Below are 72,089 nucleotides of genomic sequence, written 5' to 3' on the forward strand. Positions count from 1 at the left end.
AAGAAATGGCAAAGGATTTGGAAATACAAAGTGGCATTAATTGGAATTTTATTTATAAAAATAATGGAAAATAGGAGAAAAGGGAGGTGAAAGGTCACAGGTTGCATGTGAGGAGGACAATGAAAGAAAATAATGGAAATTGAAGAAATTAGAGGCCTCATTAATAAAAAGGATTATGAGGATCAATTTGTAGCTTTTTATCAGTTTTAGCTTGGAGCTCTCTATTATACTCTTTCTCCCGTACTCTTGGACACTTAGAGTTTTCTTGGAGCACTCTTTGATCCAAACTTAAACAGGAACGCAACAAATTACAGAGGTAACCATAAACACAGATATGCAGCGGAAATAATACTTCATTTCATTAATGTAAAATATTGAAATATGCTTACAAACAGTAATGGAAATAAACCAACTAGGGTGATGGTAGCTTATCTCTGAGCAGAGATGTGGTGGCTACATGCCTTTGAACTATCTTACAATGAGGTTCAAGGGCCTTTTTATTATTGAACAATAAGAGAAAACCCTAAACAACCAAAACCCTAACCCGAGGAGATGTAACACCAAGAGTTTGTGGGCCCCGTTGGGGTGAGTTGGACAGCCAACTTCCCGGGGTCGCGAATTGGTCATATTATCTCCATTTGACGCGCATGATAGCCCATTGGAAAGATCTCTCCGAGGACTACGATGAAAAAGACGATTTTTTACCGGAAAAATCATTAGCGGTAGATTTCCCAAAAAACATCGTTTAGGGCCTCAAAACGGCTCCAGAAGTTTAGGACCCGAAAAACTGCTAAAAATAGTAAACTATGCTATAATTAAGGAAACTGAAAAACTGAAAGAAGCACTGGTAGGGCTCCAAGTGGAATTAGCGGGTGGCCACCAATATCCACCTGGATCACTCTTGGAGGAGTGTGGCATACCTGGGATTTGGATTAAGAAGGAAAATGAATAGCAGGAAAGTGCAACAGGACATCTCGATCAAAAACTACCATGGGTTTTGCTTGCAAGTACCGAGTTGCATGTATGATTTCCTTGCTAGTTTTGGAATGCATGACACATGCATGTGGTTTTTTGTTTATGATCTATCATTGGCATGGAGGATTTCTTGGATTGATGGTGGATTTTCCTAGCCTTGCCATTTCCTGGATAGCCATGGTGTTGTGTGTGTCTTTCCTTTTGTTTTTTTGTTGGTTCACATGTTCCTTACGGTTGTGGGTTGAGTTATTAGTTCCTGGAAGCTTTGGTTGGACAAATGATCTGGAAGCCCTGTAACAGCTTGGTTTGAGTTACTAGTCCTGGAAGTCTTGGATGGACAAACACTTTGGAATCCCTTGGTGGGTTGAGTTATTAGTCCTGGAAGCCCTAGTTGTACAAACACTCTGGAAGCCCGACAACAACTATGGGTTGAGTTACTAGTCCTAGTATCCATGGTTGGAACAAACACTTTATAACCTTGGACAACTTTGGTAGAGACCAATTTGGTGATGGTTAATGATGTCCGACCGTGGGGTGGAATTAGTAGTTGAGGGTTGAGGTGGTTTGGCCTCTGGAAGCTTTGGTTTGTTTGTTTGTTTTTTTTTTTTTTCCATGAGATCCCACATTCAGGCTTCAAATATGGCACATGGATGATTGAATGAAAGAAATATTTGGTTCAACCAATCTATGGTCGGGTGATACGTAGAAATCCTAGACCTGGTTGCATTTTGCATATGTTAATAAGAGATTCTTTCCTCATGTATTTGATGGCTAAATATACTTGTTCATATGCGGTTCTTATGGTTGTTATATCTTTGTTATTTTTGTTGAATATATATGTTGGTTATGAGGATGTTTTACGACAGTCTTGATGTATGACTCTCATCACGTTTTGATTAGTAAATGAATGATCAATGAATATATGACCTAATAGACGATAATGTAGCTATTGTGATAAGGCATCAATAATTATGAATCTCAAATAAGTATGAGACCCATATTCACATATCTGTTGTTATGACCTGTAGATTGCATATTTGTGATATGTTTGACAAAATGCCTGTCATGGCTAGTAGGGCTCCCATCAATTCATTGAGAAAATGTTTGCAATAGTATTCTTGTTTCAATTTTATTTATCATTTCTAAATCTTTCATGAAGTTATGGGCAGTGGCCTGAGTCTTGGCCCTGAAAAGTGGCACAGAATCTGGGGTTGATGGCACAGAACTACTTGAAAAATGCCACAATCACATGGATGCCTTGTTGTGGGAGAAACTGGAGGGTCTCAGTCGCATGCATGCCTTGTCATGGGGGAAATTGAGGCTCTAGGGCAGTGAAAAAACAAGTTGCCTTAGGGGTTGGTCACCTGGAAGGGTTGTTTGGCTACTGAAGGTTTTGTAGCATGTGTGGAAGGTCAGAATATATATTTTTTATCGGTTCCACCTCTTTAACTTTACATGGGGATTTTAATCGCATCATAGTAGCCTCTCGTCACATGTTTACCCCAAAAAATCGGTTAACTTGGATAAATGTGGGAGGAGGGTGTTACAGAGTGGTATCAAAGCATGGTTCACCTCTTGGATTAGATGCCCGGTGTGTGCTGAGAATGCATACATATCAGTTGTGTATGTGTTCTTCATGCTTGTGGTATATGTGCTTGGGTTGAATGCATGGTGTTGGGCATGGTTGAATTTATGCTGCGATGTAAAATTTGATGGTGTTGTTGTTGGGTGTGGCCATCTTGAGTGCATGCCAGTTGTGCATTGGTGATGCATGTCAGTGTTTATGTGTTGTTATGAGTACATTGACATGGTGATAGTTTTCGTGCATGAGGTCATGGTATGTGGTTGGTATGGTCATGCATTGATGACTAGATAATGGTTGAAATGATGATTAAATGTTGACGTGAGATATACTCAGTTTATATATGTATTGCATTAATCTGGTTGGTCTTGCAGATGAGATATCCTCCCCTGAAAATAAACTAAGGTACGTTGGTTTGTTTATGATTTGGTTTAGCTGACATGATATACCTTGTAGGAAGAGAAGATCAAAGATGACTAGCAATATGGTAGACTACAACTCATGAGATTCTCCCTATAGATCAGATGAGCAACATGGTGAGGGATATTCTCCTGACATAGAAGACACTTTGAGAAGTTTGAAGGTGAAATAAGGATTTTCAAAGAAGATAATGACCAAATCATTCAATCACAAGAGAGACTTTCTAGGGCACATGAGAAATAAGCAAAATTCAATGCAACTATTCTTCAAAGCTTGTCAGACTTGCAGAGACAGGGACCACTTAGAATCAGTCATGGACAGGAGGATAGGACTAATGGAGCATATGGTAGCAGGTCACATGGTGGACACAAGTTGGATAGAGATGACATGGTCAGAGATGGAAGATTCTTGGATACACCTGATAGATGAGGTAATGGACATGGACTTTACTCTAGTTTTGGTTCATACAGGTATCATAGTCATCAGCGTTATCATCCTTACAGGAGGAGTGACGGGGGATATTTTTTGGATGAGTTCAAGAAATAAAAGCCACCTACATTTGATGGGGAAATTAAGAAGTCATAGGATTTTGAAGCATGGTTGCTTGGGATAAATAAGTTCTTTAGGTTGCTTGATTACTCAGCAAACATGAAGGCCAGGATAGCGACATTCAGTCTTAAAGGTAAAGTAGATATCTGATGGGAAGATGTAAAGAATGTCAGAGGTATTCATGAAGAGGAGTTGAATTGGAGTGAGCTCTAGAGATTGTTCAGGAAGAAGTATTCATTGGAGAGCTACTATGACGAGGCAAAAGAGTTTTATGAGTTGAAGATGGGATCTATGACTAACGAGGAGTACACTTGTAAATTCTTGGAGTTATTAAGATATGTGTCTTACCTCAAGGAGGAGAAGGCCATGATCCAGCAATCCATCAGTGGATTGTCAGTAGCGTTCAAGGACAAGATTGAGTTTAATGATCCTAGATCATTAAAGGAGGCCATCTGGAAGCTAAAGCATTGTTTTGAGAAATCAAAGTGCAGATCTAAGATAAAGCCAAACTGGAAATGTAACAAGGAAAATGAGACAAGAAGCAAACAAGACCTGAAGATACAAGTAACAAAGAGAATGTGACACCATATAAGAAGTTCAATGCATCTGATAGAGGACGGGATTTTGGTCTGAGGTGCAGAACGAGGGTGCAGGTTGGAAGCCTTTACAGTGTTGGAATTGTGGTGGAGAGCATCATAGGAGATATTGTCCACAACATCACAGTGTCACACCACATATATATTTTGCTCACAAGGCACAGACAGTCGAAGATGTTGGACAGAGTATTCCATGGATCTATGCAATATTGGATAACAAGTAGGTAGATGATGGGAAGAGAAATTTTGGGGGTTAACCAAAATCCCTTTTCCTTAAAGAAATTGATCCTAAGGCCTGTGGGTTATGGCCCACAAACCCTTATTGAAAGCGTTCAGAAGGCTTTAAGCCTTTAAAATCATGGACCATTTAACATATTGGAGCCTTTATACTATCGGAATCTTCTATATAAAAAAAAACGGGAATCATTCATTAACGTTAATATCGAGATATATAGGTTTTCATGGGATACACGGGAAACACACCCCAAACACATAACCTGGATATCAAAATTTATAAAACCACCTCTATAAATATCGACGGGTCTGCTCTTATCGATTTCCGCTGCACCGATCTCCGCCTTCTCCGAAACTCCGACTACCCAATCGCCAATTGGTCTATCAACGACATCGCCACATCACTCATCGGTGTATCGGCCATCGCTCCTCCACTACTCTTTGACCTCTCCGACATGCGATCGTTGATCGCATCTGGACCGTCAATCTGAACTCTCAATCTGACGATCCAGGGTCCATCGCTTTATTGCTGATCGCTCTATGATGATGGTCTGGTTCGATAACACCCTAAGGGCTTCGCTGATGCGATACAATCTTAGCAATTGATCTATAAGATCCAATGACCTTGGTTTTTCGAGGCTTCATCTCTTCACTATTCTTGCTTGGTTTGATCTTTCCGTTTGGATGGAATATACGCTTTAAAACCATTTTCTCTGCCACCTGTGTTCACAAACGATTCCACATATAACAATATTCCATTGGATTGTCATTGATCCTACCATGATCGATGGTCGATCAACGCATTCTCAATTTGGGATTTAAGCCCTTAGCACATATATACATAACAGAATTGAAAGGGAACATACTACACAAACACGTAGAAAGCCCACAAAACACATATCAATTAACCATAGCATAGTTACAATTCTAAGGCATTTCAGCCTTAGCACGGGTTCTCCTCTCGACTACATTGCATCTATCTCTGATTTCACCATTTCAATCTATATCACTCTATCTCCTCCTATTGAACGCGCAGGTTCATCACACACATGTATATATGGAAACATTGGTTCATCGTTATAGGAATATTGGTTCAGATCACTATGAAGGATCCGATCAATTCTCTAACAAACCACTCCATAATGCACACATGGCAGATTGCATTTAATAACAAGTCTTCGAGAGACTTATACATTCCATCTTTTTCTCTACTTTAAAACAGATTTGTCCCTGTTTTTCTCCCTGGTCCACGTCCTCCTCCTTCTTCGCTTTGGATTCCTCCTTTTGACTAGGAGTGCTGGATGCTCCTGCATCAGACTCCCGGGGCACAAAAATTTATGACCTCTTGGTCATATGCTTCCCCTTGTCCTTAGCTATTCTACCCACTTCACTTCTTCAGTGGAACTGCCTTCATGGTCTTCTGTGAGCTGCAACCAAACCTCTATAGTAATAGTCTATGTCTGCTACATGATACCTCACCAAGCTCTCCTCACTCTGTCTTTTGGCACCCTTCAGGTTCTCTCCTCTGGAACCATATGAGCACTCCATGCTCTAGGTTTGCTGCAATCTTCTCACCTTCGGCTGTCGTTTTTTGTGCGACAATAAGACCATAACTCTCCATCTTTATCAACTATACCTCCTCTCCTTCTGCTTGCACTCCTTCTTCCTTCTCACAGGAAAACTTTCCCTGCTCTGATACCAAATGATGGGAAGAGAAATTTTGGGGGTTAACCAAAATCCCTTTTCCTTAAAGAAATTGATCCCGAGGCCTGTGGGTTATGGCCCACAAACCCTTATTGGAAGCATTCATAAGGCTTTAAGTCTTTAAAATAATGGACCATTTAATATACTGGAGCCTTTATACTAGCAAAAGCTTCTATATAAAAAAAAAACCGGGAATCATTCATTAACGTTAATATCAAGATATGTAGGTTTTCACGGGATACACAGGAAACACACCCTGAACACATAACCCGGATATCAAAATTTATAAACCCGCCTCTATAAATATCAGCGGGTCCGCTCTTATCGCTTTCCACTGCACCGCTCTCTGCCAAGGAAAATTTTAAGGATGGAAAAATTTCTTGAATTTTAAAACATTGGCGAATCTCACTAATACCTAATATGCAAACTATAAAATGTTTATTGATATATTTGTAAAATTATTCAAATTTATAATGATTTTATATATAGTCTCTATATAATGTTGGCGATTTTTAAGGTAAAATGGTTTTATATTCTAAAATTTGGGCGAATAATCTTTTATAAAAATTGGAAATTGGCGAATATTTTTTGTGGAAAATCATGCAAAATTAGCCCACTGGGCGAACATTAGCCCCTAAAATTTTCCATGCGAGTCTCTGCCTTATCCAAAACTCTGACTACCCGATCGCCGATTGGTCTATCGGCGACATCGCCACAACGCTCATCGGCGTATTGGCCATTGCCCCTCCACTGCTCTTTTACCTCTCCGACATGTGATCACTAATCGCATCCGGCCCATCGATCTGGACTCTTGATCCGATGATCTAGGGTCCATCACTTTATCGCTAATCGCTCTGCGATGATGGTCGGGTCCGATAACACCGTAAGGGCTCTGCCGATGTGATAAAATCCTAGCCGTTGATCTATAAGATCCAACGGCCCTGGCCTGTCGAGACTTCATCTCTTCATTTTTCTTGCTTGGTTTGATCTCACCTTTTGGATGGAATCTGTGCTTTAAAACCAGTTTCTTTGCCACCTGCGTTCACAAACGATTCCACATATAACAATATTCCATTGGATTGCCATTGATCCTACCATGATCGATGGTCGATCAATGCATTCTCAATTTGGGATTTAAGCCCTTGGCACATATATACATAACAGAATTGAAAGGGAACATACTACACAGACACGCAGAAAACCCAAAAAACACATATCAATTAACCATAGCATAGTTACAATTCTAAGGCATTTCATCCTCAGCACAGGTTCTCCTCTTGACTACATTGCATCTATCTCTGATTTCACCATTTCTATCTATATCATTCTGTCTCCTCCTTTGAACGCGCAGGTTCATCACACACACACATATATGGAAACATTGGTTCATCGTTATAGGAATATTGGTTCGGATCATTATGAAGGATCCGATCACTTCTCTAACAAACCACTCCATAATGCACACATGGAAGATTACATTTAATAACAATTCTTCGAGAGACTTATTCATTCCATCTTTTTCTCTGTTTTAAAACAGATTTGTCCTTGTTTTGCTCCCTAGTCCACATCCTCCTCCTTCTTCGCTTTGGATTCCTCTTTTTGACTAGGAGTGCTGGATGCTCCTGCATCAGTAGATCACCAAGCATCTATTATTGAGATGGATGTTAAACTTTGTGGTCAAGTTGTTTATATTTTTATTGACCCTGGAGCTAATTATAGTTATGTTAATCTTCACTTGGTGGATAAGTGTGTTTTGAATAAATAAGTGCATGCAAAATATTGGTTAGTCAAGCACTAGTTCTATCATTAACGAGTTTGCAACATATCTTCAAAGTGGAGATAGATGCGAGGGGGCATACTATGGGAGTGATCTTCATGTAGGGAGAAATTTCTATATGCTACCATTATGAAGTATTTCATTGGGAAATTTTTAACTACCCTACCTATGACAAGGAGCCCCATGCCCTAGTGCAAGATGTAAGGAAGTGAAAACATTATCTGATGGGAAAGGAGACAATAATCCACATAGATCACTAGCCCCCACATTTTCCGCATGCCCTAAGCAAGCTAAAAAAACCAAGTGTTACAAGTGGATGAGGTTTTAAAAAAAAAAAAAAATTAGCATTGTATAAGAGGGGCAACACAAACAAGTTGGTCAGCATGATTTCAAGGCCACCCACATCAAATATCACAACTTTGGGAAATTTTATGCACATGAATCCAATCAACCATGATTATTATAAAGAGACATATTCATAGGATGGGGACTTTAAGGAGGCGTTTCAATAGTTGTAGAGCCAAATACATGTGCATGATGGCAACAAAACAATTGAGTACGACCTCTAGGATGAGTTACTCTCCAAGTTGAATAAGTTATGTGTTTTTAAAGGTGAGTGATTGCAACTGCTTAGAGAGGCTCACACCTCAAATGTTGCAGGACACTTTGGTATAGGGAAGACAATGGCCAACTTGTAGATCTATGTGTATTGGCCTAAGATGCAAGAACATGTAGCTAGGTTCATAAGAAGCTGTGTACATTGTTTTACCAACAAGCCTAGTAACAAGAATTAGAGTCTATATCATTCCTTGGCTATACCCACTCATCCTTGGGTAAGCATTTCCATGGACTTTTTGGGAGGTTTACCAATAATCAAGAAGGAAAATAAACAATGAACGTATTCATTGAATAGGTTTGGGTGCACTTTGGGATACTGGGAAGCAATTTTCAGATAAGGACACAAGATTTCTAAATGTATTTTGGACTACATTGTGGGAGAAGATGAATAGAAAGTTAAAGAGCATTCCATCCGCAGACAAATGGGGATACAGAAGTAGTCAACAAGACATTGGTATAAATTTTTAGGGGTTAGAATCAGATGTATCTGAAGACCTGGGATGAAATTATGGTATATACACAACACTCTTATAATAGAACAATCCACACTTCTACTAGTAAGTCCCCATTTGAAACTTGTTTAGGTTGTCTGCCACCTTCACCTTTGGATATGACATATGGATAGAAAGGAGGAGTGAGAGGGGATCTTACAGGGAATGCCTTGAGGGCTGGAAACTTGCTGAGAAGATCAAAAAGATCCATATACATATATAAGAAACACTACAGAAGTCATGGGAAAAATATAATTCCAGGCATGAAGTCATGGGAGATACAGTATGGTTATAATTGAACAAGGAGAGGATACAAGGCCTTGGTAAGAAAATTAAAGCTCTGGTATATGGTCCCTTTGAGATATTGGAAAAGGTGGGAGATAATGCCTATAGAATCAGTAAACCCCTTTCCATGCACATTCACTTAGTGGTGAACATAGAGAATTTGAAACTCTATGAGCTTTTCATGTTAAATCAAGAAGATGAACATGTCCTATCTTCTATAGAGGATTTAGCCCGAGATGCTCATGTAGAGTTGATAGAGAATAGACTTTCATAGAAGAGGTCCAAAATTACAAGATAGGGGAAACCTTTGGCATATTGGGTTGAAAGGACAGCTTCTAGGCAAAGCTAAATTAGACACTTGAGAGAAGGTGGAGGAATTTTTTTCTAACCTCTTTTAGTAGAAGTTTTTGGGGACCAAAATCCTCCAAAAATTGGGAGGTATGATCTAGATTAGATCATTACATTGTTTTTCATCCATCTTGATGATTTTAGAGTCAAGAAAGTGGAGGGATTGACTCATAGGACCATTTTTAAAGGTGGCATGACCCAGTTTGGCAAATTGAGGTTTGAAACCTCTTAGCAATACTTTGAGGCATCAACCAACATTTTTTGGGTATAAATTTGTTCCTTCAACATACACCCTTTTATGTTGTTCTACAAATACAAACCTTTCCAACGACACAAGGATTGCCTCGACGAGAGTCCATAAACAAAAATTATGCAACTCGTAAGTTAACTTTCTTTTTTTTTTTTACCACCATAATTTTAGAGGATGACACATTAAGCCCCATTATTCTTGAAAAATGGGGTAGCCATGTGATCATGATGAAAACGACTCTAGAAGAGTCAGTTTTGTAACTCTAGTTAAAAGCTGAATGAGTCAAACCTAAACACTAGTAAGTTATAGAGCTATGTTATAACTGGACCATTAGGAAGAAAAGGGACGTCATTCTATTGAAGTGTATTTTGTTCCATAAGTAAGAGCAAAAATAAAATTAAAAATATTTTTATATATTGAGATGTGAAATTTATTAAGAATTAACATAAATCTATATATAGAAATATGAAATCTAATGTAAAGAGATTTGATCTCTAAACACTTAATAAATTTAAAATTAAATGTATAATTTTTTATTTTTTTTTTAAGTTTAAAATAAGATTAACTATATAAATAAATGAAATGAAATTGAATTGCAAATTTTATAATAATTTGAACTTTTTCCAAAGTAAATAAAAACCATTTTGAATGAAATAGTTTCTTTGAAAACTAGATTAATCAACTTTAGCCTTTCACTTGGAATCTCAAACTGAATTGATTGATAAGGATTACCTATTCATCGAATTACATACACAGAAAAAGTTGATAAGAATAATGCTGCTACTCAGCCCACTAGTTACGGATAAACCATAAGAATTGGATTGGACAGGATTTAAATTGAAAAATGTCAGGATAAAAAACAATAATTTCCCACGCTTAAGATTTTCCCATCCATTTCCACGTGCAAAATTTTAAAATAAAAAACAATAATTTCCCACGCTTAAGATTTTCCCATCCATTTCCACGTGCAAAATTTTAAAATAAAAAACAATAATTTCCCACGCTTAAGATTTTCCCCTCCATTTCCACGTGCTCTGCAAACATGTATCTTTCTGTAAACCAAATGGTCGATGGTGAACATCACCATATGTATCTTTTACTTTAACTTTTAACTTGAAATATTTCAGCTTTTAGAATATTTTAGAGTTGGATGTAGATTTGCAGATTTTGGAATGGTCGATGGTGAACATCACCATATGTATCTTTCACTGGTTCAGATTTTTTTAACTTGAAATATTTCAGCTTTTAGAATATTTTAGAGTTGGATGTAGATTTGCAGATTTTGGAATAGTTAGAATGGGTGCCAGATTTTGGAATATCTGGAATTATACCATCAAAAAAATCAATCAATAAATTTTAATAAATTGGAAAATATTTCTCAAATCTACCATACAAATTGAGAACGAAGTATCACATAGGGTTCTCCGCTGGAAGGAAATAGAGTCGGTTCACAATGAAGACCTGCAGTATCTCCGACTCCGCTGTGTCCATGGCAGCTAATTGCTCCATAAATTTGTCTTCTGTATTTAACATTCAGACAAGATCATACTCGCATACTCGCCATTCTCACCCTATAGTTTTATTCTCTGTGAAAACCGAAGAAAAGCTCCGGGTTCCTAAGAACAAACCCGCTATCTGAGCACGTTCTGGAGAGAACCCATCTGGTCCATTCCACAGTAGAGAAGGTCCGCATAAATTTGAGAAACGGGATTGTATCCAGAAAGCCATTGTCTTCAAAATGTTTGGAGTTGGGCGTCAATCCCCGGTTCGTTGCCAAGAAGAACAGGTATGCATACATGTCGATAGGAGCACCGTTGCCTAAACTCTGCGGGGTCGTTAAACTCGACTTTGATATGGTGGAGGCGATGGCTGCCATGGAGTGCGTCGTTGCGTCGAGGTCGTATGGCGAAGGTTGCTTCGGCAGTGAGCCGTTCTTCGTGCCCCGGAGTTCGGATCCAAATGCCGAGGAGGACGACGGGTACATCGTGGCTTTTACCCATAACGAAAGCACCGGGATTTCCAGTTTTCTGGTGATGGACGCGCAATCTCCGACCCTTGAAATCGTGGCCTCCGTTGAGCTCCCTGCCAGAGTTCCGTACGGCTTTCATGGCCTCTTCGTTAGCGATGCTGACTTGGCAAACCAACTAACTCGGAGGTGTGTTTCAGAAATACAAATGACATTTATTGGTACAAGCTGGCATGGACTATTGTAGTCAAGTTTTAGGACTATTCGTGTCCGGTTTTAGGAATTTTTTTGTTCCACTCGAGATCCCTCCCATAGGCATGTGTTTTGATTCTTCTATTGTTTTTATATGTTTTGATAGTTTCACTCTGTGCTAACTTTTGTTTTTGTTTTTATATATTGTGATAGTTTCACTTTATGCTTTAGTCTCTAGATACCAGGAATGTTTCAATATCTAATACTGGTTTGAGAACAATTTCTAATGCTCTCTGTAAATATTTGGAAACAAATTACTGTATTTTGGAACCCAACTCTTATAAATTTGGCCAAAATTTGCAGCTATGTTTGAAGTTATCTTGATAGAAAGTTTTCCCAAGTTTTCATGGAATGATGAGTGGAAAAATGTATTTATAATTTATTTTACATTGAGAAATGATGTTTTCAAAATTGGTAATGTTTTCAAAATTTTTACCAATCTTGAAGTCACCATACATTCACTTGCAGAGAGGAATCTCTACATGGGAATTTTTTGTTCCACTCTAGATCCCTCCCATAGGGATGTGTTTTGAAGTTTAATTAATACTTCAAATGTAGTTTGAGGGAAAAATTTAAAGTCTTTTGAAGTTTAATTAATACTTCAAATATAGTTTGAGGGAAAAATTTAAAGTGTTTTGAAGTTATATTTGGTTTATTAATTAATTAGTTATTTAAATTTTAAATTTTAAAATATATTAAAGTGTTTTGAATTTTGATTAATACTTCAAATATAGTTTGAAAAAAAAAATCAAAGTTTTTTGAAGTTTAATTAATACTTCAAATATAGTTTGAGAAAAAAATTCAAAGTGTTTTGAAGTTTAATTAATACTTCAAATATAGTTTGAGAAAAAAATTCAAAGTGTTTTGAAGTTTAATTAATACTTCAAATATAGTTTGAGAAAAAAAATTTAAAGTGTTTTGAAGTTATATTTGGTTTATTAATTAATCTGTTATATAAATTTTAAATTTTAAAATATATTTTGCAATAAATAATTTTGGTGGTTAACATCTATGCATATATAATATTTTTGTATCTAAATATTTTGTCATATTATTGATTTATGCTAAATATTATTACAAATCTATTAAAAATTAATATTAATATATATAATTTTGTGTTAAAAATATTATTATTATAAATATCTTATAATATATTATATAATATTACAACCATGTTTATAAATGTAAAATTTCAAAAATAAAAAGATGTTTAAGACACAAAAATGGTAACACTTTCTTTTTCTTAACCAATTGTATTAAAGTAGAGAATCTATGTTTAAGTCACAAAAATGGTAACACTTTCTCTTTTTTTAACCAATTTTATTAAAGTAGAGAATCTACTTGAAAAGAAAATTTAGACCTTCTACAACCTAAGAAAGTATAGTAATTTACATTGGTTTATAAACTATATGTTCACTTAGAAATTCACAATAATTTACATTTGTTCATAAACTAATTACTTGTTACGATTATTTATGGTGATTAACTTTACTAGTTATTTTTTAAAACTAATTACTCACTCCATTCTCAATATATGGTATCTAAAGAGTTTAAGGTAGAGTAATTCTTGTTTATCAGTGATTGTGCTTAGTATATGTTGCTATTATATGTCATTATTCAATTTGTCATGAATGAGATCTATTATATATGTCATTATGATTTTCTGCCATTCATTAATGAGATATGTGTTAGGTCAATGTTTATTTAATACGACCCTATACATCTTCACCAAAGATCTCACGTGTCATTTTCAATTTCATATCTTTCTTTATTGCTCATTACTCCACACCGATACAACTTAGCTTTGCCATTAGTATTCTATTTACAGGCAAGGAACACATCAGTGTTACTAAAAGTTATGGACCACCATCTGCATATGTTCCTACAAGCTTAGTGATAAAATGTTCTTTTTAGGATCGAGATCCGAAGCTTGTTCAAGATCCAGGTGTAGATGAAGCAGTCATTGAAGAAGGACAAGTAGATCCCGTAGATCCTATCGATGAAGCAACAGTTTAAGCACCACTTCCTTGTAAGAACTGGTGGCACCTTCCCTACGGAGACTAACCTTCATATGGGGACTTTACAAAGTTTGATTTATTGAATGACTTGCCTTTTGTTTTAGACTTCCTTAGTAGGCCCAGCATACTAGCAGCCTTGCATACCAACATCAGCCCATCAACCCAGCATCAACCCATCATCACTACCATCAGACCTATCATAAAGAGGATTCAGGTTCCTTTAACCAGGGAAGGAAGGACTTGATCCACATCAAGTTCTTCAAGTGTCGAAATTTTCGGGACTTTGCTTCTCGGTGTCATGAGAATAAGTGGGAAGGGAAGCTTAGTTACATACAAATATATTACATTCAAACAGAAGAGAAAGAGTTTCGTGCTAGGTGGTACCAACTAACCTGAAACGAAGAAACCTTAATAGCTTTAATGTCTCTCCATTCTTTTCAATTTCATTTGAAATCTCTTTCTAAAGAAAGACTAATCAATATGTTTGGGTATAAAGAACCCATTGCCGAAATAGATTAATCAGCATAATATGGTGCCATACTGTATTGAAGCTAGTGAAAGTTGTAGTTCTACAGTCATTAGTTCAGTGAAAGCCTTGTGAAAGCCAATGAAAGATTGCCTTATTTAATAGTGAAAGTTGTAGTTTAGTGTATAGAGGTTTGGCCTTGACATTACATGGATGAAATCCTTCAAAAGAGAGTTGTGGGTAGTGATTAGTATTTTAGGTTGGTCATTTCTTAAAACTATTTACTCACTCTACACTCTACTCTCAATGTATGGTATATAAAGAGTTTAAGGTAGAGTAATTCATGTTTTTCAGTGAGTTGATATAAGTATTTTAGCTTGTTCATAGAAAATTTTGTTGGGTTGTGTTATATTCTTTCCACATAGTTAACAAGGGGTTTGAGGGGCACCTGTAACCCACCTATGGTTTTGTGCATGATTTTCGCACATGTTTTTTGGACGTGATGGTTTTCGGTCCAAGGTATTGGATGCGATGGTTTTTCGGTCCATGGTATTGGATGCTTTGGCATGTATAAATATGTATTATAACATTGAAAGGAACATAATGAAAAATCAAGCTGGTAGTCCCGGTTTTGGGATCTAGGGGAAAATCTCTGTGTATATGTGTTTTATGTGTTCTGCTCTTGCATTATTTATTTTCTGTGTTTTAGAATTCGTATGCAGTGAATTTTTTTACGGGGTTAAAACCTACATTTGGTATCAGAGAAGATTTGGCTTCAAGGGGATGCCTTTGTTGCTGAGGGTTTTCGCCCGGGCCTGTGGTAGACCCTGTTCAGTGGGAGATCTGCGAGATCGATTCTGGTGGTGAAAGAAGATGTCGAGCCATGGAAAGATAGAGATCGAGAAATTTAATGGTTAGAGTTTTGAGTTGTGGAAACTCAAGATGGAGGATCTGCTGGTGGATAAAGATCAGTGGATCACGGTAGATCCAAGTACTCAACCAACAGGAGTGTCTGATGAAGAATGGAAAAAGTTGGATCGGAAGGCAAAGAGCACAATACGATTGTGTGTCTCAGATTTAGTATTGCTGAATGTATCTGGGGAAACTACGATGAAGGCTTTGTGGGACAAGTTAGGGACTTTGTACCAATCTAAGTCTCTGGTGAATAAATTGTTCCTGTGAAAAAAGCTATATAACCTGAGGATGAAAGATGGAGACTCAGTGACAGAGCATCTGAACGCGTTTAATACTGTGGTAAGTCAGTTAGCGTCTGTTGATAATAAAATTTCAGATGAAGATAAGTGCATCAATTTGTTGTGTTCTCTACAAGATTCATGGCATAGTCTGGTTATTGCAATAGGTAGCAATGCAACTGCCTTGCAGTTTGATGAAATAGTTTCAGCCTTGCTGATGGAGGAGATGAGATGAAAAAATATGGAGAGCCAAAATAGTGATGCCTTGTCTATACGAGGATGGTCCCAGAACAGAAACAAAAATAAGTCATCGAGTGGGAGAGCTAAATCTAGAGGGAGATCTAAATCTCCAGGAAAACCTGTAAAGGTGGTGTGCTGGAAATGCGGAAAGGAATGACACTTCAAAAAGGACTGTAAATCTAAAGCTCCTGACAAAGGAAAGGGATCTGATGATGCTCCTTCTGCAGAGGCAAAAACCACCTCAAATGAAGGTGGGGATGTGTACCTGGCTTCTTCAAGTACACATGTAAATCATGAGGCATGGTTAATTGACTCAGGTGCATCCTTTCACTTCACTCCCCATAGAGAGTGGTTCTGGGAGTATGAGAAATATGATGGTGGTGATGTCTTCTTGGGGGATGACAGGAAGGCTAGAATCATTGGTCGTGGAAAAGTAAAGTTGAAGCTGCAAGGTGGAAGGGTTAGAACACTTCCGGGTGTTTTGCATATTTCTGAATTAGCCAGAAATTTGATTTCCGTTAGTAAGCTGGATGATGCAGCTGTAAAAACAATGTTCGAGAAGGATACCTGCAAGATGGTTCGAGGAGCACTGGTATTGATGCGGGGAGTTCGGATTGGAACTCTGTACAAACTGCAAGGTAGCACTGTTGTTGATGGGTGCAACAGTTCCATGGTTCCTGAAAGTGGAGCAGAAAATCTAGTGGTCTCTGGAGAAAAGACCATGTTGTGGCATCAAAGGCTTGGACATATTGGAGAGAAGGGTCTTCAAATACTTCATGGTAAAGGTATGGTAGAAGGTATGAGTAATAGCTCTCTGAATTTTGATTTCTATGAAAATTGTGTATACGAGAAGCAGAATCGGGTGAGTTTCCCCTCTGGTGGTAAAAGGGTGAAACATATATTAGAGCTTGTGCACAGTGATGTGTTTGGACCTATGAAGGTTCCATCACTGGGTAAGTCTGTGTACTATGTATCATTTATAGATGACTTCTCAAGGAATACATGGATATATTTCCTTAAGAAGAAATCTGAAGTCTTTGATAGGTTTAAAGAATTTAAGGCTCTAGTGGAAAACCAGACAGAGAAGAAGATAAAGGTGCTAAGGACAGATAATGGTGGAGAGTTTTGTAGTAAGGAATTTGAATAATTCTGCAAGAAGTGTGGTATAGCACGGAAGAAGACTACTCCATATACACCTCAGCAAAATGGAGTTGCAGAAAGAATGAACAAGACGTTGATGGAAAGGGCAAGAAACATGCTCAGCGGTGTTGGGTTAGGACAGGCATTCTGGGCAAAGGCAGTGGATACTACATGTTACCTGGTCAACAGGTCACCTTCATCAGCATTGGAGGATAAGACTCCACAAGAGGTACGGACTGGTAAGAAACCCTCTCTTTCACATCTGAGGGTATTTGGATGTGATGCATATGTACATGTTCCAAGGAGAAAAGAACAAAGTTGGATAGTAAATCTGAAAAGTGCATCTTTATTGGGTATAAGGATGGTTTAAAGGGTTATAAGCTTTGGAACCCAGTAACAAGAAAGGTTATGTACAGCCAAGATGTGGTGTTCAGAGAGGTGAAAGATGTTATTAAACACGAAGTCCAACCAAAGGAACCTAAGAAGATAGAGTTTGAGCTAAAGGAGGAAGAATTAGACTCTACAACATAGGAGGAATCAGAAGATGAAGAGCCACAAACTCCGGCTGTGAGAAGATCAGTTCGAGAAAGAAGGCAACCAAAAAGGTATAGTCCATTTGCTTTCTGATCAAATTTTGCTTTGTCTGTTACTCATGATGATCCTAGAACTGTGAAGGAAACAGTGGATTCAAAGGATGGAAAACTCTAGAAAGAAGCCATGGTTGATGAAATGGCATCTTTGCACAAAAATGAGGCTTGGGATCTGGTGGATTTGCCGGCTGGAAGGAAACCCATTGGCAACAAATGGGTGTTCAAAAAGAAGACAAATGCCGAAGGAAAAGTGGAGAAATACAAAGCTCAGTTGGTAGCAAAAGGTTATTCCCAGGTGTCGGGAATTGATTTTGGTGATATATTTTCTCCTATTGCCAAGGTAACTTCTATTAGATTACTTTTATTTGTTGTTGCTGCTTTTGATTTTGAGGTAGAATAGAGGGATGTGAAGACAACATTTCTTCACGGGGATCTAGAAGAGGAGATCTACATGAAGCAACCTGAAGGCTTTGTGGTGAAGGGTAAGAAAGAAATGGTATGTAAGTTAAAGAAGTCTCTATATGGGTTAAAACAGTCAGCAAGGATGTGGTATCAGAAATTTGATACATTTATACGGGGACTTGGCTTCACCAGAAGCAAAGCATATCACTATGTGTATTTTAAATTAATTGGTGACTGTGTTATTTATCTAGTCTTGTATGTGGATGATATGTTGTTGGTTGGAAATGACAAAGAAGTTATCCAGGATTTGAAGACCCAATTGTCCTCCAAATTCGACATGAAAGATCTTGGTGCTGCAAACTATATTTTGGGCATGGAAATTAAAAGAGATCGGGCAAAGAGGAAGCTCTGGTTAAACCAGAGGAAGTATGTCCAGACAATATTGCAGAGGTTTAATATGCAGGATAGTAAACCTGTGAAGGTTCCTATTCCTGTAGGTGTGAGGTTATTTGCTGAACAGTGTCCCAAGACACAAGAAGAGGAAGAGGACATGTCCCGTGTTCCATATGCAAGTGCAGTCGATAGCCTGATGTATGCAATGGTCTATACTAGACCAGAAATTGCACAAGCAATGGGAGTATTGAGCAGGTTTATGTCAAAACTAGGGAAGGAGCACTAGACAACAATGAAGCGGGTTTTCAGGTATTTGTGTGGCACTAGTGATTATGGTTTGTGCTACCAAGGAAGACTAGGATTGGACAAAGTGTTGGATATTCATGGCTTTGTTGATGCAGACTGGGCTGGAGATTTGGATCAGAGAAGATCTACAAGTGGGTATGTATTTAACCTATTTAGAGGTGCAGTCAGTTGGATGAGTAAGAAACAATCTGTAGTGGCACTGTCAGCTATAGAGGCAGAATACATGGCAGCCACTCATGCAAGCAAGGAAGCAGTTTGGTTGTAGAGATTGTGTTCAAGTATGAGTTTAGTACAGGAAGCTATAAGGATAGACTGTGACAGCCAAAGTGGAATTTTCTTGGCAAAGAACCCCACATATCATTCAAAGACAAAGCACATTGATGTTCAGTATCACTTTGTGAGGGACATGATAGAAGACAAAAAGATGTTGCTGGTAAAGGTCGACACTTTGAAGAATACTGCAGATGCATTGAAAAAATTTGTGAGCTCTGAGAAGCTCTCTTGGTGTAGAGAGACAATGGGCATTTCAGGGCTGGAAAAATGACTAAGCTCTCTTGTGGCCCCCTGTGGAAAAAGAACAACAAGTGGGAGAATGTTGGGTTGTGTTATATTCTTTCCATGTAGTTAACAGGGGGTTTGAGGGGCACCCGTAACTCCACTTTATGGGGTCCGGGGCAGCGCCCTGGAAAATTTTGGTTTTGGACCCTATGTTAGGTTGGGCAGACCCACCTATGGTTTTATGCATGATTTTCGCACATGTTTTTTGGACGTGATGGTTTTCGGTTGAAGGTATTGGACGCGATGGTTTTTCAGTCCATGGTATTGGATGCTTCGGCATGTATAAATATGTATTATAACATTGAAAGGAACATAATGAAAAATCAAGCTGGTAGTCCCGGTTTTGGGATCCAGGGGAAAATCTTTGTGTATATGTGTTTTATTTGTTCTACTCTCGCATTATTTATTTTCTGTGTTTTAGAATTCGTATGCAAGTAATTTTTGTACGGGGTTAAAACCTACAAATTTATGGAATAAATATTCGTAAGTAATTATCAACATTTGTAGGTTGTTTTTGTTGTAAATGTCATAAATTGATATGCTAGATTTTGCCATAAAAGTTAAATTTTAAATTTAGAGTTAATATCATGGTTTAAAATTCCACAATTGTAAACTATGGATGACAAAATAATTGCTAAATTTGAGTAGTCTAAATATGAATCAAGGTATGTTGTTCTATAATGTTTGTGGTACTCAGTATTGTGAACTTATGGAGTAAGATGTCTCATCTAAGCTTAGCGTTAACGAAGATCACAGATGATGGATTATCACATCTTGAGTCTTGCAATATGTTTCCATCATTGCAAATTTATCATTGCTAATGGATTCAACGTCTTGGTTCGGGTATAATAGGATTATCATGCAAGAAGATTTGGTTCATGGTCATAAGTCATTACTTGCACACCAATATTAGAAGAGATGAGAAAACAATGATTCCTTGTATTCAAAGTCATCACTTTGAGGGCACACATATATTAGAAGCGTTGGATTTGATTTAAAATTTTGAAAGGATTTGAACTTATTTATATGATTCATGTGAATCTAATTAGTCTTAAACATGTCTTGTTGGGAACAAACCTTATTGTTACATTTAATTCATATTTATAATTAGATGGCATAACATATCACATATTTTTCTTCTATGCTACTCTTTCCAATACCTAACGACGTTTCCTTTGCAACATATGGTGCAATTGCTAGTTTACAATTGTTTTATATATTCTATAATCTAAATGGCTACTTGAGTGACCACCAATTTGCTATCTCGATGTGGTATTTTGAAAGTTGTAAAATATATTTCTATAAATAAAAAAAAACCTATCATAATTCAGTTGTCAAATTAGTAGTGGGACAACCACACCACCTGATTACTCGCGAAAGGAACAAAAAAAACACTTTTAAGACATACTCTAAACCTAATAAAAATGATTGAATCAATTTTTGTTTGATATAAATTTTCTATTATTTAAATCAAACATTAATATATAAAAATTTTAATTGAATTGAATTTATTTTTAGAAGTTTTTTTTTTTTAAATTAAAATATATATATATATCTATATATATATATATATATATATATATATATATATATATATATATATATATATATAGATATAAAATAAATTTTAAAATAATTTGAAAAATAACACATTTTAAAATAATCACTTTTCTATAATGTTGGGTTTTTAACATTAATAAAATGGTGGTATTCAATGCATTCTTCATGAGTATTTAGATGTGTGGTTGAAAGAAACATACAACCGTTATAGATATTTGGTAATTCAAAGTTGTTTAGCCATGGGATGTTAGAGGATGGGTTACTAATTTTATTATTTGAATTTGTTTCAAGTTGTATAGTAATTGAAATCAGTAATTTTTTTATGTGTTGTTTTTTTGGCATTTTTTTTTTTATATATTTTGAAAGATAAGCAATATGAATTGTTGGAATCACAAATTTCAGTGAGGGTGTTGAATCTATTTATGAATATAATGCATCTTAAGGAACAAAAACTCATAATTTCACCAAAAAAATTTATTGTGAAATTATTAATAAATAGCCACAAAGTGGAAGAGTTAGATTGTGCCATTAAAAATATTTGTCCAACAATTACAAAAATTCTTTTATGCCTACTTTATAGAATTAAATATATGGGTTGATGTTATATCTAAAGAACCATTGATCTTTCCAAAAACACACATACATTCATAAATTCAAGAATGATCAAATCATTTCTCATAGTAAGAACAACTTCATAGTAATAAGCCACATGGCTATGCTAGATTTCCTAAAAAGCAAATATGTAAAGTTTTTTCCTATAGCTTTTATCTTTGAGATGTCATGATTATGCTCAAATAATTACGTAGAAGAACAAGTGTATCATATAGAATCATTTTGTAGATATTGTGTGATTTAGATTTGTATGATTATGAACATATAGCGCTTTTGGATGTATTTTTGGTTTTATCTCAAAATAGAAAGTATCATTTTATCGTGGAAAAATAACTTTATAGACAAACAAACAAAAAAAAATCTCTTTAACAACTTATAAATATGTTCAAATAAAGTTTTCTTGGGGTAGCTTAATTGGAAATGGTTGTGGAAATAAAGTCTCATTGAAATGAAAGTCTTGGGTTCAAAACTTATAAATATTTTGATTACTAAATATGGCCCTTTGAATTAGCATTATACTTTTGGTATTATATAATGAAAATGAAAAGTATAAATAAGATTGAATAACTAATTCTCCTTATTTTATTTTAATATATAAAAACTAAAATTATCTATATTTTTATTGGTTCCTATTCATGATATGATACAATATATATTTTAAAATATTAAATGCATTTTCCTTATTTTATTTTAATATATAAAGACTAAAATTATCTATATTTTTGTTGGTTCTTATTCATGATATAATACCATATATCTTTTATAATATTAAATTTATCATGTCACTCAAATCTAAATAATTTTGTAATAAACGTTACACATACATTGCCATTAATGTCAATTACAATGTCTTTCTTTTTGTTGGTTCTTATTCATGATATAATACCATATATCTTTTCTAATATTAAATTTATCATGTCACTCAAATCTAAATAATTTTGTAATAAACGTTACACATACATTGTCATTAATGTCAATTACAATGTCTTTCTTTGATGTCAAAAGTAATGTTGGCCAAGTCTGTAGTAAAATATGTTCATTAAAGGAAGTGTTGTAGTGCACAAGGAAGTTTTGAGGGTCCAGTAGATCCAAACTAAAAAATCAAGCAACAAAGGGCATTGTAGATATGATAAAAAAAACTTGATGTTTCCATAATGAACAAAATTTGGTGTTACATGGAATGGAAAGACCACAAGGAACAGAATTTGTCATTTCTTTGACGTGCCCACACTAAACAAATTTGGTGTTTCTCCAGGGCAAAGGAAAACGAAAAGAAAAACACGACGTCGATACAATGATGTAGTTTTGTATGAAATAATAGTTGAAAATATTGTAGCTAAAATTTGGTGTTTTACCGTGACTTTTTGCCTTACAAAAATAGCATGCACTAAATAGGATTAGCAGTGCTTAACCATACAGAGGTACTAGAGCACCAAGTACCAAATGGAGCATAAAGCATTACGCTGATATGATGTGGCAACTGATATGATAGGGAAGCTAGCATGGTGCCGCACTTTCACATGGATGTCAAGTGGTAGATTCGATGGCGTGGTGATGGACAGTAATGACACGTGGTAAGTAGATTTAGCACTTTTAACAGGGTAATTAGATGATTGGAACATATCAGTGCCCAAACACATCATAGGTTCGGAGTGGTCGAAGCAAAGGACATAGCAAATGACTTGGTAGGTTAGGTAAAGTCTTATATTACGAAATTCGTAGTGCAATGGGATTGTGTTTTTTCCTTAAAGTTATGGAAATTTTAGTTATATTTTAAGAAAATTTTGTAAAGATTTTTGTAAATTCAAGTTATAGTTGGTAAATTTCAAAATTTTAGACGTTTTTGATGTTTTTGATGGTACTGAATCTATTTCCAGCATCAAAAATCTGATTCAAACACTATGACCCTTCGAGCAATTCCTCAACCTCAGTGAAACGACTCACGACTCACTAGGATACCAAAATTTCGGGCATTTATGTAAGAAGCCAAGGCCGATATCTTGTAGGACTTGGCAGATGTAATGTAGCAGTGATGAGGTGGCCAAAAAAAAGACCATGTGCCATTTCATAATTGGTTCACCATGGAATGACGTTGCATACTAGGAGTTTCAGCACTTGCCCTAGGGTCATGTTTTGCAAAGATTTTGTGTGTATTTGGTTTTGGCCAAAATGGCTCCAAAAACCAAGGCTTTACAATAAAATAATGAATATCCAAGGTTCACCCTTAGTGAGGCCCATACCAAGCTACTTAAATACTGAGAGGTCGAAATAATCATATAATGGAGCAATTCAGTATGTGATGTTCCTGTGTTAATAGAAAATTTGCATCGGCTACAAGATTGGAAATTAGGATATGAAAACGGCATTAACCGACAAGTATTGGGGTACCAAAGTACTAGGCACCAGAAGGAACGACCGTTAAAGTAATCTGGTACAACAAGGAAATAACTATCAGTTGCAGCAAATGGCAAGTGGCAAGGATTTTATTCAGCGAAATTTCTATCTATTAGGCTCAGAAGTACACTGGTACAGGGACGATTAGAAAGAAGAATATCGAATGCCTCTAGTATCCTATATGGAGACTAGCGAGATCATAATAATTGTGGCCAATTCTTACCCAGCGAGCAAGTTCCGGAGAGAACCCATCTGGTCCATTCCATCCACAGTAGAGAAAGTCTGCATAAATTTGAGAAACGGGATTGTATCCAGAAAGCCATTGTCTTCAAAATGTTTGGAGTTGGGTGTCATCAATCCCCGGTTCGTTGCCAAGAAAAACAGGTATGCATACATGTCGATAGGAGCATCGTTGCCTAAAGTCTGGGGGGTCGTTAAACACGAATTTGATATGGTGGAGGCGAAGGCTACCATGGAGTGCGTGGTTGCCTCGAGGTTGTATGACGAAGGTTGCTTCGGCAATGAGCCATTCTTTGTGCCCTGGTGTAAGGACCTGCAGTTTGGGCCACCTTCACCGTGCAAAGGACAGGCGAGGAGCTCGTGCGGAATGCGAAGTAAAACAACCAAGAGATGAGTTTATATGATGTTGGGCGAGTTGAGAGGGCGGTCCCACGAGTTGGGCAAGCCGACCCTCCACTCGGGCGAAGGCAACATGTTGAACGAGTCGGCTTGGGCGTTGGGTGTGGGTCGGTCGAGTGACATAACCCGCCACCTACCCGTATATATTGGTGGAGCGTTTAAGGAGACGAGCCATCATCATTCGGCCAACACGAGTTTGAACAAAGAGTTCTGTCATGCGTGGATGAGCCCGCACGATGGGTGGAACTCGGGTGAAAAACTCGTGCAGGAAAGTCGGGTGAAAAACTCCAGTGAGAAACTCAGGCGAAAAACTCGTGCAAAAAACTCGGGTAAGGTCGTCGGGCAGAAAACTTAGGCGAGGTCATCAAACAGAAAACTCGGGTGAGTTCGTTCGGGCGAGGTCGTCGGGTGACCTGGGTGAAGTTGTTCGGGTGAGCCAGGTGAAGTGGTGTGGTGACCTGGGTCAAGTCATGTGGTGACTCGGGTGAAGTTGTTTGGGTGAACGGCTGGACGTGCGGACGGGCGGCCGGGCAAGGGTGCATTGTGCACGCCGAAACGAAGAATCGTGTGGATGGGCAACTCGGGTAGGGCGCATCGTGCACAACGAAACGATGGAAACGGTGAAGTGATGGAGTTGTGAACGGAGGTCTGACTCATGCGGAGGCACCCGTGTGTGGCGACTTGGTTACGACAAGGCGTGCCCAAGTTGGGCAAACAACACGATCGTGTGACGAGGTGAACGAAGGGTTGGAGAGTCCTGCGGCGACTGTGCAGAGGCATCGATGAGCTAGGACACCGAGTTTGCCGAAAGTTGGAAATTTGGCTAAGTGTAAATTTGGGGTTTCCTAAGATCTAACTTGTACTTATAAAATAAGATTATATATATATTGATATCAGGCAGACTCATATTTTAGGGAGTTTCCCCTCCCTTTATACTGTTGTGCAATTGTATATGTGTTAATTGTTGTTGATGATGAATATGTATGGGTTTTCATCTATATAAAGGATAAATATAATACTCGGTAACGAAAAATAAACTAAGTATGGAATGTATAAAGGATAAAGATAATACTTGGTAACGAAAAATAAACTAAGTATGGAATGTTAGGCATAATCTACAATCGTAAGTATTAGTGAAAAGAAAATGGTTGGTAGTGCCACACCTCGCTATAGTGCAGTTGGAAGAGTACCGCCAGTGTAGGAGCGTGACACGTGGTATCAGAGCTGGTCCAAGTTTTGCAGGAAACTTGGTGAACTGAATCAAGGAGCTGATTCTATGAAGACCGAAGACTTGGCAGGAAGTTTAAGTTTTGCAGGTGACAGGTAGAATATCATGGTGATTCAGGTGACTGGTGAAACAGGTTTAGCGGAGGTGAAGCTTAGTGCTTGGGCCAAGCTGAACGACAAGGCATGGCAGGTTTGGAAGAATGCGAAGGGAAGCTCTTGCTTACCTTATATAGGTTGAAGTGGATGAAAGAAGAGAATCCCCGGATTCGAAAGGAACTTGAATTTTTGGAAACGAATGTTGAAGACAAACTTCTTCAACTTGGTTGGACAATGGAGCAGGATGAAGTTGCAGATTGTGCTAACAAGGAAGAGGAAGCCGTGATGATTGGGGATGTTGCAGATATGACAACGATGGAGGATAAACTTGAGATTGATCAAGTTGGACCAGGATCGTGTAGTTTTCAAACATGGATGGATGAGGATACTCACATGGAGGAGCCTCACAATGATGATGTAAGTATTATTGATACTTGTGTTTCAATTGAGCATTTGATAGATGAACCGTATGCGGGGAAGAGAAAAATCAGTTTGCCGATGCAAGGGAGCATCTTACCATGGATGTCTACGATGAGACCTTGTATGGAGAAGCAAGGATTGTTGACTGTTGCAGGACTTGTTGGGGTTGTTTGTGACCTTATGGTAGAAGGTACAAAGGTCCATGACAAGGGAGGAACATGATGATCGTTGCGGAGGAATGGGTCATGCTTTAGCCACATGGAGAATTGGCTAAGTGCCCGCCATGAATCATGGACAGATTGGAGGGCACACACTTGATTATGATGATACTTGGGTGGACTTCTCATGGCCGAGACCAAGAGCAAGTCTTGGTGGAACCTTTAGTGGGGGAGCTATGGTGGAGAGACTCATGTGATGATGATATGGTTGGGTGACCGAGTTCACTAGACCGAAAATTGTAGACTTGGATGAGGATGACCGATTGTCGTGATGGGTCTACTTGGTTGGACTACATGGGAAACTTAGTCATGGACATCAAGTTGGAGACATGGAAAATGGCAGTCTTATGCAGGGACATTATGCAGGAGCACTTGTAGAGGTGTCACTTATGGGCATCCAATGAGGAGTGCCAAGGCAGGGATGTTGTGCAGGTGGATTTGCTGGTGTGACATGGAGATGTTTTGCTTATGAGCCGATGGAGAGGTTGTGCACTTATGTACAACAAGGCCATGGACTTGGATGGAGTTGTGAGTAGACTATGGAGCATTCCTACTACATGGAGAGCTGAGGCATCTTGCAGAGACCTTTGGGCCGAGACTTGTGTGCTTGCTAGATGTTGGTTGGAGATGACTCATGGAGCTCACAATGACATGAGATTGTTGTGACTTTTGGAGACTTCATATGGTGGACTTGGAGGATCTGAGGCATTGAGGAGCTAAGGTTAGAGACTTTGATGTAGAATGGGATGCATACTTTCCAGAACATGTATGGGTGTAGCTTGAAAGAGTGACTTGATGAGGAGGATCGATATGAGACACTTAGGAGTGATGGAGTTACAACGATGATGATGCGTTGGTGGCAACACTTGGGCATGGGTTGAGCCGAGACTTAACCACTTTTGACACATGGGAGCTGATTGATCTATGATCATGGGCAGCACATGGATAGATGAGACAGGGGTATACTTGTTTCTATGGCAGACTTGAGGGATGGCACATACAGATATGATGGGGGTTGCTTCATGGACCTAGATGTGGTGCATCGAGAGTCGGATTTTGATGAGATGATCTCTTCACTTTGAGGAGATGGATGTTTTACAAATGGATGATGTTGGGATAGATGCGGTTGATTTCATGCAGCACATTGGTACCAAACATCATGGACAACATGTTGCAGATGAGATGAGGGCTACTTCATGTACTTGAGCATGGCTTATACTTATATGGAAATGGATTCTTGATCGAGTTGAGGATGTGACGAGATGTTCTGAGGAATAACTGATGATGGCATGAGGATGTTCACTCTCATTGTTTGGACGTGACTTGTTGGATTAGCTACCCAACTAGTTAAAACATGGGGATGCGTAGTGTGCAGAGATGTGTTAGCATTGTGTTGGAGTATCATGGCAGCAGTTCACACGAGGAGGACACATGATGAGGTCGACACGATATGTTGCAGGAAGCATGTAGTTTGAGATGGAGGGGCCAGCCTTCCATGATGGGGAGCGGCATGTGGAGATTGTGACAGGGTGGTTTATGATCATGGATTGAGATGATTTTCCGATGTATGACATACCGATGGGGTGTATGCCTTAGTATGGGGATCTTGGTGACATATGGTTGCTGGAATGAGATATTGTCGAGGACGACAATGACTTCAAGTGGGGGAGGATGTAAGCACTTGCGGTCCGGGTCACCTTCACCATGTGAAGGACGGGCGAGGAGCTTGTGCGAAATGTGAAGTAAAACAACCAAGAGACGAGTTTATATGATGTTGGGCGAGTTGAGAGAGCAGTCCCACGAGTTGGGCGGGCCGACCCTCCACTCGGGCGAAGGCAACATGTTGAACGAGTCAACTTGGGCATTGGGCGTGGGCTGGCCGGGTGACATAACCTGCCACCCACCCATATATATTGGTGGAGCATTTGAGGAGATGAGCCATCATCATTCGGCCAACACGATTTCAAACAAAGAGTTCTGCGGTGCGTGGATGAGCCCGCACAACGGGCGGAACTCAGGTGAAAAAATCTTGCAGGAAAGTCAGGTGAAAAACTCGGGTGAAAAATTCGTGCAGAAAACTCGGGCGAGGTCATCGGGCAGAAAACTCGGGTGAGGTCATCGAGTAGAAAACTCGGGTGAGGTCGTTCGAGCGAACAGGGCAAGGTCATCGAGCGAAGTCATTCGGGCGAGCCGAGTGAGGTCGTTAGGTGACCCGAGTGAAGTCATTCAAGCGAGCCGGGGGAAGTCGTGTGGTCACCTTGGTGAAGTCGTGTGGTCACCTGGGTGAAGTCGTGTGGGGACTCAGGTGAAGTTGTAACGGTGAACGAGTTTGGGTGAACGGGTGGACGTGCAGATGGGCGGCTGGGCGAGGGCGCGTCGTGCACGCCGAAGCAAAGAATCGTGCAGACGAGTGACTCGAGTAGGGCACGTCGTGCACGACGAAACGACGGTGAAGTGTTGGAGTTGTGAACGGAGGTGTGACTCATGCTAAGGCGCACATGTGTGGCGACTTGGTTACAACGAGGCGCGCCCAAGTTGGGCAAATGACACAATCGTGCGACGAGGTGAACGAAGGGTTGGAGAGTCATGCAGTGACCATGCGGAGGCGCCGACGAGCTGGGCAACCAAGTTTGCCGAAAGTTGGAAATTTGGCTAAGTGTAAATTTGGGGTTTCCCAAGATTTATCTTGTACTTATAAAAGAAGATTATATATATTGATATCGTGCAAACTCATATTGGAGGGATTTGCCCCTCCCTTTATACTGTTGTGTAATTGTATATGTGTTAATTTCTATTGATGATGAATATGTATGGGTTTTCATTTGTATAAATGATAAAGATAATACTTGGTAATGAAAAATAAACTATGGAATGTTAGGCGTAGTCTACAATCGTAAGTATTAGTGAAAAGAAAATGGTTGGTAGTGCTACACCTCGCTATAGTGCGGTTGGAAGAGTACTGCCAGTGTAGGGGCGTGAAACCCGGAGTTCGGATCCAAATGTCGAGTATGATGACAGGTACATCGTGGCTTTTACCCATAACGAAGGCATCAGGATTTCTAGTTTTCTGGTGATGGACACACAATCTTCGACCCTTGAAATCGTGGCCTCCGTTGAGCTCCCTGCCAAAGTTCCTTATGGCTTTCATGGCCTCTTCATTAGCGATGCTGACTTGGCAAACTAAATCTAATTCCAAGCTCGCATCGAGATTAATTTTTGCTAAAAATGGAAACATCTCATGATATTGCCAGGAAAAACTATAATTTTTAGGCTTTTAATGAGAAACTTCTAAATTTATAACGTGTTTCAAAAATATAAATGACATTTTATTTGTCCTAGCTAGCACGGTGAAATCTTTTATTAGTTCTAGGTGGAATTTATTTGTCCTAGCTAGCATGGACTATTCTTGTGAAATTTTATATTAGTTTTATGTGGAACGAAAAAATTCAAATGTTATTCATAAAATGGGCAAAATATTTAATTTAATTTATATTTTATTATATTTATTTTAATTTTAATTAATTTATAATAATTATATTATTATAATTATTATAATTTGAATTAATGATTTGTTTATAAAGAATATTTTAACCATGTATTTATTGACCATTTATTCAAAATAATCTCTCTCTCTCTCTCTCTCTCTCTCTCTCTCTATATATATATATATATATATATATATATATATATATATATATATATCATTTTTATCCTTCTCTTTTAGGGTGATTTCTAACAATTAACCTAATAAACATTATTATAATAACTTTAAACATTATTTAATTTACATCATCCTACACATGTTGATTTCTAACGATTAATCTAATAAACATTATTATAATAACTTTAAACATTATTGAATTTACATCATCTTACACGTGTAAGACATATTTTCCTCAAAATAATTCTTATATTTATATTTAAACAATTTTTTTACAAATTTCAATAAATTTTAAGATTATATTCATTTAATAATCTCATATATAGGAACACTAATAATACATAGCAAGAATATTAAAATGGTTACTTAATTATTTTTTCCTAATTGTTTTACAAATATATAATTTAATTTAATTATTTGAGTGACCACTAATTAGTTATCTAGATGGAGTATCTTGAAAGTTGTAAAATGACTGAATCACTATACAGTAGGGAAAACTTATCATAATTCAGTTATCAAATTCGCAGTGGAACAACCACACCACTTGAAATTAAATTGACTAAATCTATTTTCATTTTTGTTTGATAGAAATTTTGTATTATTTAGATTTATCACATGCTAATATATATTGATTAAAATTGAATTTCCCATTATTTTTAAAGAATTTATAATTTATTTTAAATAAAAAAAATAAAAATAAAAGATGGTTTGAAAAATAACAATTTTTAAAATAATCACTTTTCTATAAGGTTAACTTAGGTATTTAGCATTATAAAATGGTGGTATTCAGCGCATTGTTCACAAATATTTAGATGTGTGGTTGAAAGAAATATACAACCTCTACACATATTTGGTATTTTGGAGTTGTCTGGCCATTGCATGTTGCATAGTGTTTACGTTAGTAATTTTATTATTTGACCCTGTTTCAAGTTGTATAACTATTGAAATCAAAATAATTTTTTTTTATGCTTTTGTTTTTTATTGTCAAGTTGTTTCTATTTTTATTGACCCTGGAGCTAATTATAGTTATGTTAATCTTGACCTGGTGGATAACTGTGTTTTGAATAAATAAGTGCATGCAAAATCTTGGTTAGTGCAGTTGGATACAAGTACAAATAAGAGAGTTTATCACTAGGTAGGAGCTTTTACATTTGATTTTAATGGTATGCCTACATCATCACATTTGAATGTATTGTTGTTAGGATCATATAATATGTTGTTGGGAATGAACTAGTTGTATCTTCATAGGACCAAGGTGGAATGTTATGACAAGGCTATTGAGTGTCTGGATGACAATGGGGAACAAAGATTCTTGCATGGTAAGAAGAAGGAAACATCAGTTACAATGGTTACATCTATGTAGGCAAAACGCAATTGCAAGAAAGGGTGTGTGTTATTCGCATTGCATATTTTCGATGACAAAGGTAAGGAAGTTGAGGATGCAAATGTCTTGAGAAGGTACCTAGTTCTACAATAATTCCAGGATGTGTTTTCGACAAATATTTCAAAGTTGCTACCTCACACAGAAGTGGAATTTTCTATTGAGTTGGTACCAGGGGTAGGGCTAGCATCAGAGGCGCCTTACAAGATGAGCACACCAGAGTTGGTTGAGTTGAAGGAGATGCCTAACAGGGGATACATTAGGCCAAGTGTATCGCCTTAAGGTGCACCAATGTTGTTTGTGAAGAATAAGGATGATACTCTTAGGTTATGCATTGATTACAGACAATTTAACAAAGTGACCATCAAGAATAGGTATTTGTTTCCGAGGATTGATGACTTGTTTGATTAGTTGAAGGGAGCAACAGTGTTCTCGATGATTGACCTGAGATCAGGATACCATGAGGTACACATCAAAGAAGAAGACATCTACAAGATTGCTTTCTAGTCTAGGTATGAGAATTACGAGTTTGTTGTAGTTCCATTTGGTTTGACTAATGCTCCAACTACTTTATGTGCTTGATGAATAGTCTGTTGTGTCCTTATCTGGACAAGATTGTTATTGTATCCATTGATGATATCTTGGTATATTCTAAGACTGAGGAAGAACATGTCGAACATTTAGCAGCAGTATTGAGATTGCTAAGAGAACATCAGTTGTATGATAAGCTCAATAAATGAAGTTTCTTTCATACAAAGGTACATTACTTGGGACATGTGGTTTCCAAGGAAGACATAACAGTGGATCCAGAAAATATAAGGGCTATCATGGAGTGGGAGACTCTAAGGAATGTGGATGAGGTAAGGTCCTTTATGAGGTTAGCAGGTTATTACAGGAGGTTCATCAATAAATTCTCACATATTTCTTATCCTATTACATCGTTGTAAAGGAAAGGTAAGGAGTTTGAATGGATAGAGGAATGTGTAATTAGTTTTGAGCAGTTGAAGCAATTGTTTGCATATCTGGACAAAGAGCTTGTGGTATGTACATATGCTTACAAGAGAGGGCTTGGTGCAGTCCTAATGCAAGAAGGACATGTAGTATTCTATGAATCAAGGAAACTTAATGAGCATGAGCAGAATTACCTGACACATGATCTTGAGTTGGCAGCAATCATCCATGCTTTGAAGATGTGGATGCATTATCTTCTTGGTAGGAGGTTCATCTTGATGAGGGATCACAGTGGATCGAGGTATATATTTTACCAACCTAATTTGAATGCCAAGCAAGCCATATGGTTGTCCACGATCAGTGAGTTCGACTTTGAGATCAGGTACATTAAAAGTAAAGAGGGCAAGGTTGTAGATGCTCTTAGCAGGAGGATGCAAGTAAATCACATAACAACTATGAGTTTTTATGGTACATATTTACAAGATCGTATTTTGCAGGAAGGACAACAGGATGACAAGTATATTGATTTTATCAACATGGTATAGGTGATTGGAATGGGGACTATCATCTCACAGTAGATGGCTTGGTCAAGTTTTAGGACCAGATCTATGTTCCAGATGGAAGTGAGCTTAAGAAGATTATCTTGAGGGAATTTCATTCTAAGACATATTCAAGTCATCCAAGATATCAGAAGAACAAAACCGTTGTCAATGGCACTGGATCTCAAAGTAATGATTTGAAATCCACGCCCATGCCCACTACTACACTTCCCTCAGAAAATCCGCTTAATGGCATTTCTGCTGCTTTAGCGGCAGTTTTAGCAATGTTGTGGATGATCTTATAAATAAATTTATCGATAATCCTCTGAGGCCTTCCGTGGATCCAAGATTTTTGTTGGCTGGAAACTTCATTGCCGTGCAAGACACTGCACTAGTGGTGTGCGACAAGATACAACGCAATCTCCCTGCCTACATTGACGGTGATTATATCCGCAATGGGCTGAATCCGAGATACATCCCCAGAGGCGGCCACCATCTTAATGGAATGCTTCACGCCTTCATGATCAAAGACTAATGTTCTGCAATCGTTTCGTCCGCACGCACAAATTCGTGCAAGAAGAGACAGCGGGAGGCCAGGTGGTGCCCAACTTCTTTTCCGGTTTCTACAGCCTCGCCGTCAGATTGGCCAAGGGAATCCTGTTCAATGCTAGAGTGGCTCCCGGCCTCTTTAATCCTTTCATCAGCATGGGATTGGGAAATACCAGTCTCCTGTATTTCAATGGCACACTGATGGCTGAAGAGGAATCAGATATGCCATACGCAATGAAGGTCACGAAATCCGGCGACATCATCACTGTCGGCAAGTATGACTTTGACGGGAAACTCTTCATAGACATGACAACGCATCCCTAGATCGATCCCGTTACTGTTTCATTCCTCCATTTCACTTTCCGTTGCGGTTTCATTACTTCGTTTCTAAATATTTCAGAGTGTCGCCTCTCGGAGAAAAATAACTAGATGTCAGAATCCTTCGTTTATTCATTACTTTGCACTCTCCCTGCCTGCCTTGACGGTGTTTATATCCACAATGGGCCGAATCCCAGATACGTCCCCAGAGGCAGCCCCCATCTTTTAGAGGGTGACGGAATGCTTCACGCCGTCATGATCAAAGATTGTCAAGTAACGTTCTGCAGCCATTTTGTCCACACGCACAAATTTGTGCAAGAAGAGACAGCGGGAGGCTGGGTGGTGCCCAACTTCTTTTCTGGTTTCTACAGCCTCGCCGCCAGATTGGCTAGGGGAATCTGGTTCAACGCCAGAGTGGCTCTCAGCCTCTTTAATCCCTTCAATGGCACAGGATTGGAAAATACCGATCCACTGTATTTCAATGCCACACTGATGACGCTCGAGGAATCAGATCTGTCGTAAGCGATGAAGGTCACGGAATCCGGCGACATCGTCACTGTCGGCAGGTATGACTCCAATGGGAAACTCTTCATGGCCATGACAGCACATCCCAATACCAAACCCGAGATGCGAGAGCTTTTCGCTTTCCGTTGCAGTTTCATTCCTCCATTTCTTAATTATTTCAGAGTGTCGCCTGCCGGAGAAAAATAACTGGACATCGGAATCCTGTCGATGTTGCAACCATCGTTTATTCACGATTTTGCGATAACAAAGCAGTATTCCATCTTTCTCGATACCCAGATCGTGGTGGACCCCATGAACATGATTGTCGGCGGCAGCTCTCCCATGGGCTGCGACCCCGCTAAGGTCTCGCAGCTCGACGTTCTCCAGTACTATGCAACAGACGAGGCCACGATGAAATTGTTCGATATCCCCGACCTCAATTTCTTCCATTCGCTTAACGCGTGGGACGAGGGCGACGAGATCGTGTTGATTGCCGCCAATTTGTACGGCCGGTGGAGCACATTGTGGAGAGAACTCATCTGGTCCATTCCATAGCAGAGAAGGTCCACATAAATTTGAGAAATAGGATTATATCCAGAAAGCCATTGTCTTCAAAGTGTTTGGAGTTGGGCGTCATCAATCCCCAGTTCGTTGCCAAGAAGAACAGGTACGCATACATGTCGATAGGAGCACTGTTGCCTAAACTCTGCGGGGTCGTTAAACTTGACTTTGATATGGTAGAGGCGATGGCTGCCATGGAGTGCATGGTTGCCCCGAGGTCGTATGGCGAAGGTTGCTTCGACGGTGAGATGTTCTTTGTGCTCTGGAGTTCGGATCCAAATGCCGAGGAGGACGATGGGTACATCGTGGCTTTTACCCATAACGAAGGCACCGGGATTTGCAGTTCTCTGGTGATGGACGCGCAATCTCTGACCCTTGAAATCGTGGCTTCTGTTGAGCTCCGTGCCAAAGTTCCGTACAGCTTTCATGGCCTCTTCATTAGCGATGCTGACTTGGCAAACTAAATCTAATTCCGAGCTCGCATGGAGATTAATTTTCACTAAAAATAAAAACATCTCATGATATTGCCAGGAAAAACTATAATTTTTAGGCTTTTAGTGAGAAACTTCTAAATTTAGAATGTGTTCCAAAAATATAAATGACATTTTATTTGTCCTAGCTAGCATGGTGAAATCTATGTCGAATTTATTTGTCCTAGCTAGCATGGACTATTCTTGTGAAATTTTATATTAATTTTATGTGGAATGAAAAATTTCAAAATGTTATTCATAAAATTAGTAAAATATTTAATTTAATTTATATTTTATTATATTTATTTTAATTTTAATTAATTTATAATAATGATATTATTATAATTATTTTTATTGACCATTTATTCAAAATATTATATATATAATATTTAATTTAATTTATATTTTATTATATTATTTATATTTTTCATTAATTTATAATAATTCTATTATTTTAATTTGAATTAATGATTTGTTTATAAAGAATATTTTAACCATTTATTTATTGACCATTTATTCAAAATCATATATATATATATATATATATATATATATATATATATATATATATATATATATATATATATAAATACACAAGAAAGCTTGTTCACCATGCTTTCAAAAAAAAGAGAAGCTGCCATTTTGAAAATTGATCTACAAAAAGCATATGATTGTTTAGATTGGGGATTTATTAGATGCTTATTAGCAAAGATCGGCCTGAAATCTAATATAATAAATTGGATCATGGCATGTGTGGAGAAAGTAAACTATGTTGTCATCATAAATGGGATTCCTTCCCCTTATTTTCTAGCAGAAAGAGGACTGCGTCAAGGTTGTCCCCTATCTCCTCTTTTGTTTATCTTGGCAATGAATTCATTAAGTCTTCATATTAACAAAGCAGTCAGTGAAAACAGGTGCCGGCCTATGAAGATTTGCAGAAACAACTACATCTCGCATAACTTATTTGTAGATGATGTGCTCATATTTGCAATGCTATGCAGAATCACTTGGATTTGTCTTCATGACATTCTAAAAAGATTCCAAAATGCTACTGGTCTTCAAATAAACAAATCAAAATCCATCCTCTTCCATAATGATGTCAACATGGAAACAGTAGAATGGATATCTGTGCTGTTTGGGATAGAGACGCGGTCCATCAAGAATGGATTAAAATATCTGGGATTTCAGCTAAAAGCAAAGGGATACACTAAAGTGGACTGGCAATGGATAATAGACAGGTACTATAAAAAGATATCAGCTTGGGAATATAAGTGCCTATCATTGGCAGGAAGAATTGTTCTAACACAAGCAGTATTAACACAACTTGCTGTATACTGGGCACACTTATTCTTCCTCCCTGCAAGTATCATCCAGAAAATGAATAAGATAACTGCAAACTTCATATGGGGTGGCAAATCAGAACAGAGAAAATATCATCTTACTAGAATGGAAAAGATCTCTATGCCGAAGAATTCAGGTGGATGGGGACTATTGGACTTGAGGACTTTTGGGAAGGCACTCTTGTGCAAATCACTATGGAGAGGGATTTATGGAGAGGGTCCCTGGAGCATCACAATAAAGAAGAAATATATGGGCGGCAAAGATATAGCACATTGGTACAGATTAGGGAGGATCGGAGCCACGTATGGATCAGCTATATGGCTAAGCTTTCGCAAGATTGAGCATTATTTTCTAAGGAATTTGGTATGGAACTTCCAATCTGGTAGTAGGATTCTCATTGGAATAGACCCTTTCATGTGCGGTCGAGAGAAGATAACTCTTCCTGAAAGACTCCTAAATTTCTTCCATAGGAAAGGCTTTTTCACCTGGGATAAACTCATAGCAGCATGGCAGGGCCCTATCCCTCTTTGGAAAGAGGCTGACAGTCTGGGGATGTCTGAGTCTTTGGCAAGGCAATGGAACATAATCAGAGATGGCTTGAGAAGCTGTGGAATACATCGTTCTATGCTAGAAGATGTTCTTATCTGGAAAGTGCCAAATGCAAGTGCTCAGGTTTGTGTAAAAGACATTTACACAAACTTGATTGGTTTAAAGACCACGCATTCTAGCCCAATTTTTCCATCAATTTTCTGGAAGACCAGATGTCCCCCCAAATTAACATATTTCTCATGGTTGGTCTTCCACAATAAAAACCTGTCTTGGGAAAATCTGAAAAAAAAAAATAAAAAAATAAAAAAATAAATAAAAAAAAAAAAAATTGGCACAGGTCGAGCTTTTGCTTAATGTGCGAATCAGCCGAGGAAAGAAACTATCACATGTTCTTCCACTGCCAAAAAATTCTACAATTATGGCATGAACTGGCAATTTTATTCGGTTTCCCTCTTGTGACTCATGCATCCACGCAAGAAGTTTATGAATGGTGGAGTCAACAGAAAGATGCATGGAGACCAATAATTATCATAGTTCTTTGGTGCACATGGAAGTGGAGAAACAACATAATTTTCAAAGCCAGAAAAGAGCCTTTTACGACAATTCTACAAAATATTGTATCCATGTATGATTCCTTGCCGGCAAAGAAACACAAACGGAAAAATGTCAATCGAAATGAGCAAGAAGATAATCACTCAAGGGTCCCGAGAGCGTATTTTGACGGTGTTGCTCAGCAAAACTCTTGTGGCTGCGGGGTTCATATCATAATGGATGAGAACCTTCAATATCTCATTTCATGGAATGGGGGAAAGGGCTCTAACTGCATGGCTGAGGCAATGGCTCTAGCGGGTCTTCTTGCCTTCTGCATCTTTTTTGATATTCAATTTGTTACAATCTTTGGGGACTCCAAAATCATGGTTGATCATGTTCTGGGAAAATGCCACATCAGAAACCCACACCTTGCAGGTTGGATGGACAGAATCATGTATCTATGGGGAATAGTGAAAGGATGCTCCATTCAACACATTTATAGATCCCAGAACCAGCAAGCAGATATTTTATCAAAGGAAGGTCTTCTATCAGAAACAGGTACCTGGAACATGAAGGTAATATCTGGCGAGAAATCCTTCTCCATCCAGGATTTCTCCATCCCTGGTTCTTAATTCTCTTTTTGATACTCTCCAGGTATGCACTGTTATTTTGTCCTTTTGTTTAATCTCCTCGAATATGTGTGGTTTATGAATGGTCGAACTATCTCTGCAACAAGTTTATACTTCAGAAAATCTCATGTGTTGTGTTAAAAGTCTTGTATATGTTAGCTGTGTAACAGCTCAGAACGCTTGCGCTCTGGATGGACATCTCATCTAGTATTGCTTTTTTGATTCAAATCTCTTCAGCTTTTAAAAGCTTTATGATGTACTATCTGTTATCTTTATATTGTCTCAATATAATACAATCATGCTTTTTTCGTTCTGAAAAAAAATAAATAAATAAATAAATAAATAAAATAAAAAATAAAAAAAAAATAAAAATAAATTAAAAATAAAAATAAAAATTAAAAAAATTAAAAATTAAAAAAAAATTCAATGCGATAGAAAGAATGTCATTTGTGTAATTAAGAACCCGATCTATCATGTAAAGACATCAAATTGATATCCAATGAATTTTCATTCAAGACATTGTAGAGGATGGAAAAGTGATAATGGATATAGTTCACATTTTACAAAATGTTGTAGATGCATCATAAAAAATGTTGAGTACAATGAAATTCAAGTGTACTATTTGTTATCTTTATATTGTTTCAATATAATACTTATCATGCTTTTTTCGTTCTGAAAAAAAAAATAAAAAAACAAAAAAATAAAAAAATAAAAATAAAATAAAATAAAATAAAATTCAATGCGATAGAAAGAATGTCATTTGTGTAATTAAGAACCCGATCTATCATGTAAAGACATCAAATTGATATCCAATGAATTTTCATTCAAGACATTGTAGAGGATGGAAAAGTGATAATGGATATAGTTCACATTTTACAAAATGTTGTAGATGCATCATATAAAATGTTGAGTACAATGAAATTCAAGTGTTTCTATTAGTTTATGCGCTTTATGGCCCCTAGTAGTTAATTCACAATTTGACGCATATCCCTCATACCCTTGTAAGGTACAATGAAATTCAAGTGTTTCTATTAGTTTATGCACTTTATGGCCCCTAGTAGTTAATTCACAATTTGACACATATCCCTCATACCCTTGTAAGGTATAAAGAAATTCAAGTGGTGAGTAATTTTTAGCAATTAGATACAATTTAAACCATTCAACACATCAATTTAAACCAAAATCTTTCACGTCTCAGCATCGATCATTGGATGTGTTGTCATGGCCATGAAGAGTTTCCTGTCAAAGTCATACCGATTGACAATGTCAATGTTACCAGATTCCGTGACCTTCATCATGAATGGCAGATCTGATTCCTCGAGCACCATAAGCCTGCAATTGAAATACAAGAAAATGGTAGGTATAACATCAATCTACATATTTAACTCTCTAAATATGTGTTAAAGAAATATTTTGAAAGTGCTCCACAATGGTGTAATCTAACTATTCTACATTTTTTATTCTTTTGTTAGAATTGAACAATAATATTTTTAGCAAAATCATGGGTTTTTGTTCTTTAAGATTGTAATTTTTAATAAATAAATAGGTTCAACACCCTAAAAACCTTTGTACCATTATGGATTATGTATATTTCATAACTCAAATTTGTGATTCCAACAAATCTCTACCACATATCTGGTAAAATAGAGGAGAAAATATGAGAAAAAAACAAAACATAAAATAATTAAATTAGAGTTATTTATGTCACTATACAACTTGAAAAAAACTCAAATACTCAAATTACTAAGCTAAATTCTCACCAACATCCAATGGCCAAACAACTTCAAAATACCAAATATTTGTAGAATTTGTTTGTTTCTTTCAATAATACGTCTAAATATTTATGAAAAATGCATTGAATTTCCCAAATTATTTATGCTAAATACCCAACTTAACCTTATAGAAGAAAAATAATTATTTTCAAATTAGTTAGTTTTTATATAATTTTAAAATTTTATTTTTTAAAAATAAATTTTGAATTTTTTAAAAATATATAAATTCCTTAAAAATAAAGGAAATTTCAATTTTAATTGTCACATATATTACTATTGGATGAATCTAAATAATATAAATTTTCTATCAAACAAAAATTGATTTAATTTTGTTTACTAGGTCTGGAGTATGTCCTAAAATTGTTTATGTTTGGTTAAGAGCTTGTTTTCCTTGGAAGTAAGAAAACAGGTTAATGGCCCAAGACCTAGAGGCAACTCACAAGATTGAAATCTTGCCCCCTTATGGATCACCAACCGGTAATTCCAAGTGGCATGGTTTTTGTTGAATAACCGTAATGTTAGCTTACATTCATGAATAACGAGTAGTGCACTTATCCCTACTACTAGTTTGACAAATAAGTTATAATAGGTTTTTCCACTATACAAAGATTCAATTTTTTTTACAAATTTCAAGATAAAAAACATCCAGATAGCTAATTAGTGATCAATTGGCCAACTGGATTATATATATAAAGCAAATGAAAAAAAAGATCAACTAGCCATTTTAAATTTCAATTGAAAAAATATCAACTAGTCATTTAAATTATTTATTGAAATTTGTTAAAGAATTTTGTTTATATGTGTCTATATGTCTGTGTTGGGGGCGAAACATAAATTATTTATTTATTATTTAAATTTATTGAAATTTGTAAAAGAATTGTGTTTATACATATGTATATATTCATGAGAATTATTTTGAGAAAAATATATGGTTTTGTGTTTTTGAAGGATCATGTAGATTCAATAAGGTTTGAAGCTATTACAATAACAGTTATTATATTAATTCTTAGAAATGACCCTAAGTGAGAAGAATAACAAATTCCACTTATTCTCGATCACGACCATGCTATTCACTTGATTATGGGAAGTGTTCTTCCAAACATCAAACCTTACAGATATCCCTATGCCCATAAAAGTCAAATTGAATGTATGGTTGCAGAAATGTTAGAGGCAGGTATAATTCAGCCTAACAAAAGTTCCTTCTCTTCTCTAGTAGTATTGGTGCAAAATAAGGACGGATCATGGCATATGTGTCCACATTATAGAGAGCTCAATAACTTCACTATTAAAGATAAATTTCTCGTTTCTATCATTAATGAAATGTTGGATGAGTTATATTGAGCAATTTACTTCACCAAGATAGATCTTCACTCACGATATCATCAAATTAGAATGAAGACATAAGACATTCTGAAAACAACATTCAAAACTCATGAAGGTTATTATGAATTTTTGGTCATGCCTTTTGGTCTTACTAATGCACCTTCCACATTTCAAGATTTGATGAATTCCATTTTCAAAGCCTTAGAAAATTTGTGTTAGTATTTTTTTATCGTATACTAGTCTACAACAAGTCTTGGAAAGATCATTTTCAACATGTTGATAGGGTGATCAAACTATTGGAGGAGAAACAATTGTTTGAAAAACCCTCCGAATGTTTCTTTGGGTATAGGAAGTGTAATATTTGGTTCATATTGTATCTCATGAGGGTGTTAAGCTAGACCACAACAAAATTAAAGCCATAAAGGAATGGAAAATACCCACAACCTTAAGGCATCTTCGAAGATTTCTTAGGTTGACATGGTATTATCCCCAGGAACACAACATATGTGTGTACTAAAGGCTATTGTAATAGTAGCTGACTGGCTGGGGCATGGGTAGGGTGTCCAAGGGAGCCACTTAGGCATTTTGGTCAATTCATTTCAAAGCGATCAAATTGTCTGCTCCGATCCAGGTAGCCAAGCCCGAGTATCCGAGCCGAGTGGACCAACCAAGTCCAAGTATCCAAGCGCGGCATCCTCAAGTTTGTTAAGAATTATGGGATAATAACAACACCACTGAAGAAAGATGCATTTTTTTGGACTCTAGAAGATTCAACTAATGACTTTGAACATATTAAAGAAACAATGTGTCAAACTTCGCTCTTAGCTACACCATGCTTCACAAAAACCTTTATTGTGGAATGTGATGCCTCATGAAATGGCAATGGTGTTATTTTAATGCAAGAAGGAAGACCCATTTCTTTTGAAAGTTGTCCAATCAAGGGAAATCATTTACACAAACCTATTTATGAGAAACAAATGTTAGCAATACTACATGCACTTGTTGATAACTGGTTGTCATTAATGTCAACCCAAGCAACACCAAGTGTTGCCCCGCCTTTTATCACTCAGTATGACATAGAAATTCATGGAATCTCGTGTCAAAATCCTTCTAGATAAATTCTCCTCAACAAGATGTTTCTATTGGTATGCAAGACGCCACGTAATTCTTCATGATTTGAGAGTTATTCAAGTTTGAAGTCACATATCCCAATTAGTGGGGCTAAAACCCCATAGGGTGGTGTCATGGCACACATTTATTGGTTATAGTCATTAAATATCTATTTTAAAGGTTATTAAAAGTTATATATTATTGGTGATGTTGTGACAGTAAGAACAAAAAATTACAGTCAAGATAGGGAAGAGGCTTGCACAAAAGTATTCTACTCAGAAAGAGGATCATCTGACAAATCATTTACAGCAGTATAAAAGGATTTCAACTTATTTTAAGTTCAACAACAACTTTAAGTTCAATATATACTCATCCAATGACAAATCATTTACAGCAATATAAAAGGATTTCAACTTATTTTAAGTTGAACAACAACTTTAAGTTTCAATATATACTCATCCAATGATTGATTACTCTGCGGCCTTCTCTATTCACATACAGACCTGTGGTTAGAAACAAAGTTAAATTCAAATGTTTATTGCTCAAAAGTAATATATACATATATACATACCTGTTACAGAGTGAAGCCAACGTTATTTCCACGATAAAAGATTGAAAGATTTGCTCGGTGATCATAACAATAATGCCCTGTCATCGCAAAGGTTGATCTAAGCTAAGATAATGCCCAACTCCAATAATCCCCTGTCATCGCAAAGGTTGATCACTAAGCTAAAATAACGCCCAACTCCAAACATTTTGAAGAAAATGGCTCTCTGGATACAATCCCGTTTGTCAAATTTATGCGGACCTTCTCTACTGTGGAACGGACGACATGGGTTATCTCCACAACGTGCTGCACCGGGTACAAATTCTCGGCAATCAACACGATCTCGTCTCCCTTGTCCCACGCTTTGAGCGAATGGAAGAAATTGAAGCCCGGTACTTCAAACCATTTCATCGCGGGCTCGTCCATTGCGTAGCGTGGGAGATCGCCGAGCTGCGGGACCTTAGCTGTGTCGCAGCCCATGATAGAGCCGCCGCCGACAATCATGTGCATGGGGTCCACCACGATCTGGTTATCCGAAAATATGGCATACTGCTTCATAGGCTTCGTATGGCATGAATAAACGACGGCTGCAACATAATAGGCGTTGCCCCGCGGCTCGGGGTCGATCTTGGGATGTGTTGTCATGGCCATGAAGCGTTTCCCGTCGAAGTCATACCTGCCGACAGTGACGTGTCGCCGGATTCCGTGACCTTCATGGCGTATTAATCGCTCACCATCGCCCATTTGGATTAGTGAAAGATACATATGGTGATGTTCACATGGCCAACATTAATCGTTCACCATCCGCCATTTGGATTACCGAAAGATACATGTTTGTTTACAGCTTCACAGCATGTATGTAGAGTAGTGGCAATGGATTTGGAAAATTTGAATTTGTTGAAGATTATAAATGATAAATTTGATCATGGAGTTGATTGGTTTAATTGTGGGATATTATGATTGAAGTTTTACTAGCACGTGCATAAAAACATTTGTGGTAAAATTTAAATTTATATTTTTAGAGTTTTTGGTTGAAATTGGACAATATATTTTTTTTTTGGGTCAGATAGTGATTTTGTTTAGTATAGTACTTTTAAATGTATAAATCAATTTGGTATTTTGAAAAAATTTCAAGTAATTTGAATTGTGTTTAATTTACAACTCAATTTCAACAATTTTTTATTAAATTCGAGATAAATTTAACTTAAAAAATACCCAAAAATTTTACTAAACTTAAACTATTTATACTAAATTAAAATTTATTATACATTAATAATATCATAATTACTTATCCAACCATTTTAAGAGGGATCAAATCTATTTTTACTATAAAATAAGTTTTCATATCAAAATATTTGATCGCTCTCAACGCTTCTTAAAACCAGAGAGTTCAAATGTATATAGCTGATTTAATTTCCCCTTTAAATAGGCTATATTTCACATGAGTACCATGAGTCAATAACATAGGTTCTTTAGCATGAACCATTTATATTTTTATTATTATTTCCTTATTTTTATTGTATTTTGACGAGTTAACATGTTTACATTACATTACATTAATCTTTTTATTTAATTTAATTTTTATTTTTATTTACAATATTTATAATGTTGGTATTATAGGTAATTTTTTTGCATAAAGTAATATTTCTACAGTTCTGAATAACAAGTAATCACAGGGAAAAAATGGGTTCGTCACAGACATCGCAGCTGGTTATGGACAACATTCTTTCACAGTCTCTGAACAAACAAGTTAAGCCGGAGAAATCATGGCGGGTTAAAGCTGGAAAAAAGGGCAAGAAAAAAGACAAGTACCGTGCTCAGAATGCTGAGGTACAGGCCGCCATGTCAGTGGGAGGAGTGGCCGCGGCCGTGGCCGCTGTAGCGGCTGCAACGGCGCGTTGTCAAGACAATGGGGGACAGTCGAAGACGAGCATGGCTGTGGCATCGGCTGCAGCCCTCGTTGCAGCGCAGTGCGTTGAGAAGGCAGTGTCCATGGGAGCTGATCGCCGGCAACTGGCTTCTCTTCTTACTTCTGCTGTTAATGTCAAGACCCCTGGAGATATCGTCACTTTGACAGCCGGAGCAGCCACAGGGTTCAGTCAGCAAGTTGCTGCGGATCTGCGGTTCAGCGCGAGGAAAGATGGGAATCTGGTGACGTCCGAGATGTGCCGAGGCATCTTGAACACGCTCACATGGAGACTCGATGTTAAATGGGGGAAAATGGAGTTTGCAGACAAAGTGTTTGAGAAAAGTCCTGAACGAAACGCTATTGATTGGAATGCATTGCTTTCTGGTTCTCTGAAGAATGGGAGAGTGGACGATGTACTGGAGTTGTTTTGGGCAAAGACTGAAAGAAATGTGGTCTCATGGACTACCATGAATACAGGACATGCGCAGAAGGACTGTATGGACAAGGCACTTCTGGCCGGAAGCAAGCAGCGAATATGCTCCTCATTCTCGCCAGACTTGCTTGCAGAGGTTCCTCTTTTGATTCAGCCAGATCTGTTGGAAGAATCTCAGGAATTTCAAATCCAAGTCAAACTACTGGGAAAGACAAGGATGCATTGGGTTCGAGCAACAGATCTAGTCCAGGATCTACTGCAAAAACTGGAATGCCAGCTGGGGATCCCCTCCTCCCTCATCAGATTGTTATATACGGGTAAGCAACTATTGAATCCCCTACATCTCTCTTTTTACAGCATTCATAAGGATGCCTCCATCGAGGCTTCTTTTCGTTTAAGAGGTGGTTCTTTTGGGCAGACCTCCTCTGCCCATTTTTTCTCTTACAAAGATGCAGCTAGCAAAGACGCTGCCCAACCTCAGTCTTCTTCGAAAACAGCCCATCCAAACGGGGCTCCAAAGCCTTTTTTGGTAGATAAATCAGAGGAAATTCCCTCCCTCAATTTCACTCATCCTGAGATTGAAAATCGTTTACAGATTTTCGAAGAATCGGCACTCATCTGCAGATTTAATGGGCTTTGGCCTCGCACAGCAGATATTTACCAATGGATCCACTCCACTTGGACCAAAAAAAGCAAGATTTACTTATGTTCAAAAGGATTCTTCATTGTGGTTTTTGACTCAAATGAAGATTACCAGAAGGCCTTAATGGAAGGCCCTTGGTTCTGGGGTGCGGCTGGGCTCTTTCTCACCCCCTGGTTTCCAGATTTTGACCCTCTTACAGCAGTCATCACCAAGCTTCCCATTTGGGTCAGGCTCCCGAATCTTCCAGCTCATCTATGGCATGCATCTGTTTTCATAGCCATTGCAGAATCTTTGGGACGGTACCTGGCTGTAGACAGCTCAAGAAAGGAAAATGGTCTTTACACCTACGGCAGACTTTGTGCAGAAATAGACATCAGTAAAGGACTACCGGATCAGATTAATCTCAAGATTGGAGATTTCCATTGGACTCAAACCTTAGATTACGAGAACAAAGCCTTCAGATGCCACCATTGCCATCAAACGGGGCACCTCCAAAATACATGTTCTCAGTTCCTCCAAAAAAAGAAGAATCTAAATCGCAAACCCAAATCCAAGCGTTGGAATCCTTGTGAGCCTCCCCGCTCAATGTACGATCTAGATTTCTCTAGCTCGGGGGAGGAGGAAACTGAAGATGTTTTGCAGAATGATGAGGCTACAGTAGCAGATGTGAAGAATGATGTGATTCCGATGGACACTCCCTCGGGTGCTCCAGCAGCATCCTCTGACCCACAGCTTTCTCAGAAACGTACTCATTTGTCTTCTTCCTCAGATTCTGACAAGGAGATTCTGCCGCCAATGCAGAATAGTCTTCAGATTGTCATGGCTCAGCCAAACTCCTCTGGGTGGGTCAAAGTAAACAAGAAAAAAGGCAAAAAATGTCGTGTGGCTGGAAATGACTCCTCGGGGTAGTTCTCTGAGCCGAGTTCTTTCTTTTTGTTCTCCTTTGTCTACTTAGTCCTTTCATGGAATGTCTCTTAGCGCGAGGTGGTTAGCCTTTCACCGATGGCTCCCTTGCTTTTCTGCTTCGCTTGCTTGCAAGCTTGATTGTACTATACTTTTCTTTTCTTAATAGAATTAGTCTTTATTCAGAAAAAAAAAATGTTGGTATTATAGGAAACTGCTAGTGAAGGAACGATGGTGAGCGCGGCTTCGCTCTGTCTAGGGTTTCTGTAAACCCTGCTACGGCAGTCTCCTCCTGACAGAGGTCAGCCTTGACAGACCTTGGGTCGATCTGCGGCCTCACATTTCCTGCAAGCGATCGTAGGAATCATGCAGCCCCCTCAGGGGGAGGGCGATGCGCCTCCCCCAAAGGACGATGGCAAAAAGCAACCAGTTGAAGCTAACGACAATGAAGAGAGGCAGAATGGGGACAATACGGACAACAATGGGCATCAGGACAAAGATCAAGCTCAGAAGGATCAGCCCAAAGTGAGCTCATCCACATGCAAGCCAGTTGCCACTCAAAGGCCAAAAGTGGAATTTCCTAGCCACCGAATCAACGCCAGAATACAGTTCATGAGGGATCACGCGTTAATAGGCAAGTTCATCGGACTTTGGCCGACTGAGAAAGCGCTAAGAGGCTGGATAAACTCCAAATGGAATCCAAAAGGTCACATTACTCTGCAACTAGGGCCAAAAGGTTTCTTCACAGCCATATTTAACTGCTTGGAAGATCGTAACAGGGTTCTGGACGGAGGTCCATACTTCTTCAACTCCGCGGGCCTGTATCTCAGAGGGTGGGTTGAACGTTTCAATCCTGACAAGGAAGATCTCAGTTGGGCTCCTGTTTGGATAAGGCTGTATTCGCTTCCATGGGAATATTGGGAGGAAGATTCCTTGCAAGAAATCGGAAATGCTCTGGGCGAATTCATCAAAGTTGCAGAGGAAACAAAACTGTGCAGATACACATCATACGCCCGAATCTGTGTCTACATGGACCTCAAGCAAGCCCTGCCAGATGCGGTAAGTCTATTCCATGATGATATTGAATGGATTCAGCTGATAGATTATGAGCATGTACCGTTTAGATGTAGGAAATGTCATGATCTGGGCCATCTCTTCAGGGACTGTCCTCTAAACAGAAAACCCCCATCCCAAATGGACTCAGACAAACCTGCTCCTGATGGGTTTACTAAAGTGGTAAATCGCAGAAGAGGTCACAAGAAGTCGGCAGCCAATACCAGGACCATTCCAGCTAACTCGTCAAAACCCTCAACTAGCAATAGCTTTGCTGCTCTGGCTAGTAATGATGTTCAAGAGCCCGAAAACCCACCTCTAAATGAGAAGGAAACCAGTAAAGAAAAGCAAAAAGAGGCCTCACCGCTGCCAGGGGAGAGCCAGATCAGCAAATCGATCCCTCATACCCAAATCAAAATCCCAGCCTGGAGTTTTCAAGGAATGGAAGTTGATAATCCAGCACCCAGTTCAAAGACTGTAGATGAAACAACTGAAGACTACCAAGAGTCCCAACTCATGGAGGAAGATCTTGAGAATATCGACATTGGTGAACTGGATATCCTAGGACTAGAGCAGGCATGCAAAACAAAAAATTTTGATAAAATCCCAGACCGGCAAGTTGACAACCTGGTGGAGGTCCTCACGCGCGCACAAAAAAAATACTCTCTTGGGGTACAGATTGGTAGTCCGTGGGATGGAAAGTTCATTACCAAAGACAGCAAAAAGCGAGGGAGGAAAACTACTCTCGAAAGAACTATCAGAATAGGAGAAGTGTTAGTTGAGTCAGGCAGATACGCTAAGCTGACTAAGTACTTCAACGTCAACCCCAACTCTTCTCAATGAAGCTGATCTCATGGAACATTAGAGGGCTTAATAGCCCAAGGAAAGGCAGACTTCTAAAAAATATGCTCATGCAGGAAAAACCTAATATTCTTTTCTTGCAAGAAACAAAATGTAACTCGATAGTATTGGAAAAAATGGCAGCAAAAGCTTGGCCAGGAGGGATGGTAACAACTGTTGATGCTCAAGGGGCGTCGGGCGGCCTTGCAGTTCTTTGGGACGCGCGAGTTATCCAGCTTAACAACATACATGCAAACAAGAACTTCATCCAAGCAATATTTCACATAATTGGCACTAACATCCATGGTCATATGACTAATGTGTATTTCCCTCAGGAAACTATACACAAAGCTGAAATCCTGGACACCTTATCGGAGCTCAACTCAAATAGGCTGCACCCACTATGGATTTCTGGAGGTGACTTCAACATGATTGCAAGACTGGAAGAAAAAAAGGGAGGAAGAAACAGAGGTAACAGAGATGGGAACATTCTAAAAGACTTCATACAGAATAATTGGCTGATAGATATTCCTTCAAATAATGGCATGTTCACATGGAACAACAAAAGAGAAGGATCGCAACAGATAGCTTCGCGCCTTGACAGATTTTTATTATCAGATAACGCAATTCACTTGGGTGGAGAATTCATTGCTTCCATACTGCCGATATCGGGTTCTGATCACTGGCCAATAGAATTGCAGTGGAATCGACCCGGCAACAGCATTCGGCGTCCGTTTCAGTTTGAAGCCTTTTGGTTGTCTCATCCGGACTTCAATAACTTAGTCAGTTCAACATGGCTCAACTTTACTCCCTCTAATGGCTCCAAGATGTCTCAGTTCCAGCAGAAGCTAAAGCACCTTAAAGGCGAAATCAAACACTGGAATCATACATCTTTTGGCAACATTTTTCAAGCTCAGAAAGCCCTTAATCAAGAAATGAAGAATGTGCAGCAGAAGATCATAATCGAAGGAAGATCTGAGGACCTAACAAAACAGGAACAAATACTTGAAGCTCAAATATTAGCAAGAGCAAAACAGGAGGAAACATTGTGGCGACAGAAATCAAGAGTAAAGTGGCTGAAGGACGGGGAAAAAAATACAAAGTTCTTTCACAGAACCACAGTGCAACGCAGAATGAACAACAACATATCCCACATTAAAAATGAGCAGGGAGCAAGGATTGAGACTCACGAAGGTATTGAAAGTGAATTTCTCAGGTATTTCAAACAAGCTCACCAAGAGCCTAACATAGATAGAACGCATGCTATTAAAAAAGTCCTAAGAAACATTCCCAAACTAATTACAGAGGAGCATAATCAACTCCTTCTTTGTCCCACAGACCTTCAGGAAGTCGAGAATGTTGCACAACAATTGATAGCGGGGAAAGCGCCGGGTCCGGATGGATCCACCTCCAACTTTTTTCACAACTTTTGGGATCTAATCAAAATGGAGGTTTGCCAAGTTGTGGAGGAATCACGCACTTTAAGATGGATGTACTCAGGGCTAATGCTACCTTCATTGCTTTAATCCCCAAGGAAGAGGAGTCCAGTACTCCAGATAAGTACAAACCCATTGCTCTATGCAACATTATTTATAAAATTGTCTCAAAAATTATAGCCTCCAGATTGAAATTATTGCTCCCTCTCATTATTTCGCCAGAGCAATCTGGCTATGTAGAAGGCCGGCAGATTACAGATGGTATTATTTTAACTCATGAAATAATCCATTCTCTGAAGCAATCCAAGAAACCAGGTATGTTGCTTAAAATTGATTTATCCAAGGCTTTTGATAGCTTAAGCTGGGTTTACATTCAAAAAATTTTAAATGCCTTTGGCTTTGCTCCTCCTTGGGTCAGATGGGTTTTGAGTTTGTTATCTTCCTCGTTCTTCTCGGTGCTCATTAATGGTATTCCTTCACCCACTTTCCGTCCCTCCAGGGGTATCAGGCAGGGAGATCCCCTCTCTCCCTTCCTTTTTGTCATTATGGCAGAGGGGTTGGGACGGAGCATCAAATCAGCCCTGCACTCTCAGCGGCTCAAGGGTTTATCCTTTCTCAACTCCCCCACATACTCTCATCAGCAATTTGTGGATGATAACATGCTCTTTGGCCATCCTTCTGTTCAGGAAGCGCGCCAACTCAAAGCTCTCCTATCGGACTTCTCCGAAGCCTCAGGGGCCAATGTTAATCAAATCAAGTCTCAAATTTTTTTCTTCAATACTCCTGTACCCACCCAAAATGCCATAGCCCATATTCTTGGATTCACCATTGCCTCTCTTCCTTCTAAATATCTTGGAGCACCCCTAATGGCCTCGGCTCTTAAGCATTCCTCCTGGAAAATCCTTTTAGAAAAGCTAGAGGCGCGTCTTTTCCTTTGGACTCACAGGGCTCTTAACATGGCCAGCAGACTAGTTCTTATTAAAGCTGTTCTTCACTCCATGCCTCTCTATCTTTTTTCAATCTTAGCAGCTCCCAAATGGGTGCTCAAGGAAATAAAGAAGCTCCAACGTGATTTCTTATGGGGCAACTCTGGTCCCAACCGTAAATGGGCTCTTGTTAAATGGGATAAAGTCTGTCTTCCGAAGAAGGCTGGAGGCATTGGCCTAAGGGATCCGGTGCACAGCAATGAGGTCATGGGAGCCAAAATTTGGTGGAGATGGCTCTCAAACCCCAACACTCCCTGGGCCTCTCTATGGACAGCCAAATATGCAAGCAACAACCCTATCGAAGAAAGAATTCGAATGTCAGAAGTAGGTATGGGCTCAGTGATATGGAATTCGGCCAAACAACACAGGAACCTAATACAACAACATAGCTTCTGGGAAATTAAGAATGGCAACACAGCTAGGTTCTGGGAGGACTCCTGGCAGCAGCTCCCGAAGATCAAGGACATCCTCTCTCACCTTCACTTACCAGAGCAGGATTTGCACGAGCTAGACAAGGTTAGTCAATTCTGGAATCCTTCTTCCACACAGGGATACAGACGTTGGATTGAGGCAAAACAGATTCTTCGGCACGGTACTGAGCAGGCTCAGACCTCTCTCTCCTCAGAATTACAAAAGAGGCAAATACTCTCTTCAGAAGGAATGGACATTCTAAGGTGGGGATATGAAGAAAAAGGCACTTTTACCACAAGGGAAGCATACAATATAATCATCAAGGAACGCATAATCAAAGATGTTCTATGGAGTAAAATCTGGGATCCCTCCAATTGGCCGAAGGTATCCACCTTTCTTTGGCTCCTATGTCAAAATAAAATACTCACTTGGGATAACCTCAGAAAAAGGAATTTTTATGGCCCCTCTATATGTCTCAACTGCAAGCAAGCAGAGGAATCAGCTTTACATCTTATGCAGACTTGTCAAATTGGGCGAAAGCTGTGGGAAAAGGTTAGCTTTCGTTGCCAAAAAGAAGGCAGAGTTCATGGGGACATCAAAGCTACTGTTCGTAACTGGATTCAAGCGCCATATCAAAGCAAACTCCTCAACACTCTTTGGCAGCTCATTCCTGGTCTCCTGATGTGGAACATCTGGAAGGAACGGAATCGCAGGGTATTCAAGGACCAATCCATGTCTACAGAGCAGCTCTGGACTATGCTATGCCAAAATATTAAAGAATCCCTCTCCATCAAGTCTTGGTCCCAGGAAGACCTTCCATCGCTGCCGCAAGAACAATCCATTTGGGCCAACTGGAATATACATTTGAATCAAGAGCCTACATCCAAAGGTAATCCATCTCTGCGTGATCAAATTCCGACAAAATGGATTCCACCGCCCAGCAATATGATCCAGCTCAATTTCGACGGAGCCTCAAAAGGCAATCCAGGAAAATCAGGATTCGGAGGAGTCTTTAGAGATCATCACGGAACTCCTTTACTGCTCTTTCTTGGATCAAAAGGCTGGGATACTAACAACTCAGCGGAACTGGAAGGATTATGGCAAGGTCTCATCCTAGCTCATGACAAAGGATTTTTCCCACTCATCATAGAAGGGGATTCGCAGATTATTATAAATATGGTTACAAAAATCATACAGGGCACTCCCTCACACAAGGTCAGCAACAGTTGGAGAATGGCTCAAAGGCTTGAGCTAATTGACAAATGGCTTTCTCAACACAGGGCAATTTCATTCAAGCACACGAGGCGAGAAGGAAACAAGCTAGCAGATTTTCTAGCTAATATAGGAGTGGAATGTGGGTTGGAGTTTTTTGTAGGATCGCTCTCCAGCATTGCCTCAGAGGATCAACTCTCAAATTACCACACCATAGTGAAGAATGATATGAACCAGGAAGCAGATACACACCCGGATGCGGGTGCTCCCGAGGCGCATTCAAGGCTGGTTAATATTGCGCCGGCAGCTGGCTTCGCACCTGGCGATCTGGCACGGCTCTCATTACCCTCCCGCGATTGAAATGAATGTATTATGGTACAGGCAGCTCGTTAAGCATTCGGCATTGAATGCGCTCCCTGTTCGAGATCCGGCGCAGGCTGTTTTAATCATGGCTCAGTTTCTGGTTTTGGTTATCGTTCTCATCGGGTCTTTCCATATCTGTCCGCCATTATTCCTGCATCGCTGCTTTGCTCTGGCAACTTGGGGGCTTCTCCGGAGTCTGTTCTTTCCCTGGTTCGCCCACCCTTGGCCCTACTCTGTCTGGTCTTGTTTAGTCCCTTTCTCAGGTCTCTCTGTCTTCCTGAAGATGGTGCGCCACTGTGGTGTTTCTCGCCGAGGAGGCACCAGTGGTAATCATGGTCGCTCTCAACCTGCTCCCCAGAATATCATTCCGCTGGCTTCGGCTTCCCCGTCCTCTGATCATGGCAGGCCCTTCCCGCATAACTCATTTCAAACCACCCATTTTAAATTTCACAGTTGGCTCAATAAACCAATTCTCTCAGCCAGCATTATAGTCATTTTGGCTGAGGAAGAAGATAAGCCCAGCAGCTCAGTCCATACCTCACCGTCGTAGTCTCAGGACAACAGTGTGCTCCAGGGAGATGTGGTAGGAACTGTGTTTAATTGTGATGACTTGCAAGAAGAGGGGAATGTGCCTGAGGTCCCTCAGCCTCCAGTTGATACTGCTCAGCACAATTTACCTGCGGTCGAGCCGGCGCACCCTTCTGATGGCAATCTGAACATGGTAGTTCCTCCAGGTGGCTGCGACACGAGAGATGGGGACAATGTCGTTGACATGTGGATGGGCTCTCCTTGTCGGGTGGAAAAGGATGCTCCAAAATCTCTGAAACATGCTTGAAATATACGGTACTGCGCCTACTAATGGCAGCTTCCCTTCTGGTCTTTATATCATATTGCTATGCTTCTTTGGATTATGTCAATTATGTTTTGTATCAGGTCTTGGCTGGGTATAGCTATCAGCCATTATAGTCTAATGCTTTGTATCAAGTCCTGGCTCAGAAAGCCCTTGTTTTTGTTAAGTTTTGTATATGGCTATTAGGGCAGCACAGAGATTAGTAAAGCCATAGCTCTCAACTGTTCTATAGTGCTATTCACCACTTTGGTTCGCATTTTTGTATGTAAGGGCTCTGGAAATCATGTATTGAGTTTTCTCAATCCTGGGATTGGTGTCACAGGGTTATCTGTCTATCAAGGTATCTGGTCTTATGGCCCCTGGGTCAGGGTTGTTGGATGGCTTCAGCCTCCTCTGAGGTCTTAACCTCTCTGTAAATATTTTCTCTTTTTTAATAGATTTAGCCTTTACGTAGAAAAAAAAAATGTTGGTATTATACGTTCCTATATGTACTTGAGAACGAAAAAATATGTTGAAATATTTAAGTCATATAGTGTTTGTTAATTTATTTATGTATTTTTTATATTTAAAATTTAAATTTGGTTAAAAATTATTGAAATAATAAATTTCAAAAATTAAATTTAGATTATAGAGAAAATTAAATTTATTTATATATTAAAAATATAATTTAAATTAAAAATAATATATATAATTTTATACAAAATTTTGTTTCTTTAATTTCTGTAAAAATTTAAAAATAAACCATACCTTAACAATTATACACATTAACAATGAAATACAATGCATAGAAGTACTTGAAAGTTGAATAGGATGACCGCTATGCAATTTATCAAATTATTGATTTTTTTTGGGAATACGATTAATCTTTACTCTTATCGGTTGTTAGAAGTGATATAAAGAAAATTATTTTGTAATTTGCATTTTATCAAATTATTTTGATTTTATATAAATAATAAAAAATTATCAAAACTTAATTAATTAATGGTGCCATAATTGTTATTTAACTCCTCATTATTATTACTATTCAAGACTTGGAATGCCCAGTTGATTATCATCATTATTAAAAAAACCCAAACCACATAAATTTGATTCTTCTTCATTATTATTATTCAAGAAAAATCAAACTACTTGGAATGACCAACTAACCATCATCATTATTCAAGAAAAACCAAACTATATAAATTGATTTTTCATCATTATTATTATTCAAGAAAAATCAAACTATTTGGAATGACCAACTAATCATTATCATTATCCAAGCAAAACCAAACCACATAAATTTTATTCTTTTTCATTACTATTATTCAAGCAAAATCACACTACTTGGAATGACCAACTAATCATCATTATTATTCAAGAAAAACCAAACAACATAAAATAATAATTAATAAAAACATACATCTTATACCAAATATCTTTTGACAAAATTCTCATCAAAATAAAATATTCATTAAATCAGAAGTGTGGTAGAAATTAGAGATAAATTTGAATGGCCTGTTAAAAACAGTTTAGTGTAATTAATTGTAATTTAACCGTTAAAAAAGCTTAGTGTAATTAATTGTAATTTAACTCTTAAAAAAACATCAAAATTTTTGAAGTCCTTTAAAATATTCTCTGAATTTGGTGATTTAAAAAAATAAATCTAATTTTAAAAGTATTTGAATCATTTTTATGGTGGAAATAAATTCAACACAATTCTTAAGACATCTAAAATCCTGAAACTTAACGGCTATAACTTAGATTTCGAAAAATTTTTACCAAATTTTTATAAAATACCACTGAAATTTCTATTATTTTCTAAACAAAATTCCCAATAAAATTATTACCTCGAACAATGCGTACTCCCAACCTCTACAAATGCGTAAACACCATACTATCCGATCACCAATTATCTTTATCGTGACATCTTATGGTTTACCTGTAAGTAGATGCAATATGATGAACGGGTAGTCTTTATCAATCCATTCATCTTGAGAAGAAGTATCCCATCCACTTATTTTGACAGGTAGTCTTTTTTCTTCTTTTTTTCCACGGGAGGGGGGTCCGCCCCTCTAGCCGCCACCACAGCAGGTCACTGTACTCAATGAGATTTGAACTTCAGACCTCCCGGGCTTCGCCCATGTGTCTTACCGTCAAACCACACATCACTGTACTTGACAGGGTAGTCTTTATCAATCCATTCAACTTGAGAAAAAGTATCCCATCCACTTATTTTGACCGGGTAGTCCGGGTAGTCTTTATCATAAATTGAATGGATTGATAAAGACTACCCGGTCAAAATAAGTGGATGGGATACTTTTTCTCAAGTTGAATGGATTGATAAAGACTACCCGTTCATCATATTGCATACACAGAAAAAGTTGATACCCACTCAGCCCCACTAGTTACAGGTAAACCATAAGATGTCACGATAAAGATAATTGGTGATTGGATAGTATGGTGTTTACGCATTTGTAGAGGTTACCAACTCTCAGCGTGAGCTAACAATTTTATTGGGAATTTTGTTTGGAAAATAATAGAAATTCTTGTAGTATTTTATAAAAATTTGGTAGAAATTTTTGGAAATCTAAGTTATAGCTGTTAAGTTTCAGGATTTTTTGGATGTCTTAAAAATTGTGTTGAATCTATTACCACCATAAAAATGATTCAAATATTTTTAGAATTAGATTTATTTTTTAAATCACCAAAATCAGACAATAATTTAACCAAATTGTGGACTTCAAAAGTTTTGATATTTTTTGAGGGTTAAATTACAATTAATTACACTAAGTTTTTTTAACGGTTAAATTAATTACAATTAATTACATAAACCGTTTTTAACCGGCCATTCAAATTTATCTTTAATTTCTACCACACTTCTGATTGAATAGATATTTGTCAGTTAATATTTTATTTTGATGAGAATTTTGTCAAAAGATATTTGGTATAAGATTTATGTTTTTATTAATTATTATTTTATGTGGTTTGGTTTTTGCTGAATAATAATGATGATTAGTTGGTCATTCCAAGTAGCGTGATTTTGCTTGAATAATAGTAATGAAAAAGAATAAAATTTATGTGGTTTGGTTTTGCTTGAATAATGATAATGATTAGTTGGTCATTCCAAATGGTTTGATTTTTCTTGAATAGTAATAATGATGAAAAATCAATTTATATGGTTTGGTTTTTCTTGAATAATAATAATGGTTAGTTGGCCATTCCAAGTGGTTTGATTTTTCTTGAATAATAATAAAGAAGAAGAATCAAATTTATGTGGTTTGGGTTTTTTTAATAATGATGATAATTAACTAGTCATTCCAAGTCTTGAATAGTGATAATAATGAGGGGTTAAATAACAATAGTGGCACCATTCATTAATTAAGTTTTGATTATTTTTTATTATTCATATAAAATCAAAATAATTTGATGAAATGCAAATTACAAAATAATTTTCTTTATATCACTTCCAACCAGATAAGACTAAGGATTAATCCTATTCCAAAAAAAAATCAATAATTTGATAAATTGTACAGGATTCATCCTATTCAACTTTCAAGTTCTTCTATCCATTGTATTTCATTGTTAATGTGTGTAACTGTTAAGGTATGGTTTATTTTTAAATTTTTACAGAAATTAAAGAAACAAAATTTTGTATAAAATTATATATATTATTTTTAATTTAAACTATATTTTTAATATATAAATAAATTTAATTTTCTCTATAATCCAAATTTAACCATTCAAATTTATTATTTCAATAATTTTTAACTAAATTTAAATTTTAAAATATAAAAAATACATAAATAAATTAACAAACACTATATGACTTAAATATTTCAACATATTTTTTCTCTCAAGTATATATAGGAACGTATAATATTGACATTATAAATATTGTAAATAAAAATAAAAATTAAATTAAATAAAAAGATTAATGTAATGTAATGTAAACATTTTAACTCGTCAAAATAAAATAAAAATAAAGAAATGATAATAAAAATATAAATGGTTCATGGTAAAGAACCTATGTTATTGACTAATGGTACTCATGTGAAATGTGGCCTATTTAAAAGGGAAATTAAATCAGCTATATACATCTTAACTCTAGTTTTAAGAAGCGTTGAGAGGGATCAAATATTTTGAGATGAAAACTTATTTTATAGTAAAAATAGATTTGATCCCTCTTAAGATGGTTGGATAAGTAATTATGATATTATTAATGTATAATAAATTTTAATTTAGTATAAATATTTTAAGTTTGGTAAGTTTTTTGGGTATTTTTTTAGTCTAAAATTTAATAAAAAAATTGTTGAAATTAAGTTGTAAATTAAGCACAATTCAAATTACTTAAATTTTTTTCAAAGCACCAAATTTATTTGTGCATTCAAAAATACTATATGAAACAAAATCACTATCTAATCAAAAAAATATTTTGTATTTCAACCAAAAACTCTAAAGTTATAAATTTAAATTTTACAACAAATTTTTTTATGCACGTGCTAGTAAAACTTCAATCATAATATCCCACAATTAAACCAATCAATTCCATGATCAAATTTATCATTTTCAACAAATGCAAATTTTCCAAATCCATTGCCACTACTATACATACATGCTGTGAAGCTGTAAAGAAACATGTATCTTTCAGTAATCCAAATGGCGGATGGTGAGCGATTAATGTCGGCCCTGTGAACATCACCATATGTATCTTTCAGTAATCCAAATGGGCGATGGTGAGCGATTAATACGCCATGAAGGTCACGGAATCCGGCGACACGTCACTGTCGGCAGGTATGACTTCGACGGGAAACGCTTCATGGCCATGACAGCTCATCCCAAGATCGACCCCGAGACGCGAGAGCTTTTCGCTTTCCATTGCGGTTTCATTCCCCCGTTTCTCAATTATTTCACTGTCGCCTGCCGGAGAAAAAAAACCCCACGTCGGAATCCTGTCGATGTTGCAACCGTCGTTTATTCATGCCATACGAAGCATACGAAGCAGTATGCCATATTTTCGGATAACCAGATCGTGGTGGACCCCATGCACATGATTGTCGGCGGCGGCTCTATCATGGGCTGCGACACAGCTAAGGTCCCGCTGCTCGGCGTTCTCCCGCGCTACGCAACGGACGAGGCCGCGATGAAATGGTTCGAAGTCCCGGGCTTCAATTTCTTCCATTCGCTCAACGCGTGGGACAAGGGCGACGAGATCGTGTTGATTGCCGCGAATTTGTACCCGGTGGAGCACGTTCTGGAGATAACCCATGTCGTCCATTCCACAGTAGAGAAGGTCCGCATAAATTTGAGAAACGGGATTGTATCCCGAGAGCCATTTTCTTCAAAATGTTTGGAGTTGGGCGTTATCTTAGCTTAGTGATCAACCTTTGCGATGACAGGGGATTATTGGAGTTGGGCATTATCTTAGCTTAGTGATCAACCTTTGCGATGACAGGGGATTATTGTTATGATCACCGAGCAAATCTTTCAATCTTTTACCGTGGAAATAATGTTGGCTTCACTCTGTAACAGGTATGTATATATGTATATATTACTTTTGAGCAATAAACATTTGAATTTAACTTTGTTTCTAACCACAGGTCTGTATGTGAATAGAGAAGGCCGCAGAGTAATCAATCATTGGATTAGTATATATTGAAACTTAAATGGTTGTTCAACTTAAAATAAGTTGAAATCCTTTTATACTGCTGTAAATGATTTGTCAGATGATCCTCTTTCTGAGTAGAATACTTTTGTGCAAGCCTCTTCCCAATCTTGACTGTAATTTCTTGTTCTTATTGTCATAACATCACCAATAATATATAACTTTTAATAAGCCTTAAGATAGATATTTAATGAATATAACCCATAAATGTGTGCCATGACACCACCATATGGGGTTTTAGTCCCACTAATTGGGATATGTGATTTCAAACTTGAATAACTCTCAAACCATGAAGAATTACTTGGCGTCTTACATACCAATAGAAACATTTTGTTGAGGAGAATTTATCTAGAAGGATTTTAACACGAGATTCCATGAATTTCCACGTCATATTGAGTGACAAAAGGTGGGGCAACACTTGGTGTTGCTTGGGTTGACATCAATGACAACCACTTATCAACAAGAGCATGTAGTATTGCTAACATTTCCTTCTCATAAATAGGTTTGTGTAAATGATTTCCCTTGATTGGACAACTTTCAAAAGAAATGGGTCTTCCTTCTTGCATTAAAAAAACACCATTGCCATTTCATGAGGCATCACATTCCACAATAAAGGTTTTTGCAAAGCCTAGTGTAGCTAAGAGAAAAGTTTGACACATTGTCTCTTTAATATGTTCAAAGTCATTAGTTGAATCTTCTAGAGTCCAAAAAAATGCATCTTTCTTCAGTAATGTTGTTAGTGGTGTTGTTATTATCCCATAATTCTTAACAAACTTGCGATAATACCATGTCAACCTGAGAAATCTTCAAAGATGCCTTAAGGTTGTGGGTATTTTCCATTCCTTTATGGCTTTAATTTTGTTGTGGTCTAGCTTAACACCCTCATGAGATACAATATGAACCAAATATTACACTTCCTGTACCTAAAGAAACATTCGGAGGGTTTTTCAAACAATTGTTTCTCCTCCAATAGTTTGAGCACCCTATCAACATGTTGAAAATGATCTTTCCAAGATTGGTTGTAGATTAGTATATCATCAAAAAATACTAACACAAATTTCCTAAGGCTTTGAAAATAGAATTCATCAAATCTTGAAATGTGGAAGGTGCATTAGTAAGACCAAAAGGTATGACCAAAAATTCATAATGACCTTCATGAGTTTTGAATGTTGTTTTTAGAATGTCTTATGTCTTCATTCTAATTTGATGATATCGTGATTGAAGATCTATCTTGGTGAAGTAAATTGTTCAATATAACTCATCCAACAATTTATTAATGATAGAAATGGGAAATTTATCTTTAATAGTGAGGATATTGAGCTCTCTATAATGTGGACACATATGCCATGATCCATCCTTATTGTGCACCAATACTACTAGAGAAGAGAAGGAACTTTTGTTGGGCTGAATTATACCTACCTCTAACATTTCTGTACCCATAAATTCAATTTGACTTTTATGGGCATAGGGATATCTGTAAGGTTTGATGTTTGGAAGAACACTTCCCATAATCAAGTGAATAGCATGGTCGTGATCGAGAATAAGTGGAATTTGTTATTCTTCTCACTTAGGGTCATTTCTAACAATTAATATAATAAATATTATTGTAATAGCTTCAAACCTTATTGAATCTACATGATCCTTCAAAGCCACAAAACCATATATTTTTCTCAAAATATTTCTCATGAATATATACATATGTATAAACACAATTCTTTTACAAATTTCAATAAATTTAAATAATAAATAAATACTTTATGTTTTTCCCCCAACACAGCATACAGACACATATAAACAAAATTCTTTAACAAATTTCAATAAATAAAAAAATCAATAAATAATTTAAATAACTAGTTGATATTTTTTTCAATTGAAATTTAAAATGGCTAGTTGATCTTTTTTTTTCAATTGTTTTATATATATAATCCAGTTGGCCAATTGACCACTAATTAATCATCTGGATGTCTTTTATCTTGAAATTTGTAAAAAATTGAATCTTTGTATAGTGGGAAAACCTATCATAACTTATTTGTCAATCTAGTAGTGGGGATAAGTGCACTACTCGTTATTCATGAATGTAAGCTAACATTACGGTTATTCAACAAAAACCATGCCACTTGGAATTACTAGTTGGTGATCCATAAGGGGGCAAGATTTCAATCTTGTGAGTTGCCTCTAGGTCTTGGGCCATTAACCTCTTTTCTTACTTCCAAGGAAAATAAGCTCTTAACCAAACATAAAATATTTTAGGACATACTACAGACCTAGTAAACAAAATTAAATCAATTTTTGTTTGATAGAAAAATTATATTATTTAGATTCATCAAATAGTAATATATGTGACAATTAAAATTGAAATTTCCTTTACTTTTAAGGAATTTATATATTTTAAAAAAAATCAAAATTTATTTTTAAAAAATAAAATTTTAAAATTATATAAAAACTAACTAATTTGAAAATAATTATTTTTCATCTATAAGGTTAAGTTGGGTATTTAGCATAAATAATCTGGGAAATTCAATGCATTTTTCATAAATATTTAGATGTATTATTGAAAGAAACATACAAATTCTACAAATATTTGGTATTTTGAAGTTGTTTGGCCATTGGATGTTGGTGAGAGTTTAGCTTAGTAATTTGAGTATTTGAGTTTTTTTCAAGTTGTATAGTGACATAAATAACTCTAGTTTAATTATTTTATGTTTTGTTTTTTTTTCATATTTTCTCCTCTATTTTACGAGATATGTGGTAGAGATTTGTTGGAATCACAAATTTGAGTTATGAAATATACATAATCCAGAATGGTACAAAGGTTTTTCAGGGTGTTGAACCTATTTATTTATTAAAAATTGCATCTTAAAGAACAAAAACCCATGATTTTGCTAAAAAAATTATTGTTCAATTCTAACAAAAAAGTAAAAAAATGTAGAATAGTTAGATTACACCATTGAAATCAATTGTGGAGCACTTTCAAAATATTTCTTTTACACATATTTAGAGAGTTAAATATGTAGATTGATGCTATATCTACCAGTTTCTTGTATTTCAATCACAGGCTTATGGTGCTCGAGGAATCAGATTTGCCATACATGATGAAGGTCACGGAATCTGGTAACATTGACATTGTCAATCGGTATGACTTTGACGGGAAACTCTTCATGGCCATGACAACACATCCAAAGATCGATGCTGAGACGTGAGAGATTTGGGTTTAAATTGATGTGTTGAATGGTTTAAATTGTATTTAATTGCTAAAAATTACTCACCACTTGAATTTCATTGTACCTTACAAGGGTATGAGGGATATGCGTCAAATTGTGAATTAACTACTAGGGGCCATAAAGCCCATACACTAATAGAAACACTTGAATTTCATTGTACTCAACATTTTTTATGATGCATCTACAACATTTTGTAAAATGTGAACTTTATCCATTATCACTTTTCCATCCTCTACAATGTCTTGAATGAAAATTCATTGGATATCAATTTGATGTCTTTACATGAAAGATTGGGTTCTTAATTACACAAATGACATTCTTACTATCACATTGAATTGTAATAGCAATCTAACTTAACTTTACATCTGAACACAATTTCATGATCCAAATAGCCTTTTGTCAAGTTTTCTACTAATTTTAGTTGTTGTTTCCACTACATTGAAAACACCTGATGAGGCCACCTTTAACTTAGGAGATTTTACCATGGAAGTTATCTTCAAACCAACTATATTTAACAATCATGAACATTTCCAGATCTTTGATAATGATACACATATCCTAGGCTCCTTGGAAAATAATGATCAATTTGATTACCAAAATAATCAAGACAACATTATAGAGGATGTGCATGAGGCCTTCGAGTTCAAAAAATGACTTATTTAGAAAAATCCTTTGATAGAGATGATGGCTACAAAGTTGGAAGGATAACTCATGAGTCACGCGATACCATTGAAATAAAAATAGGATCAAAACTCAATCCCAAAATTATTAATATTGAGAAGGGTAACCCAAGGGAAAAGGGATGAACTTGAAAAAATATTACATTAGTTTAAGGATGTGTTTTCTTAGTCATACCAAGATTTGAAGGCTTATAGTCAAGATGTGATTTAACACACCATTCCTTTAAAGGAGGGATCCAAATCAGTTAGGAAAATGTTGAGAATCATGAACCCAAGTTTGTCACCTTAGTCAAATAAGAATTGCAAAAGACGCTCAATGTGATATGATAGCCACAAAAAGGAATTCTTCATGGTTATCCAACCCCATAGTGACCAGGAAAAATAATGGACTTATCAGAATGTGTGTTGAATTTAGAGACCTAAATAAAAAATTCCTTAAGGATAATTACCCTTTGCCTAACATGGATAACCTCTTACAAAGGATTATGGGTACTACAACAATGTCTATGTTAGATGAATTTTCTGGGTATAATTTAGCCTTGGTTAAGGAAGAAGATAAATTGAAAACTAATTTCACCACACCTTGGGGAACTTAAATATTTTTGAGAATTCCATTTGGTCTCTTAAATGTTGAGTTTACTTTCCAAAGAATCATGGAAGATTATGGAAATATACCAAGATGACTTGGCAGTATGGCCTCTAAGGAAAGGAGAGACTATTTCTCACACCTAAGGAGAGTGTTTGAGCGATGTAGGAAACATGGTATCTCATTGAACCAAAGGAAGTCAATCTTTGGGGTTGACCAAGGAAATATCTTTGGGCATGTGATTTTGAAAGAGGGTATCAACATTGATTCTGAAAGGATAGAAGCAATTAAGGATATTTCCATTGTTAGGACGCTAGAATACTAATGTATTCCTCTTATTGTTATTGTTAGTGTATCCCCCTATTGTTATTGTTTTTCCCATGTATGCCCCATGTTGTTATTGTTGTGCCCCATAGAATCCCACTATTGTTATTGTTGTGCCCTTACATTATTATTGTTATGTAGGCTCTGATTATATTGTGACCCCTTAAACTCCTTTATATACCAAGGAGGTCTTATCATTTGAATCATCCAATAACTTTTCATTTGTTTAATATAAAGGAGGTTTCCCCCTCGAAGAGACTAATTTTTAAGTCATTGATCTATATTTTCTTCTATTTTGTGAGCTGGTTGCATAACATTTGGTATTAGAGCTTTGGATTCTAGGGTTTTGTTTCTTCAAACAAGTCATCCTGGAATTTTTCCTATAACACTTTTTATACGAAGATTCAGAATCTAAAATTGCAACCACATGGAGCCGATATATTGGTAAACCCCATGTACGAATTTTAGATATTAATTCGCTATATTTTTGGAGATATGATGTGAGGAATTTAGGGTTTTTGCAAGCTCCAAAATCCCATCTCAAACAGGTGACCTAGAGAAAATTATCATAACTTTATCTCCGAGCATCGGATTTGAATTTCATAAAAAGTTACTGAAAGTGCACATAATTTAGTTTTTGGGTATCTTTTTTAGGGCTGAAGGTCAAAACAGGGACACGTGGCACTCCATACAAGTTCGGTGTACTGAAGTAGTCTATAATCAGGTCATCATGGGAGATTGGGCATAACTCTTTCTTGAAGAACTCAATCTTGGTCTGACTTGTGGGGTTGGAAAGAAAACTCAGAGGGATAATATAGGATGAGATTTTTAGAACTTGGAGATATGAAATTATAGAGATACAACAACTTCAATATCAAGCTCCTAAAAAGCAAGAAAAATGTGTGTATTTGTTTTAAATTTTGCAAAACTTTTGTTTGAAAAACCAGTTTGAAGTGATTGAAAGGGAATACTAAAGCATAGATATCAGTGTTCGGTTCTAAAATTCCTCCCAAACAAAATAATTCTACACCCATTAAGCCCTCATAAATCTCTACTATGACTCATGAAAAGGAAGAATTGAAACATGATATATCAAAATTACGGGACCAAGTGCAACAAATTTCGCTCTCACAAAGAGCAACCAAATATTAAATAAAAGGGGACATGGATGGGTTAAAAAGGGACATGGAAGTTTTGAAGGATCATTTAAAAGTAGACATGGAAGATTTGAAGGACGGTTTAAAAGTAGACATGGAAGCAATGATGAATGTTAAGATGGAATGATTGACAAATTTGCTGCAAGAAAGGCTTCCCAATGATGACAAGATAATTCATGAAAATCGTGATGAGGAAAAAACAATATGAATTATGATTTTAGAGACTCCAATGTTGGGTTTAAGACCCACCACATTCCAAACTTCAATGTGAGGAAGTTTGATGGCAAGGATCTAGTAACATGGATACTACAGATGGAACAATATTTTGATCTTCATGGTGTGCAACACACAAAAGGTATGCATTACAACTTTATATTTAGAACCCAATCAATTTGTATGGTATCAATGAATTTGTTCTTGTAAACCACTTGTCACTTGGTCAATTTTTATGGAGGAAATGATAGCACATTATGAGGATACAAAGAGAAACACCTTCTTTAGCCAATTGATAAATCTCAAACAAAAGGGTTCAATGGCGGAGAACATTGAGGACTTCCAAAAATTGAATATTAGGGTAACTGATATTCCATAGGAGCATAGGATTGATATCTTCATAGGGAATTTGAAGGATAACATCCAACATGAGGTTCACTTTTGGGAACCTGATTCATTGGAGAAGGTATTCAGGGTGGAAAGAAAAGTTGAAAGCAAAATTATGGAAACAAGGAAGTCTACCACTCACAACTACAAAGATGGAAGTGTTAGTGCTCCTAGCCTTCCATAACCTACAAGGTTGACGCCACAAAAAGTGAAGGAAAAAAGAGCAAAAGGGCTTTGTTACAATTGTGATAGCAAATACACTAAAGGTCATAAGTTTGCTGAGAATAAATTATTCTACATAGATTGTGAAGAGGAGGAAGAAAAGGAACAAGAAACATCAAAAGAAGAGGATATACACCAGGAACCAACCCAAGAGAAAGAATAAATGAATCCAACCATATATTGTAATGCATTGGCATGAGTTACCACTCCTCAAAATGTCAAGATAGAAGGATATATCAAGAAGAAAAAGGTAATAGTGCTGATTGATTTGGGTAGTACCCATAATTTTATTCATTATAAGATAGCCAAGCAATTGAATTGCTTCCTATATCCAACACCATAGTGTCAACTGATGGTTGCAAATGGAGGAACTATAAATTTCTCTAGAAAGTGACATAATATCAAGCTAACCATGGGGGAATATGTATTGAATAGTCCAATGCTTTCCATTCCAATGGGTGGGGATGATGTTGTACTAGGAGTCCAATGGTTACAATATTTGGGGACGATAGCTTTTAATTTTCAAGAACTTTTCTTGAATATTTTTTGGGAAGGAAAGGAAGTTGAATTAAGGGATATTGCAGCAAAAATGGGAAACATAATCATCTCTAATGGCATGAAAAAACTTCTAAAGAAAGAACAACAGGGCATAATTACACAGCTATGGTCACTAGAGGTTCAAACATTGAAATAATTTATTTTCCCAGATCTCCAAAATGTCTTAGACAATCATTCCAAGATATTTGAGACTCCTAAAGGGCCAATCCCTCTCACCTATTCATGATCATGGTCATGTTATTCATTTTATTCTAGGAAGTGTTCCTCCAAACATTAGACCTTATAGATATCCCTATGCCTAAAAGAGTGAAATTGAACATATGGTTGCATAAATGTTAGAAGCTGGTATAATTCAACCTAGTCAAAGTTATTTCTCTACTCCAGTAGTATTGGTGCACAAGAAAGATGGATCATGGTGTATTTATATACATTATATGGAGCTCAACAAGCTCACTATTAAAGATAAATTTCTCATCCTGTCATTGATGAATTGTTGGATGAATTACATGAAGCAAATTACTTCACCAAGCTAGATCTTCGTTCAGGATATCATCAAATTAGAATGAAGACTAAAGACATTCTGAAAACAACATCCATAACTCATGAGGGTCATTATGAATTTTTGGTCATGCCTTTTGGCCTTACTAATGCACCTTCCACATTTCAAGGTTTGATGAATTCAATTTTCGAACCCTTCCTTAGAAAAATTGTGTTAGTGTTTTTTGATGATATACTAAACTACAACAAGTCTTGGAAGGATCATGTTCAACATGTTGACAGGGTACTCAAACTATTGGAGGAGAAATAATTATATGCAAAAACCTCCAAATGTTTCTATTTGGGTCATATTGTATCTCATGAGGGTGTTAAGGTAGACTTTAACAAAATTAAATCCATTAAGGAATGGAAAATCCCCACAACCATAAATCATCTTCAAGGTTTTCTTGGGTTGATAGGTTATTATCGCATGTTTGTTAAGAATTATGGGAGAATAAAAACACCTCTAACAACATTACTAAAGAAAGATGCATTTTCTTGGACTCCAAAAGCAACTAAGGCCTTTGAACATCTTAAAGAGGCAATGTGTCAAGCACCAGTATTAGCAACGCCAGACTTCACAAAAGCCTTTATTGTGGAATGCGATGCCTCAGGAAATGGAATTGGTGTTGTCTTAATGCAAGAAGGAAGACCCATTTCTTTTGAAATTCGTCCAATCAAAGGAAAGTATTTACACAGAACTATTTATGAGAAGAAAATGTTAGCAATACTACATGCACTAAAAAAATGACAACCTTACGTAATGGGAAGACACTTCAAGGTAAAAACATATCATGGTAGTCTTAAATACTTTTTGGAACAAAGATTATCTTTAGAAGAGTAGCAAAAATGGGTCACAAAGATGTTGGGTTATAACTTTGAAATCATCCAATAAAAATGGAAGCAAATTGTTGTAGATTCACTCTCGAGAAAGGATGAGGATGTAGAATCATTTATTTGTATCATTATATTATCCAACCTGATTGGATAACCGAAACAAGGGGTGAATGAAATACTGAAATATGCTTACAAATAGAATGGAAATAAACTACCTCGGGCGATGGTAACTTATCTCTGAGAAGAGATGTGTCAGCTACATGCCTCTGAACTATGTTACAATGAGTCTAAAGGGCCTATTTATTATTGAACAACAAGGGAAAACCCTAAACAACCAAAACCCTAACCCCAGGAGATGGAACACCAAGAGTTTGTGGGCCCCGTTGGGGTTAGTTGGGAAGCCAACTTCCCAGGGTTGTAACTTGGTCATATTATCTCTGTTTGGTGCGTACGATACCTTGTTGGAAATATATCTCCAAGTACTACAGGATTTGGCAAGCCCTTGCTTACAACAATGGGCTTGCTACGAACATAAAAAAAAACTTTGTTTAGGGGGTCAAAATTGATCTAGAAGTTCAGGTCTCGAAAAACGGCTAAAAATAGTAAATGCTGCAATAAACAAGGAAACAGATGAAACCGACTAGAGTTCTAGGTGGAATAGGAAAGTGGCCACCAATATCCACCTTTATCAATGCTTCCTCCTTAGGAAGAAATGGTCCCCATTACGTGTAGAGCCTCCATGAGGTGAGGAAATTTCTGCTAAACCGAGCAAGGATAATTTTAGGGGCGAATGTTCGCCCTTTGGCGAAATTAAGGGGTTTTAAATTTTTAGTGGGCGAATATTTTGTATCATAGTACATTTTTACAAATCACCTCAAATAGCCCACCTTATTTTAAGGGAGAGGGTAAAAAAGGTAAATTTAGCCCTTGAAATTAGGACTTACAACCTTCCATTCGCCCATTTTCAAGAATAGGTTTTATTTAAGTGAATCCATTCGCCCATTTTCAAGAATAGGTTTTATTTAAGTGAATCCTATGGGCCAAATACCATATTTATAAAAGAGATGTGGTAAATTAATAAAAATATAAATAAATGAGAGGTATGGTAAATAAATAAAACATTTTTTATATTTACTCCATAAGTCACCTTATATACATGTAAAGGTGTAAACAAATAAAAATATAAGTAAAGTGGAGGTATGGTAAATAAATAAAATGTCTTTTTATACTTAATCAAAAGGTATGGTACATAAATAAAAATATAAATAAACTAGACGTATCGTAAATAAATAAAACCTCTTTTTATATTTAGTCCATAACCCTCGTTCTATTTATGAAGGCTCAAGAAAGAGGTTTTATTTAAGTGAATCCTATGGGCCAAATACCATATTTGTAAAAGAGGTATGGTAAATTAATAAAAATATAAATAAACGAGAGGTATGGTAAACAAATAAAACATTTTTTTATATTTACTCCATAAGTCACCTTATATTTACAAACACTCAAAAAATGGGTTATATTTAGGTGAAACCTATGGCCAAAATATTATGGGACAAGTACCATGGACTAGATTGTTATTAATACCATGCAAAAAACCATTATTAACCCTAATATTAGAATTAATAAAAATAAAATTGGCACATGGTATTGACCCATGGTATTCACCAAAATGGCACATGGTATTGACCCATGGTATTCACCTGGAATGTAGCCTACTTAAATGGGGGAATTAAACCAGCATGTAGCCTATGCTAAGATTCACTAGGACTTTACAAAGTTTTATTATTTAGTGAAAGACTCGCTAAGATCTTACAAGATTTTATAATTGAGTAAAATATTCGCCATGCCTAGTGAGAGATTCACCAAAAAATTATATATACATATTATATTATTGATAAAATCGCCTTCCATTTTTCCTATATACCATGGAGATTCGCCCATTTATTATATTTATAAATTTAGGGGGGGTTCTTAAAATTTTCCCTGAAACCGAGTCCCTAGTGAACCACTTGCCCTGGTGAAGGAGTTGACCTACTTTGACAACTCGATATAGTTGGATCCTTTGTTGGTGAGTGTTATTGTTATGCATGCCCATGATGATCAGTTGTGGCCTATTCCATGTAGTCTGGGTTTAGTTGTGTTGGTGTGAGCTGTTCTGCAATGTTGGATGTGTCCAACAATGGTGCAAATTATGGCCGAAGGCGGTCTACATTGAACACTAGGTGCAGAACAAGGAACGGGGGAATGTTAGGAACTGGCTCACAAAAAGATAGAAAAGATAGATCAATGCCTTAGAATTCAGCCTCTTCGAGGGGGCAACCTCCTTTACATTACACAAATGAACAATTCTTGGATGATACAAATGACTAAACCTCCCTTCTATATATAGGAGTCTAAGGGGTCACAATATAATCAAGCTAACATAACAATAATAACGTAAGGGCACAAAAATAACAATAGTCGGTTTCTATGGGGCATACTAATAATAATATGGGGACAATAGGGGCATAATAATAAAAATAAGGGATACAATGACAATAGTAATGGGGGAATCACTAGTATTATAGGGGCCTAACATGCGCCTCTCCTTCCGAAAAGCGTTGTCCTCAATGCTTAAGTAGTTCTGGACGCTTCTATATAAAATTATCATCCTCCCATGTGGAATCTTCAATGGATAAGTTCTTCCACGTGATGAGGTACTCTGAAATTGATCAATTTCGTAGCTTTCGAGTTCTTGTTTCTGTGACTGCTTTCAGTTCCAATATGATTTTTCCTTCCTCATCAAGTTCTGGAAATATTGTTTGAACTGGGAGCTTGTCTCCTATAACCTTCTCTAAACATGAAACATGGAAAATTGGGTGCACTCGGGACGCTGCAGGAAGCTCCAATTTGTATGCCATAGTACCAATCTTTAGCAACACCTTGTACGAACCATAATACTTTGGTGATAATTTATTATCCTTCTTAGCTTGCTTGAGGGACATTTGTTTATATGGTTGTAGCCATAGGAATACCCAGTCATCTACATCAAAACTTCTTTCGCTGCGATGTTGATCTGCCTATTGTTTCATTCTATTATGCGCCAACGTGAGGTTATCCTTTAAGAGTTGGAGAACTCGTTTCTTATGCTCGATGTGATGTTCCACTACTTGAACCTTAGAATTTTCTCTTAAATATGATGTGATGGATGGTGGATGATATCCATAAAGTGCCATAAATGGGGTCATTTTTGTTGCAGTATGGAAGGGAGTGTTATAACACCCTTCAGCCAGAGGCAACCATTTGACGCATTGTGTCTGTTTATCAGATACAAAGAAACGAAGATATCCTTCCAAACATTTGTTTACTATCTCAATTTTCCCATCAGATTGAGGATGATAAGATGAGCTATGAGCTAACTGAGTACCGAGACAAGAAAATAATTATATCCAA

General features: G+C 37.1%; 1 protein-coding gene and 1 pseudogene across 1 annotated transcript; both read left to right on the top strand.

The window, feature by feature from the left end:
* Nucleotides 1-11,318: 11,318 nt before the first annotated feature.
* On the top strand, nt 11,319-35,447 carry LOC149255859 (putative carotenoid cleavage dioxygenase 4, chloroplastic; annotated as a pseudogene).
* A 9,491-nt stretch (nt 35,448-44,938) lies between these two features.
* On the top strand, nt 44,939-46,227 carry LOC149255860 (uncharacterized). Its single transcript, XM_089455148.1, has 2 exons — nt 44,939-46,126; nt 46,222-46,227. The coding sequence occupies exons 1-2, from the start codon at nt 44,939-44,941 to the stop codon at nt 46,225-46,227; spliced, it is 1,194 nt and encodes a 397-aa protein (XP_089311274.1).
* The last annotated feature ends 25,862 nt before the right edge of the window (nt 46,228-72,089 follow it).

Source organism: Pinus tabuliformis, chromosome 7 (genome assembly GCF_031772625.1).
Source record: "Pinus tabuliformis cultivar Carrire ecotype Pingquan chromosome 7, CPIR1, whole genome shotgun sequence".
Taxonomy (NCBI): Eukaryota; Viridiplantae; Streptophyta; class Pinopsida; order Pinales; family Pinaceae; genus Pinus; species Pinus tabuliformis.

What these genes read in the sequence shown, in the direction of transcription:
- LOC149255860 (XM_089455148.1), top strand. Translation starts at nt 44,939, where the DNA reads ATGGGTTCGTCACAGACATCGCAGCTGGTTATGGACAACATTCTTTCA.